This window comes from Phascolarctos cinereus, unplaced genomic scaffold, assembly GCF_003287225.1.
Source record: "Phascolarctos cinereus isolate Bilbo 61053 unplaced genomic scaffold, phaCin_HiC Scaffold_726;HRSCAF=1367, whole genome shotgun sequence".
Taxonomy (NCBI): Eukaryota; Metazoa; Chordata; class Mammalia; order Diprotodontia; family Phascolarctidae; genus Phascolarctos; species Phascolarctos cinereus.
Window position 1 is genome coordinate 334,560,857 of NW_027556098.1, and position 72,089 is coordinate 334,632,945.

At 39.3% G+C, this 72,089-nt stretch overlaps 2 protein-coding genes across 2 annotated transcripts in view; both read right to left on the reverse strand.

Annotated features, from left to right (window-relative positions):
- Positions 1–33,878: 33,878 nt before the first annotated feature.
- Positions 33,879–40,587, reverse strand: LOC110213384 (putative E3 ubiquitin-protein ligase TRIML1). The gene is made up of 5 exons (XM_078146195.1): positions 40,172–40,587; positions 36,863–37,093; positions 35,730–35,752; positions 35,494–35,591; positions 33,879–34,562 (listed from the first exon to the last, which is right to left on the reverse strand). Exons 1-5 carry the CDS (start codon positions 40,571–40,573, stop codon positions 34,030–34,032), a joined length of 1,287 nt encoding a protein of 428 aa, XP_078002321.1. The 5' UTR covers positions 40,574–40,587; the 3' UTR covers positions 33,879–34,029.
- Positions 40,588–70,082: 29,495 nt separating this feature from the next.
- LOC110213429 (paired amphipathic helix protein Sin3a-like) overlaps positions 70,083–72,089 on the reverse strand; it is a 12,330-nt gene continuing 10,323 nt past the window's right edge. Inside the window, 2 exon segments of the mRNA XM_078146196.1 lie at positions 70,083–70,954; positions 70,957–71,726. Coding sequence (XP_078002322.1) covers positions 70,101–70,954; positions 70,957–71,726 — 1,624 coding nt within the window. The 3' untranslated portion in view covers positions 70,083–70,100.

The window sequence follows — 72,089 nt, forward strand, 5'->3', positions numbered from 1 at the left end:
GGCATGGTGGGAAGAGATAAGGCTTTGTTTGATACTCAGACCCTGACAGCCCTAAGAAATGAGCAGATTCCTATGAAAGATCTGTATTAAGAAATAAACCTTCAGATATTTGGGGGAACACTCACTTGCACCTTAAGAACTTATTGCTTCTGTCAATAGACACGTGGAGACATAACTTCCTCCGAACCTTCCTTCTCTGCAGGATTAACTGAAGAGGTGAAGGAATGTGAGGAAGTAAAGGCTGGAGACCCTGATGGTTCAATTCACTTTGAGAGATTTAGAACACTAGAGAACTGGACCATTGGCTAATTATATTGTTCCTTAATTATCTAACAGTGTTTAATCCAGTGAAGACAATTAATGGGAAAGAAACTTTTAATTCTTTGCCCAGACCATGAGAGCTGGAGAAATCTGGGCATCCAAGCCCAGGAAGAAACTATTATTTGTAAAGGCAAGGAGTAATTGATCTGCAAGTAGTTATTCTTATAACTGGAATTATCCTGGTCTTTACTGCAAGGAGGAAGAGTTCACACTGCTTACTTGGCCATTTTACCTTACTTAAAACCACAAAGATTAAAATGTTTTCTTCACCTCTGCTTGGAAAGCTTTCTTATCCCATAAATGAATGCTCAGGAATAGATATTGGAGGCCTATTAGAAAAAAAGGAAATGCCAGATAAAGAGAGCTCTAGTTCTCAGCTAGGATTGCTGTCCCTTTCCTAACCATAGCATAGTTATTCATCAATTCTTCTTGCTCTGAAAATACCAGATTTTCTGGTTACCCAGGGAAAGAACTGTATAGGATGAAAGTAAGGCCTCCTTCTCACTAAGAATATTGAAATCCTTTCTTTTGGACTGATCTCTTTCCCTTCTTTTTTTTTAAAGGACATAAACTGTCAGAGAGATGCAATTTCTACAACTTGTCTGAGGAGAAAAAGAGGGCGATCAGAACTGTCCCTGACTTCTCAGGTAAGAAATACCCCATTTATATATTTGGGAGTATTCAAGCTGAGGACATCAGATCAAGAAGATTCATTATACAGACTTAGTTCCAGGATAAAATGTTCAAAGAGGAAGACTATGCAAGAACTATCACCACTTTCAGGAGTGCCATGAAGAGGGATAAATAATCTAGCAAGCCTCTTTACCACCAACAGAAAGGAGCACTGGTGTTGGTGATGGGAGTAAATGCCTGTGCACAGAGGTTGAGGTGGTGTCGGATCTATTGTATTTAACAAACTTACCATCTTGTCAAATACTCCTGTCTATTGCTTTCACATTTGGCCAGTCATAGGATTATAAATTTAGAGCAGCTGCTCTTAACCTGGCATAAATGCAGCCTTCTCCCCCCCCCAAAAAAAAAAGTAAACCTCACTGGATAGATATCAGGGAATCTGAGAATTCCTGATGTTCTACCAAGACCAACTTCCCAAAACATTCCCATTAACAATGGAAAGTTCTTTTCAAATTACTAATGAGCTGATTACAATCATTGTGTGAAAACTCAGCTCATTGAGAAGTCAGCTTGATATATACGATTACTGAATATTCACTCCAGTTTTCACGATCCAGGATCTACCTTTCCTTGGTGGCAGATGGTAGAAGCCGTAATAGTTAGACCACTAGGTGGCCCTATTCGTAGCGCTTTTGAACCAAAGTTCAAATCTTCCCTCAATCACTTACTGTGTGATTCTAGACAAGCCATTTAGCCATCTGCCATGGTGCCCTCACCTGTAGAATGGGCATAATAACATCTACCTTACAATGTTGTTTTGAAGCTCAGATGGAGGAAGCTATATAAAATACTTTGCAAATTTTAAAACACTGTATAATTGTTAACTGTTATTAGATAATATTGCTAGTAATCACTTCAAACCAGCATTTCCACTGACCCCCACTAGAAATATGGCAGTATAAGTAGCAAATGGAAGACTTAATATAGACCTATTTTGTAATCTAGGCTAAATCCTGGACCCTGATTATCTGGTGAGACTTTCGTCTCCAGCCCTTTCACTGCCTTGTGCATAGTTGGCAATGCATTTGAATTGAACCTACCCTTTGGTTTGAAAATGGAGGTGATATCGTTGTCCAGGCTACTTCAGAGGATTGTTGTGAAGAATCAACTTTATTGAATACATAGCCTATGACCTAATGTTTGGACCTGAAGTTTTAAAGTACTAGAAAAATGTGAAAAATATTTTTCCTACCTTTATTCAATATATTAATTTTATGTCAGCCATATAGATTGATTATTACATATTTCCTGCACATGATCTTTGTGTCATGCTTTGTTTTGTAACAACCCCTGTTTCCCCTCCCTTGCCCCTAGACCCTGATGCTCATATGTAGTCCAGGAACACAACAACTCTCCCAAATCGATATCACAACAATCCTTTATTAAATTTCAATAGGACATGGGGATGGAGAACTTTTGTCGTCAATTTGACCCTGCTAATTGTCCCCACTGAAGAAACAGGATGGCTCAAATCCCTTGACCATGTCCCAACCCTACAATGCCTCATCTGTTTCTTCATTCAAAGAAAAGCAACTCAAATTGTTCTCCCTGCTTCCAGTCTGTTTTCTATCCTAAATCCTAGGCTTTACTTTTGGCCCACAGTGGAAGTTTTGATAGCTGCCAAAGTGAAGGATGTTATATTGTCCAAACCTGTGTGAAAAAAAAAACACACTAATTTAATATACTTGCTGTTAGTGAATGGAATGTAGTGAAGACCTCCCATAAAACCTAAACTCATAAGATATAAGATGTTATATCTAACTGTGAAAACAAATGGTTGTCCATGGGACAGAAACAAAGGAACTCAGGAATTTCACAGGGGGTTGTAGAATAAGGACATTGCAAGATAACCACATCTGCTTGTCTGCTACTGTCACCGGGAAGATTTTATCGCGACTAGAGTGTACCGTCAAGGCCTGTAAACTGTGGGCTGAGAGGGAGGGGGTTAGGGAGGGGAGTTGCAATAGGGACCTTATAAAAACCTGCTGTATCTGTTCAGCATGCACTGACACTGAGAGGTTTTTCAGTGCGGGTGGCCCTTTCTCGAGAGATCATAATAAAAATTCCTTTCTGCCTTCTACCTGGAGAAGCCTCTGAATTTATTGGAAATAAGGATAGCTGTCTCACACATTAGGGAATCAAGACTGAATTTTATTTTGAAAGCTTTTCTACTTTTAAAGGCAGTTTTTTAGGTTTTTCATCACCCTCTAATTGAGCCTTATGTCCACACTGTGTCAGTGCCAGTGTTTTCCAGCTGACTCCAATTTTCTTTTCCTTTCTCCCAGAATGTTATGATGACCTCAGTAAATCTGGAAATTTGGAGATGGCTGCAAGAAATGTTTTGGGTTTGCTTACCCAATCTTGTTTTAGGTGCACCCAATAACTTGGCTTTTGGCTTCACTCCAATTTTATTGAAGGCTTATACTTGTCTACTAATATACATCTCAAGAAAACTTACCTGGAAACTGTCCTCTTTGGGAAACTACCTGCCTACTTGATTGCTACCCAGTTGCTTGTCCTTACACTCTAGTTCAAACTCTCTCTGAGGTAAGATTTGACAGAGATTGAAGAGGGGAGCCATTTTTCTTTCTGATTCTCTCTCCACTGCCAAACAATTTAATAAAATTAGTTCTTTTTTTTTCCCACATTTTAAAGTTTGTTCTTGACTGAAACAGCTAGAGGGAGATTCCTGCCAACAGCTAGATGAACCTGAAGCAAATTCTTTCCTACATGAATTTCACTCAGGCCTTGGCCCTGGATGCTGGTCTCCCTGTAGTGTATGGCCAGGCTTCAGTTTACTAAGAGCTGAGAATGCTGTACAACCTTATGTCAGATGGCCCACAGGAAGCTGGCCCTGTGGCTGCTTCGAGCCTAGTGTGGTCTTTGGTCAACTTCTCTAGATCCAGTTAACTTATACCAACAGGTTTCTAGTCCCACTCTAATTGTGTTTTAGTCATCATCATACAGTATGAAAATTTGAGGAAAATTAATCTTACCACCCTAAAGAACATTGGAGACAGTTGGGCCTCAGAAAACTGATGTGAGTAAGAAATCTGAGCTAGTATGTATTATTTCAGCAATCCTAGAGTGGAAAATCCCTTCTTCACTGCCAAGAGTCCTAGTCAATCCTAGCAACAATGTCAAATTGTTGAAGAATTCCTCAACCAAGAACTCCTAAAATCATGCAGGATAGCATTCCTCCTACCTTGGTCCATTTGACTGGATGTCTTATGAGTCAGGAGGCAAAATTAGAACTAAAAAAAATCACTCAGCCTAAATGACAGGCAGTTGGCAGGTGCATAGCATTGCCCAGAAGAAAGAGAAATACCAAAAACATCAAAGAAAACAGGAAAAGGAATCATCTATACAAATATATTTGGAGCAATTTTTTTTTATTTGGAGGCAAAAAGCTGGAAATCAAAGGAGTATCTATCAGTTGGGGAATGGCTGTATACAATATGGTATACAGATATAATGGAAAACTATTATAACATAAATGATGAAAGAGGGGGCAGCTAGGTGGCAGTGGATAGAGCACCAGCCCTGAAGTCAGGAGGACCTCAGTTCAAATGTGACCTCAGACCAAACACTTAACACTTACTAGCTGTATGACCCTGGGCAAGTCACTTAACCCCCAGTTGCCTCAAAACAAAACACATCAAAAAAAAACCCCCAAATAAATAAATAAATAAATGCTGAAAGAAATAGTTTTAGAGAATCATGGGAAGAATTTTACATTTTGGGCTCTGCATAAGATATGTTTCTCTCTCCCCCAAGAGTTTCCGGTACAGTAGAACAGAAAAGTATTGCTAACATGCATATGAATTTCATAATACAAAATATATTGCTGTTATTACATACTTCTCTGAAGCCTATGTTGCCACAATTAAATTTTAAATGTTATCAAATATTCCTCCACTATATTTTGCCAATATCTTTTAAAAATAAATTTTATTGTTATGTTCTATGATTTCTTTCTCTTTTCTTTTTTTTTTTACTTATGAGCTGCAGAGAATTTGGAAACTGATAGTATAAGGCTCTTCTACTTGTAAGACTACAAGACTGAATCTTCTTTGCCATCAACAAAACATCAACATTTGAATAATGACTATTTGTTTACTTCCTCCTATAAGAAAATCATTATTTTTTTTTTATGCCTACTAACCTGGAGGCATTGGGAGGGGTGAAGGAAGGATGTTGCTTTCAGCCCTCCCTTCATAGCAACATAAAAATATTAATACTTCACTTCAGTACATGAAAGGGTCAGCATTCCATTCACAAGACCTCAGCCATCTTCCACACCTTAGTAAATAGTCTTCAAGAATTATTGTGGCTAAAAAAAATATACTTTTTAAAAAGGTAGTGAAATGAGTTGAAGCATGGAGAGTCCTGGGAATCTTTGGCTCAAGATAAAAATGTTCTGTCTTCTCATTTATACACGGAAAGTGGTTTTTCTCAGTGATTAAAAATTTGTAATACAAAATAAAATCATGACAAAGGCATAGTTTTCTTCAGGACAAGATATTATTTTAATAAGAGCAATGCATAAATTGTTAGTAAAATGGGTCACACTGGCAGTTTAGCAAAATTCAGGGACCTGAGTGTGATCAATTTATTGCTTAGGGTGGGAGTAAACAAAACATCAGGACTTTGACCTCTCTCTCTCAATGACCAGAGATAATGACTGGAAATAGTGGGTGGGTGAGTAGGCCTTCAGGTGTGGATGATCAAGCCCCTCTCTGGCAATTAAGGAATGTTCATTGCTTAATGGGCTTCAACTGCCACTAGCAAGCTTGGCTAGGAAACAAAACCAAACCAAATAACCCCCCCAATCAGAATCTCCCCCTATTTGGCCTTTCCTTTGGAGATTGTCAACTCCCAATATTGAAAAACAGGAGCAAGGATGGTAGAGTTGCCCCTGGCAATGGCCTAGCCCAAGCTGGCTCTCTGTTTAAGGAGAAAACATAAGTGAGGGTCCCACCTTAAACTGATTAATGAGGAGAAGCTCTGATGACTAGGACTTGCTGAGGGTTTTTTTTTTAATTTGGCCAAGAGATGGGGATTTGGGAAAATGGGGTGAAAGGAGAGATTACAGAGTAATGTTGTTTCAGTCTGAGAGACTGAGACCCCTCAAAGACCAGAGTACAGGCCAGGTCATCTGGAATGAATTCACAGACTCATGCATTCTTCAGGTCAAGGTGGCAAAGATTTATTGCTATGCTTTTCAGTGGGCAAGGATTCTTAAGGAACCTTCCACAGACTGAGAATGGAGCTAGGGTTTATATGGAAAAGGGCATGGGAAAGGAATGCCAGGGACATTGATGAGGTAATCTAAAAGTCCAGGTGTCTTTGGGAGCTATGGATGAGAAAGTACAGGGAGTATACTGGACAGGGAGGGAGATAACAGAGGTATGGATCTTTGGAGTCTGGCAGAAGGAAGTGTTCTTGGGCTGGCCAAGGACAAAACTCCTTGGACTAGCCAAGGCACCCCTCTCCCTCTGTCTTGATTAGAGAATGCTCTGCAACAAGGGAAAGCTTTCTCACAAGACAGGAACTTACTAAGCAATTGGGAGGCTTCCAGAGACATGGTCTGAGGGCTGGGGCCTGAGCATCCCAGCACTCTCACCCAGCTTTGTGTAGCTGGACCAGGAAGAGAGATAAGGGTAGTTGTGCTGGGGCTTATGCATGAGTAATTGCTAGGCATGGTGTCCTTGGGCTGGGGAGTGGTTGGTTGTCAGAGACAGTGTGTCTCAGACTAGGGAGAAATTGGGGTCCAAGTACAAGCACAAGCACCCAAGCAGTCCATCAATGTCTATTCTCAAATGATACAGCACAATGTTAATCTTCCTCAAGATGTTATAGACAGTATTCTACATTCCTATTTCTCCACCCTGGAAAAGAAGGGAAAGGAAGAAGTGTCTTCTTATATCTCTTCTTTGTAACTACCTTTGGTTATTATTAATTATATCCATCTTTAAATACAAACTGTTTTGGTTAGCATTTAAAGCTTTTCACAACCTGGCCTCTTTCTGTCATTTAATTTTTTTTTTAAATCCATCATTCCCCTGCATGAACTTTACTTTCCAGTGATCCTGTCCTGCTTGCTCTTTCCCACCAACAAATATGCATTTTGCATCTTTGCACAGACTGGGCCCCTGCTGTGGGTGTTCCTCCTAACCTCCACCTTGTAGAATCCCTGGCTTTCTGCAAGATGAAACTTAAGCACTGGAAGCATAAGAGGGAAAAGTTCTTCCCTCCTCTCACCATTTGGTACCTTTGGTGGAGTAAGTGACTTGTCAGATGAAAGGAAGGTTAAGGGAATACACAAGCAGGAAATGTCTGAGTTGTGGCATGAATCCAGATCTTCCTGATGCAGAAGCTATCTCTCTTTATGTTCCATCATACTGTGTCTCTCCCTAAGTCTAATGAGAACTTTCTAAAAAGAGACATTTCCCATGAATACTCCCTCATAGGCAGGATACTAAGTGTTTTCCTTCTCCAGAGCTCCCTTCCTTATGAATTTCATATTCCCATAAGAGTAGTTGATCATGCTAGATTCTTGCAATGTGCCATCCCAGATATTTGAGAAGACCCTTTTACAAGGCCCAAGCAAATGGTTTCTGAAAATGAAAGACCAAACCCTTTTCAATGTAGCACAAAACTCGCCTTCTCCAGACAATCATTTTGGAGCTTAGAATAATTTGCAATGTGCAAAGTAAACAGATCAGGAAACTGGAACCTCATTCGAACTGAAGGGTTCTTTAATTCATATTGACTATACAGATCCCTGAAGAGACCTAAGGCTAAATCTGGGACAATTAGTCAATCAGTACAGCCTTCAAATTGAGAACCCAAGGGGGCTGGTGTCCTATGTAGTACATCATCTCTGCTGGATTAAACTATGGTGCAGCGTTTCGTTGTAACCTCAACCTTTCCCCTTTGGTCTCTGGCAAATGGAACCAACTCTGAAATTCAGAAAAGGAAATAAGATTCCTAAGTGAGAAAGCTACCTTGAATGACTCACTCTAGGACACTTCCTCTGAATCTCAGTCCCTCCCAACACAAGGGAGAAATTCACCTTGTCCAGCACAAGATATTAATTCAGTTGATTCTCAGGCCCCCAGTCCCACTTCTCTGCCATAAGCTTTGTTCTGCTACTGCCTGAAACTCACATCTTTGTTATTACATTAGCAGTTGAGTACCATGGAGTTCACACATTAGCCAAAATGGGTGCCACATGTGAGCCTGTCCTTGGCTTTGAACTTTTTGTAGTATTACAAACACAGAATAGCAGAACTGGGAAGGCCTCCCATTAGATATCACCTGCTCTAAACTGCACCTAACCAAAAACAATCTCTACCGCAGCGACAATGATTTTTTTAAAACTCAGTCTTCTTTTCTTCACTTTTTGAGAAAATGTGGGAATTGAGTAGACTACACTAATTCCATTTTGTGACTCAATTCTGGATATGGCTCAGCTCACTTTCTATTCAATTATGGTGGTATTGCAATTTCCGCCTTTTAGAAAACTTTATTCAGTTGTGAGAATTTAAAAAAAAAAACAACTTCCCTACATTGCTGAAACCTACCCCTGTGTGGCTAAGAAGCTAGACCACTTCTACCAGGTCAGGAAATTGTACCTTTTCCCTCTCCTCCTCCCCACTTGGAAAGTCCCTCATCTTGATCCTGGTTTATATCCTGTTAATTGTCTTCTTTTAATGCATAAAAAGCTGTCTCCTCCCCTAATAGGGCCAAGTGCCAAACTGAGGAGACCTGGCCCAGATTTCTTATGTAATTGGTAGGCATTGCAGAATAAATCAGTATGTTCAGAATCTCAAACCTTTGTTTCTTCAGTTATTTCAGATTTCATCTATCACATTTTTAAAAAATAAATCAGCAAAAGCATTTAAGATGGGGAAGCTAGGTGGTGCAGTGGATAGAGCACCAGCCCTGGATTCAGGAGGATCTGAGTTCAAATTCGGGCCTCAGACACATAACACTTACTAGCTATGTGACATTGGGCAAGTCATTTAACTGCATTGCCTAGCCCCACCCCCCCAAAAAAGCATTTAAGTATGTATGTATATGTGTAATATATATTATATATACACATACATATATATACATAAAACATTCAAATAGAAGCTAATTATTTAAATGCCATAGAAGGCAGAACTCTTAAACCTTTCAAAAAGGTATAATTATTAATTTGATTTTGTTTCTTCTCAATATTTTACTAAATTTTTTATTTCCCAATTTTTACTCATTCACTGATAATTATTTTAGAATTCTAAATTTAAATACCACTTAATTTAATTTAATTCTGATTCAATTCAAGTGAATTAGTCAACTCCCTCTTTCCCTTTAAGAGGAGCAATGATGGATGGGGATCTAATCCTCACATAAGAACGTAGGTGACAGAACAATTTTTATAAGAAGATGATCTATGATACACAAAGGAATGTACATAAGAGTTACTAAGTTAACTTCAATTGTAGCAAAAGACTTGGGATGGGATGTATAGATACACTTAAGTAATTAATTTTGAGACAATGAATATCAAATAAATTGTTTATTAAAAAATATGTATCACATGACATGCTATACAAACAGGTATTATTTCCATATTAAATAATAACCTTAAATAAAAATGGACCTTTCCATTAATGTAATACAAAATATCTCCTCTAAGAGAACTGATTGCATTAAAATTCTTTCCTTTAAACTGAATTGAAGGTGTTTCTAATTTAGTTTTAATAATTAATGGAATAACAGCTTGGTCCCATAAACCACTGCATCAATAACCAATTATTCTTACTTCATTTTGAATCATTTAATGACCTTATTTCATATGGAGATTTTATGCACACACACACACACACACACACACACACACACACACAACTAGGCAGATGACTAGGCCAAATATTCATTTACTAAATTTTTTAGGATATAGAAAGGACTATAATTCTGGGCTGAATAGCTCAGATCTTACATACATGCCTTTTATTATAGAAGCTCAGGTGTATTCCAGCCTTAGTCCGTGGAATAATGATTTAACATTGTGTTTCTATCTTTGTTTCACAAGCTTATTACCTTTGTCTAACTATGCCCAAATCATTCAGAAAGAATGAGCTGTTCCAGGGACTTAATTGTACACATGACTATGTAAGTGTTAGGAGGCTGGTGACAAGCCCAAGTGTTAGTTTACTTAGTTGTTTGGGATATGGAATGACTACACACATATACTGAAAACTGTGAGCTCTTACATTTTTGCATTATGTTCGTATCTTCTACTGACCACGTTTTCCCGTTTTGACCACTTGGTAAACCAACTCAACTCTACATCATTCTTTTATCTTGAGTCCTTGTCCCCTTCATCATATCACTGATTGTGCCCTGCAAAGTCTCAGCCTTGGATAACTCCCACCTTCTGCCACCTTTTACTCTGACAACCTTGCTGCCAAAATGAAGATGGTGGGAAAAAATCACACAACCATTCTGAATGGGTCCACAGCAAATTTATGTTACACAGCCTCTATTGGGCCCTCACTGGAGCTAGGCAATACTTCTACATCTCCCTTATTGATTTACTATCCTATTCTCTGCAATGGCTCTTCCAAATCTTTTTATCCCTCCTCAAACCTCCCATGACTCCTCATTCCTGACCCTCTCAGTTGAGAATACTGTCTTCTATTTTACAAAACACATTGAGGCCATTCCTTGTTAGTTCCCTCTCACTTCATATCACACAGATGCTTTCTTCTGCCATTATCTTCCTTCACCTCTGTCTCACACAAGGAGATGGCCTTATTCCTTACCAAGACAAACTCATCTACCTGCAAAATCAATCCCATTCTATCTCATCTTCTCCAACAGATTGCCCCCTCTGTCATTTTCACTTTCTCATTTATCTTCCTATCTACTGGCTCCTTCCCTACTGCCTTATAAACATGTCCATGTCTCCCCATCCTCAGAAAAACCTTCACTTGATCTTTCCATCATTACTAATTATCATCTAACATCTCTTTTGCCATTTGTGTTTAAACACCTTGAAAAGACCATCTAAAATAAATTTTTCCACCTCCTCTCTTTTTCTTCTTAAAGGGCTACAGTCTACCTTCTGACCTCATCATTCAACCGAAACTGTTCTATTCAAAGTTACCAATGATTTCCTAATTGCCCAAATCCAATGGGCTTTTCTCCATCTTCAATTTTCCTGATCATCCTTCACACTTTGAAATTGTTGATAATTCTCTCCTCATTAATGCTTTTTTTTTTCTTTTTAGGTTTTCAGGATACCATTCTTTCTACTTATCAGACTATTCTTCAATCTCCTTTGCTGGATATACATCCAGGTCATGCTCATTAAAAATAGGGGCCACGTAAGTGCCTCAGCTCCCTTTTCTTCTCCTTCAGTGCCTCTTTACTTGGCGCTTTCATCAGTTCCCCAATGACTTGAATTATCATCTCTATGTTTATGATTCTGAAATCTACTTATCCTGCCCTAACCTCTCTGATGGCCTCCAGTCTCACATTTCCAATTGTGTATTGGACATCTCAAGCATGATTCACAGTAGAAATCTTAAACTCAACATGTTCAAAATTGATTTTATTATATTTCCTCCTGAGCTCTCCCCACACCCTACTTTCCCTTTCACTAGAGAGAATAACTCATCCTCACAGTCCTTTCTGCTTACAAACTGTGTCATTCTTGACTTCTCACTATCTCTCATCTCCCAAATCCAACCTGCTGCCAAGGCCTGTTGATTTCATACTCTCTTCTCTCCTCTGACACTGCTAGCACTCTGGGGCAGGCTTTCATCACCACATGCCTAGACTGCTATAAGAGCCTGCTGGTAAGTCTGCCTGCCTCAAGTCTCTCATCATTCCAATCCATCCTCCATTCAGCCATCAAAGTGATTTTTCTAAAATACAAATCTGAACACATCAGCTTCCTACTCAATAAACTCCATTCACTCCTTTTCTTTTCCATGATCAAATTGTCTTTCAAAGTCATTCATAACCTAGCATCCTCCTGTCTTTGCAATTTTCTTATACCTTCTTCCCTGCCACCTACTCTTTGATCCAAATATACTGACCTTCTTGGTGCTTCACGAACAAGGCATTCCCTTTCTAGGCTCCCAGTGTTCTCACTAACTTTCCCCGATGACTAGCATGGACTCTCATCTCATTTCCACCTACTAGTTTCCCTGGATTCTTTTATGTCCAAAGTACAATTGCATCTTCTACCGGAAGCTTTTCACATTCGCCTCAGTTCAGTGTCTCCCTTCTATTATTTCCTATTTATCTTGTTTATAGCTTGTTTGTACATATTTGTTTACTTGAGGTCTCCCTTATTAGACTGTCAACTCCTTGAGGGTAAAGATTATCTTTTGCTTCTTTTTGTATCTCCAGTGCTTAACACAGAGATTCCACAGAGTTAGTATTTAATGTTTATTGATTCACTGATTAAACAAGTGGTTGTTTAGATTTTCATGAGATGAACGAGTATTGGACTAGAGGTTGCCCTGGCACTGCCCAACAAGAAGCAGAGGTCATTGGTGATTAAACATACAAGAGGCCAGATTGAAATCGAGCTTGGTGACATGTTTTCTCTTCCCTCCCCCATCACTTTACAACAAGTGGGAGGGAGGAGGAGAATTGAAATGTGTTTCCCTCAAAGATCTAAGAGTGAAATAATCCCTCTCTTCCCTGAAAGATATAAAAATGTGTGGTGTAGAATCAGGTGTGAAGAAAATAAAAATTCAAAATTTACACCAATTTGGCTGAGGCTACTCCAGCCATACAGATGTTAACATGATTATGCCTCATGTTGGTTTTCACTGGTGGCAAAAAGACTGTTACAGGCAGCTAGGTGATCCAATGGATAGAGTGCTAGCCTTGAGTTAGAGATATGAGTTAAAATCTGGCCCAGACGCTTATAATCTGTGTAACCTTGGACAAATCACTCAACCCCTATTTTCCTTGGTTCCTCATTTCCAGAAATGGAGACACATTGGAGAAGGAAATGGCAAACCACCTCAGTACCTTTGCCAAGAAAACCCTGTGTACAAAGTTCATATAGAGTTATACATGACTGAACAACAACAATGAAAATGACTTTTCATCCAAAGGCCAATTCATTGAAATCTTTGGCAATTTATTTGTTCTTCTGCGTGATACTGTGTGTATACTGAATCTTTTCTTCAGTGCCTCCCTTCCCCTAATTTATTTAGAATTACCAAAGAAAGCTCACAGGATTTTCAATAGTTCTAGGAATCCATCCCTTTCTCTTTATCTTATCCATTAGAGCATGTAGTAAGGGCTTGACAAATGTTGATTAACTAAATGTCAAAGCAGCTATTGCTTCCTTTGGTCTAGTGGAAATGGCCATAGTAAAGAACAGTCCTTCTTTTGTAATAATTTTGGCCTCTTTTTTTAAACATACATTTTCAGGCCTACATGTCCTATCTGATCTTGCTACCCAAAATCTCTGGGTCACACACACACACACATCCCACAGATATAGTCATCAGCAGAACTGTGACACACACAAGTCCTTTGCTTATTGATAGTCTATGTCCCACTTAAGTGGATCAATGAATTGCAATTTTCCTATCTGCCTGTATGTGCTGGCTTATTCATGTAAGGACTGGCAAAGGCCCTAAAAACTCTTTGCAACACTAACTACAGAGAAAAGCCTTTTCCCAAACCAGGATCCCACCTGATGTTTATCTACTCCTGTCACTCCTAGGCTTACTTTCACATTCTATCTCATCCATTTCCTTTTGACCAAAGAGTGCCAATGATTAACTGTGTGCTATAAGTGAGCCTAAATAGCTATAATCTGAACCTTAAGACACTGACTTCTCTGGGCTCTGTGAGAGCCCAGGGACAATCTCACTGACTATGAGTTCTATAAATGTGGAGGTCAGAAAGTGAGTAGCCAAACTAGAAAGAAAAGCTTTAAAACCAAGATAAGAAAGATGGTTTGGGCTGGTAGCAGCTTCAGTGTCTTAAGGTTTGTCTTATTTTGTTGCATTCCTTTTCCTGCTATCTCCTCACTGTATCCCTCTGTGCAACTTTCCATTTCTAGCTACCTTTTACATATTTTGTTCTCATTAGAATGTAACCTCCTGGAGGTCAGCAGCAAATAGAATAACTCCATACACATGCACTGATTTATGTAATTGAATGAATGATGTGAGAAAAGGAGAGGAGGAGAGGAGAAGGAGCTTTTAATGAATGGCCTCAATTTTTTTTAGTGAAGTATAAAGCAAGGCACTTAGTTGAGAGCATGGGGGAAAGAATTCCATGAGAGGTTTGAGGAAGAATGAACAGGTTTAGAATAGACTCTGTGGTAAGTAACACAATTAATTAGGGAGCTTATTTGGTGATGATGTTCTTGAGTATCTCGGTTTAAATTTGCTGATCTTCAGAAAGAAGTCTTAGAGACCATTGCCAGAACCTTATTCAAACTCTCTGCTGAATGGCAGAACTTGCCAGAGGTCTGCTCCACTAGCATAGCTTTGAAGATACCAATGTCACTTTCAGGCCATAATGAAGCACTGAACTAATCAGGTAAAAAACTCTCTTTAGAAATCACTGTGCCAAAAAAAAAAAAATAATCACTGCCACATGCAACAGCAAGAATTCCAAAATGATAAAAATCCTAATATGTGGGACATATGTATAACACCTCTTCCATCTGAGCTAATGATCTTTTAACAAGAAAAGTGTATTTTTCATCTTTTTTTTGGACAAGGTGTTCTCTGTGCATTCCTTAGTGCGTATATTGTTTTCTTGGTTCTCCTTGCCTTACTCCTCATCAGTTCATATAGGTTTTCCCATGCTTCTCTGTATTCATTATATACTGTATTTCATACAGCACAGTTATATCCCATCATATTCATCTACCTCAATTCATTTAGCCATTCCCCAATTGTTGGACATCTATTTTATTTCTGAACTTACTTATTGGGGAAAAAAATGCTGATGTAAATATTCTGGACAATATGAGGACTTTTGTTTTATTAGTGGCTTCCTTGGGTATAAACCCAGTAATGGACTCTCTAGTTCAAAGGGTATAGATGTTTTTATCATTTTATTTGTATAATTCCAAATTGCTTTCTAAAATGGTTGTACCATTTCACGTTTTGACCAACAAAGTATTAGTGTGCCTCTCTTTCCAAAATTCCTCCAACACTGACTGTTACCATTTTTTGTCATTTTTGCCAATTTGCAGGTTAAAAGGTGAAACTTCAGGGTTGTTTTGATTTACATTTCCCTTATTAGTGATTGGGAGTATTTTTTTCAGGTGACTGCAAATACTCTTTAGTTCTTATCCTTTGACCATTTATCCACTGAAGAATGGTTATTAGTTATATCTATTAATTTTTTATAGATGTATATATATGTGTATGTATATATCTTAGATATAAAATCTTTATTAGAAAAATTTGATATGAAGATTTTTTTTCCATTTAGCCACTTTTCTTCTTATTCTACATGTACTAATATTGTCTGTGTAGAAGCTTTTTGGTTTCAAGTAGCCAAAGTGATCTATTTTATCTTTTGTATTTGACTATCTCTTGTTTAGTTAAGAATATATCTTCTCAGGGCAGCTATGTGGCACAATGGATAGAGCTCTGTCCTTGGAGTCAGGAGGACCTGAGTTCAAATCTTGCCTCAGACACTTGACACTTACTAGCTGTGTGACCCTGGGCAAGTCACTTAACCTCAATTGCTGCATCACCAAAAAAAAAAAATCCACAACCACATACAGTGTAAAAAGAAGATATTCTCAGAGTATAGGCACTTTGGAGGAACATTGGATATGGAGGTTGTTGGACCTGAGTGGACTCCCGAGGGAGCTCAAAGCAAACATAAGTAGGGATATCTAGGCTAAGCAGGTACAAACAGTGGCTGGTGACTCCTGGAAGGAGCAGGGCTGGGTGCACAAGTGGAGTTCTGAAGGCTTTGGTGTACAACAGGAGATCGAGTACGTCTCCTTCCTCACCCACTGTAAAAGACTCTGCCACTGGGGCTCCTGGGTCATTCTGAAAGGACCCTAGCTTCAGGGGTCCGCAGGCTCTGGATCACCTGGAGGGCTCAAATTGGAGGCTGGGACAATCTTGAAGCCTTGCCCTAGGCTCCGCCCCCTGCCACCGAGGGTTGGGCATACTCCAAATGCATTAACTTAACCAATGGGGTTCTCTCAAGATTTTCTGGGGAGAGGAAGGAAAAAAGCGGGCCAGGACTTCAGGCCAAGGTAGAATCGGGTCCCATGCTCCGAGGAGCCAAGAAGGAAAGCAATTTTGGAAAGCAGAGCATGGGCTTGCCTAGAACAGCAAGTCCCAAAGCCAGGTTGCATCCCCCCAATTAGGAGGGCTGAAGAGGAGAGGCAGGGGCAAAGCTGCAAAAACTGCAGAGTTAAGTTTTTTGTTCTTTGACATACAGTTTGATCAAGGTTTCTCTATAGTAGCTTTAAATATCATCAATTTAGAACCTCAGCCATTAATGTTTAAAATGTAGGTTACTAATATGAAACCTGTTCCTATAAGAAATATTGGTAAGAATAGAAAAACACAACTGTCTTCATTTAGAACAGAGTGTTAGCTCTTTCCAGATTCTGAAAAGTGATGCAGAAAAGAAAAGAGTGTAAGTATAATTTAATTTGAAAAAATGCTTTGAATTGATCTTTGTAGCTAACAACAAACCTTGATAATTAATTGGGCAGTCAAGCCTTCTGCAAGCAGCTAACTAGGGCTGAGAGGCCTGAGAACTCCACTCCTATGCCTCAATAGGAGCAGAAGCCACTGCAGGAGTCCTAAAAGTTTTGTAATTACTGACAACATCTTAATGGATTGGGGGGGAGGGGATTTGTCCCACAAACGTCTTCATATATTGGGAGTAGGAATAGGCAGTGCAAGTTTCTATCTCCTTCTGGGAGAATGAGGGAGATAGAGAACACCTGTATTGTAACTAATCAGGCAACAGTATAATTTTGATGGGTAAATTAGTGAAGACTGGGTTGAAATTAAATATGTACATGGGGAAAGTAATGTTTTAGTAGGTCATTGAGTTTGTTTAGCAACAATATGTGCTAAAATTATAGAGGAAATCTACATTGGAGTGAATAGAGTTGGAAGTTTTCTGATTTCATAGAAAGAATAAACGGTATACAAAACTTCATGTGGTTATTCTTTATGATGTGCAGCAGGAGGTTCCCAAGCTCCAGAGCAGGGGAGGGAACAGGAAGCTGCCGAGTAAGAGGATGGAAGCAAGAATTTGATCAGGCTCTTTTAAGTAGTTCAAAGGTAAATAGGGAAAAACTATAGGGATCTGGGAGTGTCACCATGCCTCTTTTAAGGCATGCTGAGTGATAACAATGAGTTCCCAATCTTGAACTCTGACAGAAATTTTTGAGATTTTATGTGGTGACACTAGCAATTATAAAGCCCATTTTTGATCTGGTACAACTATGTCCTGAATCAAAATGAGAATGTGGTCTTAAGGGTCCCTGTGCCCCAATTAGGAAACCCTCCTTAGATCTACGTATGATTGAATTCGTTCTGGTTTGATTTTAAGCTGGACAATTACAACTTTATTTGGCTCTTTGGCATTAAGGTAATGTGTTGGGAAAGTGTGTGAATCAGGAAACTTGTTAACTGTGTGATCTTGAGCCAAGTTACCTCAGCTTAACAACTTTTTAGCTTTATGAAAATAGTGCCGAACATAAATGTGATAATTCACCATATTAGATATGTTGATTTAAAAAGTGAACTCTTCCTTGATTCTCTTGGGTTACAGACTTAACTGTTAAAAGACTGATCTAAATATGTTTTTTAAAAACTTTTTGAAAATGTAGATGATACTGATAATGGTTTTCTGTGAAGTTGGTATAACAAAGACCCCTTGAAATGTCCTTATCTGTGAAAAGTGTAATACTAAAATCTTACCAACCCTACTGACAACTTGAAATAATTAGGTTTGAGATTTAATTTTAATTGAGAACTAGAAATTACAAAAGGGAAAGATTTAATCCTTACCCATCATACCACATTAACTTCTTCAACTGACAATCTCCCTTAATGATGAAGTAATTGGGGGGAGAGCTGAGGGCTCTTAGCCCACCTCCTCATTAAATGTCCACCAATTAGCATTGCCATTTCCTTGTCTGGGGAGGGCCCAATAATGTGCTACCAGGAAGACAGCAGAGTTTTTAAGATGATCCAAGACCTTGCATCTTTGTCTTTGGTTCCAAAGAGAAGCCACTAATCATTAATTTATTGATTATTGAGTAACCTAGTTAATTTATTGATTATTAATATTTGGAAACTTTATCTCTCAGAATTTTTGCTTGCCACAGATCCAAGACATTTTCAAAGGATTTTTGATGAAAGGTTCTGTCCACCTCCAGAGAAAGAACTGATGGAGTCAAGATGCAGATTTAAGCATAATTTTTTTTCACTTTATTTACCTTGCCTTTTTTTTTACATAGCTAATAGGGAAATTGGTTGTGCCTGATTTCACTCTTGTAATTGATATCATCTTCTTTGCCTTGACAATTGATGGGGGAGGGGTGGAAGGAAAGGACAGAATTCTGATCTCAAATTTTAAAAAAAGAATGTTCTAAATAAATAAATATTTTTTAGAAAAAAAAATGTTTTCAAAGTTCTGGTAGTCCTAAGAACAGAGAAGAATGGTAGAAAAATATAATGGAGAAATATTTGATAACATTTAAATTTTATCATTACAGCCAGTGTAATCTCTCAATTTATTTTATATTATTGTGTTTAATTACATCATAGCAATACATTTCTATCCTACCAAACTGTGTGATCTCCTTAAGGAGCGAGAGACCATATCGTATGTAAAGTCTATATCATCTGCAAAGTTCAAGATAGAGAATGCTTTCCAAGTTTCTCTGAAAATGTGCCTTTCATCATTTCTTACGATGTAACAATTATGATGTAAGTATTTGATTATATCCTTATACACAGTGTGTACAACCATAATCCAATTGATAGATACCAACTTGTTCTCTAGTTCTATGTAACCACATACATATATGACCCAAACGTGTTTGTACAGATGAATCCTTTTCATTCTTCTCTGATATTTTTGGCGGGGGCAGGGCTGATATATGCCTAGTAGTGGTACCACTTGGTCAACAGATATGCACAGATTAATTTTTGGAACTCTGGAAGTATAGGTTGAAATTGGAGGGAAGAGGTGGAACCTTTAATAGCCAAAGTAAATCACATAAATTCTGCCTTCAAGCAACTTACAGGCTATCTGGGGAGACACATATGACAGAAATGAATTGTAGTAATCATGAGAGAGAAATCATAGGATTATTGATAGAATTAAAAGGAACCTTAAAGATCATCTAGTCCTGTCTTGTTATTTCCTAGATGCAGAAACTGAAGCCCAAACAGGTTAAGTCTCTTCACCAAGGTTACAACAGGTAGCAAGTTTTGAAGCTGCTGGATTTAAACCTATATATTCTGACTCCAAGTCCAGTTTCACTGCACAGTTAACTTAAAAATAAAGTAGTCTAAATTTTGTGTCCTTTTGGAATTAAAAGAAAGACATTTTTCATTTATTAGAAGCCACATTTCTCTGAATATATTTCATGTAAAATCCAAGTGAGATAGAAACCCTTCTGCATGCCTCTTCCTCCTGACCCCAGGTTATTAGACCCAACATGACAGAAGGTCCATTATTCCATAAAGTGGGTCTATCAGAGAAGCCAAAGAACCACTCAGAGCTTCCATTGTGTTAGCTCTGCTCAGGATTGCTGAGGACTCCAAAAAACAGTCTTTCTGTCAAAGTTCTCTACACAAGTCCACATAGGAACCATTCATTCTGTGGCAACCCAAGAACATTGAATTAGAAGGCTGAGACTCTAACAGTGGCGGTCCCTTTCAGCTTGCCAAGTGAATGATTTCTTCAGCTGGATTATCTTGATCTTGGGGAGGCTAATCCTGGTGCCAGTAGGGGTAGCTTTTGTCTGACTGAGATCTAGAAATTCTAAACCTCCCCAAACCCAGCTGCTTTCTCAAGCCTTGCGTGACCAAGATCAGAACCATGGAGAGTTCCTTCCAGCTCAGCCTATACCTTTCAGCAGAAGAGCTACACAAACTGGAAGAGAAGATGCCTCTTGGAAATACAGGTAGCTAGGGGCAGCCAGGTGGTGTAGTGTATAGAGCACCGGCCCTGGATTCAGGAAGACCTGAGTTCAAATCCTACCTCAGACACATAACACTTACTAGCTGTGTGACCCTGGGTGAGTCACTTAACCCCATTGCCTAGCCAAAACAATAAAAGAAAATAAAAGAAAAGAAATACAGGTAGCTAGATGATGCAGTGGATAGAACACTGGCCCTGGATTTAGGTGTACCTGAGTTCAAATCCAACCTCAGACACTTGACACTTCCTGACTGCATGACCCTGGGCAAGTCACTTGATCTCATTGTCTGGCCAAAAAAAGAAAAAAAATAGAGGTACAAATCACATTCCAGAACCAATGGATGAAGCAAAATCAAACAAAACACAACAAAAACAAACAAAGCATCAGCCCTGAGGATCAGATTTTCCTTGTCCTCTGCATCTTTACAACCCTCTGGTTGTGCACTCTCCCAGTCCCTCATCCTTCTCCCCACAGACCTGCCTTAGGTCAGCTACCACGAAGTATTTTGGACATAGGGGACAGGCCAACCATGAACTACCATAGCCCCTCATCAGAACTTCTTCCAGAAGCCCTTCACAGACTGTCTGACTCTCCTGCTCTATAGCTACACCTACCTAGCTTCATTCTTTCTTTGCAAAATAAAATTTTATGGAAATATTCCATTAAAAATCACCAGTACCTTTATTATACTCACTGTGATCTGGGAGGCAAACTGACCAAGGAGCTTGAGTCTGGATTTGCTGTGGGGAATGAAAAAATGGAGGAACAAAGGGAAGGCAGAAGTTAGAAATTTAGACAGTGTTTGAAATGAAATTGAGGAGAGGAGGATGCAAATGGACCCTTTGACCCACTCAGCACTGTGTATGTGGACAGGTATATTTTTAGAACATAAGTATGCTTGGGTATATATTAATATTGAAATATTTACATTTTAGTAGGTCAGAGTATATTCAAGTTTATGTATTATTTGTAGCATACACAAGTCAGAGAAGATTCATTTTTCTCTTCTGTCTACTATTTTTTTCTTTTTGCCTGATTACTGTAAGTGTCTGCCTCTCTATGTTTTTTGATATGTTCTCTCTCAACAATTTTTTCTTGGCAATTTCATCTAACAACAAAATACCCACTTGTTAAGGATTTATTGTTTAGAGAACCGTCTTAGGGGCCAGGGAAATGCAAAAATTAGCTAAGGTATTGTAGCTATCCCATATAGAGTTTACAGCCAGAGGGTGAGATGAGGTATCCAGCATATGGCATGTAAAGAAACAAACAGAATATATGATGCTGAATAAAAATTAAACCTCTGATTTCCTTAGGGTAGGGGACTGCTAGATAAGGAAATACACTAATGAGAAAACAAGGATAAGAGTCAAAGGGGGATGCAGAAATAGAAATGTGATCTACATTGTTGAAGGGATTAAAGTTAGGATTATATAATAGCAATGAAAAGGCAAAGCATTTGACTTTCTACTATCACTATTAAATCACATCTTCTTTTTTCTATTTAGTTCATCATTCTAGTCTGTTGAAAACTTTTATTGAGGAAACCTTTTATTGAGGATATCAGTAGACTCTTATCAGCCAAAATCATAGCAAACTATGACTAAACTGTTTTTGCTGTCTACAAATTTGATAACCTTAGATAGGTCATTGATAAAATGTGGCAAAACAGAATGAAGGGGAAACTCTGTAGCATTTCACTTCTAAACGGAAACGTATGCATTCATGCCTAACTTTTTAGTCTAATCATTCGATCATTTCTCAGTGTTACAAACTATTCTATCTAGCTCATATATCTTCATAGTATTCACTAAGAAAACACTAAAGACATTCACCTTGATGAAATCCAGGAATATTCTGTCTGTATCAATTTCTTTTGGCAACAAGTCGAATAAGCCAATCAAAATTGAATTCAAATTCATCTTGCAAGGCTTGTTAATGAATGAATTTATGTCCTCTATAATTATGTACCTGTCTCTTTCCTGGGCAATGCAGAAGAAAAAATAAGTAGCTGAGCATATGTGCACATGTGCCTTTGAAGATGAAGATCTAGAATAGTAATCAGAGCACAACATCAACATGAGCTACCAGGTGGCATTAGAAACTCCAGCGTCCACCCAGGCCTCACTCTGCAGCCCAAATATAACTTGTGTAGATAATCTCCAGTGACCAGCAGGAGGCATTCCGAATGTCCTACTGCCTGTGTACGTTCCACTGGCTTAAATCCAGGTTTTAAAATATAAAAATTCTTCACATTTCTTGCATTTACAATGGGTGGGGGAGGCGGAAGGAGGAAGAGAATTCAGAACTCAAAAAAATTTTAAATGAATGTTAAAAAGAAATAAATAATGAATAAATAATTTTTAAAATGGAATGAAACAGGTTGTACCTTGAAGAACCTTACATTCTGCTAGGAGGAGAGAACATGGATCTCTACATGAGTGCAAAGCATTTACAAAGTAAATAGCAAATTTTTTCCAGAAGAAGAGAGCGTTTAAGAAGAGGTGTGATCAGAAAATTTTCCTGAAAGAGGTGATACCTGAGATAAGCCGTGACAGGAAGGAAGCATTGGAAGAGTTGGAGGTGAAGAGAAAGGAGATTTCAGTCCTGGAAGACCAAAGGCAATGAAGCAAGGGATAGTTTATATTGTTTGCAGAAGGGCTAGTAGGACAATTGGACTGGAACAGAGGTTAGAATAGGAAAAAAAAAACATAAATTAAAATATTATATATACACACACACACACACACACACACACACACACACACACACACACACATATATATATATATATATATATATATATATATATATATATATATATATATATATATATATATATATATATATCCGTATATAATAAGATTATAAAGCAGATTATTGAGGAAGGGGGTGGGCTTAAGTGGCCACTTGAGTGTTTCATGTTGAATAGTAGGTAGGTTCCTGGATATGTTTGGTTATATTTTGAACTAAAACATTGTTTTTTTCTTAAAGTGAAATCATCTATATATACTGTGGAGCAGTATGAAAATGAGTCCTATGAGTATGGGGAAACACCTTCTTCCCAGAAAAAGTAACCTTATAGGGCAAAGAAACAGAGGTACATGATTTTATAGACAGAGAAACCCACAGTCTGGCAAGGACAAGATGAGTCTGATTGATTCTATCTTGAAGGAAGTCTTTGCTATCTTAGACATTTGTGATCATTGTAATTGTTTATATTGTTCAATGCTATAGTTATGAAGATAAGACTCCAATGAAATAAATCACTTAGGCACAGTGTTCCTATTGTCCATAAAGCACAAGGGCCATAAACAGATAGGCTTGTGTTATTCCACTGTTCTGATGTATACTAAAACTGTGTCAAGTGCTTAATACTCACAGTTTCTAAATAGATCAAACTACTGGCCAACTGACATGGCCTGTGAACTACTTTTCTGCTGCCTCAGGTAGTTAACCCCAACCTTCTCCCAATTTTGGGTCTTGATAAAGAAACTCCTTCTACCTAAGCCTCCCTTGAACCTTGTATTGACCCCAAGCACTGCTCCACCATATCAAGGTCTAATTAGGAATGCTCTCCCCACATCTGTTACTGATTGCTTTTTTTTATCACCAAGCCAATTTATAGGGTATAAAACCTCTCCACTTGAACCTCAGCATTAAATGTACGCTTTCCCTGACATGACTCCCTCCCCCTCCTGTCAGGTGAGTTTTTTGTATTCCTAGGGACAAACCACAATCTATATAACCATATAGTATGGGTATCCTCCCTTCCTATCGACCTTTCTTCCTATCTTACCTCCCTTCTTTCCCTCTTTCCTTCCTTCCTTCCTTCCTTCCTTTCTTTCTTTCTTTCCTTCTTTCTTTGCTTGCTGTACTGCATAATAATAGAATTCTTGTCTGTACTACCAGTTTTTGCTTTAACCTGGGCTATGAGGCCAAATAAAGCAATATTTCCTGGCCAAAAAAAAATATTCTGATAAGATTAACTATAGAAAATACATTATCCCATAGGAAAAAAAAATATGACCTCTGGGAACTCTTGAGATACCAAGGTTAATATATTTTCTCTATTTCCTTTCTCCTTTGAAGTGCTGAGATTGATTGGGGACCTACTTCATCTTTGCTATATTATGAAAACCCCAAATTACTCTGTTAAGTGGAACTTTCTTTGTAGACTTCCCTTATACTAATAAATTCTTTTCTTGTTAGCTACTTCTTTGTTTCTGTAATTTCCAATCTGACCCACAATGCTATCATTAATATTTATTCACATATTCTTTTCCCCTTTAGGGTGGTTATGAAAAACTTTTTTTTTCATATTTGCAAATTAAAGGAATGTCTGTATCACACTTAATTTAAACTCCTGTGGCTGAGACACAACTATACCATAAAATAGTTCCGTGTTTCCAGAACCCATTTTTAATATTGCCGGGGCCATCTATACAACAAATGAATATATACATACAAGGTATATACAGGATAAATAAGAAGTAATTTTAAAAGAGAAGGCACTAGAATGAAGTCTAGGGAAAGGCTTCCTGTGGAAGATGTGATTTTACTTCAAACTTCATAAAATCCAGAGAAGCCAATAGGTGGAGATAAGATTATGTTCCAGGGGGGCAGCTAGGTGGCGCAATGGATAGAGCACCAGCCCTGAAGTCAGGAGTACCTGAGTTCAAATCCGGTCTCAGACCAAACACTTGACACTTACTAGCTGTGTGACCCTGGGCAAGTCACTTAACCCCAATTGCCTCAAAAAAAAAGTGTGGAAGATTATATTCCAGGCAGTGGGAAAAGAGAGAAAATGCCATGTGACTAGAAATGGAGCATCTTGTCCATGGAACAGAAAGACGGCCAGGGTCATTCGACCAAAGAGGAGGTGGCAGGGAGTAAGATGCAAGAAGATTGGAAGGAGACTGGATTATGAAGGACTCTTAATAATAAAGAAGAGATTTTGTATTTAATCCTGGGAGCCCAAGGAGTTTAGAAGCTCAAACTAGGTACTTGATCATCAGGTAGGTGGTAGGCAGGTTTGTGTTTGAGGAATATCACTTCTCTGACTGAGGAAAGGATAGATTGGGAATCAGACCTGAGGCAGGCAGACCCACTACCTGATTGTTAAAGCAGTCCAAGCGTGAGATGAGTGCCGGCACCAGCGTAAGGCACTATCGGAGGAGAGAACAGGACATTTTAGATATTTTAGGTGGTGAAGTGAATAGAGTACAGGGCTTAGATTCAGGAAGACTTATCTTCATGAGTTTATTTAATAGTATTTTATTTTTTTCCAAAAATGTAAAGATAGTTTTCAACATTTATTTTTTGAAAGATTTCGAATTCTGAATTTTTCTCCTTCCTTTCCCATTCCCCTCCCCAAGATGGCAAGCAATCTAATATGTTATACTTGTGCAATCAAGTAAAACATTTCCACATTAGTCATGTTATGAAAGAAAAAGCAGAACAAAAAGGGGGGAACCACACAACTCCACCCCACCCCCCCAAAAAAAGGGAAAATAGTATGCTTCATTTGTATTCAGACTCCATCAGTTCTTTCTCTGTGAATAGCATTTTCTATTTTGAGTCTTTTAGAATTATCTTGGATCATTGTATTGCTGAGAAGAGGTAAGTCAATCAGATTTGATCATCATACAATGTTACCATTACTGTGTAAAATGTTCTCCTGGTTCTGTTCACTTAACTCAGTATCAGTTCATGTAAGTCTTTCCAGGTTTTTCTGAAATCTGCCTGCTCGTTATTTCTCATAGCAACAGTATTTCATTCATATACCTTATTACATTCACATACCACAACTTGTTCAGCCATTCCCCAATTTATGGGCATCCACTCAATTTCCAATTCTTTGCCACTACAAAAAGAGTTGATATTAATATTTTGTGCATGTAAGTCTTTTTTCTCTTTTTTCTGATCTTTTTGGGATACAGACCTAGTAGTGGTATTGCTGGATCAAAGGGTATGCACAGTTTGATTGCCCTTTGGGCATAGTTCCAAATTGTTCTCCAGAATGCTTGGAACAGTTCGCAACTCCATTAACAGTGGATCAGTGTCCCAATTTCCCCACATCGTCTCCAACATTTATCATTTTCCTTTTCTGTCATTATAGCCAATCTGATAGGTGTCACCACTCTATTTCTTATCCAGTACCGAATAGTTTTGATCATGATTGTGAGGATGGTGTTGCCCTCTACAGTAATAAGGATAGTAGAAGGTGGGGATGGTTTAAAGAGAAATATAACAAGTTCAGTTCCAGATTTTAAGATTTCTACTGTGAATTTCATTTAAGATGTCTGATTCACAATTAGACATGTAGGTCAGCAGACAGGTTAGGGTAGAGTTGTCAGATTTAAGAATCATCAGGATAGAGATGATAATTAAATCCATGGGACCTGGTGACATTGCCAAGTAACATGAGAATGAGGAAGAAGAAAAGAGGGTCCAGGACAGAACCCTGTGTGTCATCTATGGTTAGTGGACATGACCTGAAGGAAGATGCAGCAAAGGAGATTGAGGAGTAATCTGATAGGTATAAATAAGAGAGGAACCAGAAGAGACAATCAAAGAAAAAGATGATGAACAGTTTCAAAGTCATTAGGAGGGTCAAGAAAAATGATGATTGAGAAATGGCCTTTGGATTTGTCAATTAGGAAATCATTGGTAAATTTGGAGAGAGTAATTTCTTTGGAATAGTGAAGAGGGAAGCTAGATTGTTGGGGTTTGTCATGAGACCAGGATAGAGATACAAGTCACAAGAATAGAACTGCAACCCAATTGACCTGAGGTTACCTGAGTAAACTTCCAAGAAAAAGGAATAGTAAGGGGGAATATTAAATCTGGCATGCATGGTTAAGTCTTAACAAAAGAGAATTAAAAATCAATTTTCAGTTTTGCAGGCTTAGGAAAAAAGTGAGAAGAAAAGTGGAAACACCTATTATGGATGTATTCCTCAAGGTGTTTAACCACAAAGAGCAAATGACTTATTAGATGATAGTGGGGATGGGAGCATCAAAACAGGGTTGGGTTTTTTTTTTTTGAGGATGGGGGAGGCATGGACATGTTTATAAGCAGTGAAGAACAATCTATTAGATAGGGAGATATTGAAGATAAGTGAGAAAGTGAGGATGACAGAGGAGGCAATCCATTGAAAGAGATGGGATGGAATGGGATCACTTACGTAGATAGAAATATTCACCTTAGTAAGGCCATCTATTAGTGAGAGACAGGTGAAGAGGAGATAATAGAAGGAGGTATCTGAGTGAGATTAGATAAAGAACAGGGGGAAACCAACTCATAGTGAATGTCTTTGATTTATTTTGTAAAATATGAGACAATATTCTCAATTTATAGGATGTGGCAAGAGAAATGATGGGGAGTGTGACGAGGAATGAAAAGGTTTGGAAGAGCCACTGTAGGAAGTAGCATAGTAAATGGATAAGAGAGGTTTAGAAAAATTGCCTGCCAGCTACGAGGGCCCAGCTGAAGTCGTATAACATAAACTTAGGGTGGATGTATTCGGAACCATTGTGTCATTTTCTCCACCTCTGTGCAAAGGCACAGATTGTGGAAATGATCCAAAGCTGAAGATTGGTTAGGCACAATTAGTGACATGATGAAGGGAACAAGAACTAAAGAGAAAAGACAGAATATCGAGTTGAACTGTTTTACCAATGGGTCAAAATGGGAAAGAGATGACAGTAGATAATTCAGGGTAATATCTTGAGGAGTTGAGGGATTGGAAGTCACAGTGTCTTTGAATATTGGGATTTTGTAAAAGAAGGCAGAAGGAAAGGTAGAAAGCAAATAAATTAGGGTCAGATAAGAAGATTTTAGATTTTATGCAGATGGAGGTGGTACATGTGTGGGTGATGGCATGAACAAGGGCCATGAGATGGGGGTACAGCAGGTCATAGGAAGCAAGTAAATTGAGCAACAGTTAGAGTTTTTGAGAAAGAGTCAATGCGAATATTGAAGACTCCTCATAGGAGGTCAGGAGCTGAGTGGAAGAGAAAAATGTGTGACATGCACTGAATTCATTAAGGAAAGGAAGTGACCTGGAGGTTTGTAGACAACAGCCACCTGGATTTTGATTTGAGTATGTTGGAAATTATTTTGCATTGTTTGAACTAAGCCTGAATGACTGAGAGAAGCCACATTTGATGTTTAGAGACCATATTTAATGCATAACTCAGGATATCCAGGTCATATTGATCCCCAAAATCTTCTAGAGGATCTGAATATTGATGCATCAATTGCAAATTTCCTAAAATGTACATTTTAATCAATCTGTGTGCCCTTATATGGAAACTCTTTATGTATCAGCCAATCAGACAACTGTTTTCTTGCTCCTTTGTTTGAATACTGTATAATGTGTAACTCAGAGGTTCAGGAAAGCAGACCACACATTTGAACTCTCCCCCTCTGCCAGATGACTTAATAAACTTCTTTCTAAACCTTTTTCAGTTCTAGATGTTTTTCATGAAAAAGATAAGGATTATGTGGATCTAAAAGGAGATGAGGTTACTAAGTGATGGAGGTAGGGGGAGAACCTGGAAATGGAAGTGGGGAACAAGGAGTATTCCAACTTCCCTGTCTCAACCAGAGAGCCAAAGGGAATGAGTAAAGGTGAATTCAGGATTGGAAGGGATTATGCAGCCGGTGAGGCTTTATAATTGGAGACGGGATGCTAAGTTTCAGTAACAGCCGATGGAAGGAGTTGGAGACGAAAATATTTAAGATAAGTAAGTTTATTGCCCATGGAATAAGCATTCCACAGGGCACAATGGAAGAGCTGGGTCATGTTTGGTAGAAAACTTGAGATGGGAGATTTGAGGGACATAAGAATAAAGATTTGGATGGTTGGGGATTGAAAAGGGTGGTTGGATGCTGATTTAAAAGGGTTCAGAATCACTGAGATGTGTAGGGTAGGCCTGGATGGGAATTAATTGTTGATTGTTGAGTGGAGGGTGACAGACAATTCTCTTACCAGATGAGGCTGGAGATCATGTGGGAGACATACAGCATGAGACAGAAGGCACAAGCTGAGATGAGAGGCCCCATTTCACTTCTCTTCCCTCCAAAGGCCTGAGATCAGGCAAGAGACCTTGCAGCAGGAGGTGGAGTTAGCATTAACAACGTAGCATTCTTGTTCTTGGCTCTGTGTCTCCACTCATCTTTCCAGATGGGACTGAGAATGAAGTTTCCCAAAGAACTGGTTTAGATCACAGTGTATAGGATCATCCTTTGGGGTGTGTGTGTGTGTGTGTCTGTGTGTGTGTTGTTATTATTTTCCTCTTGTGAATTACCTAATTTGTGGTATTTTTAGTTTATTTCCCCTATTTCTTGATCCTCTGCTTCTGTTATCACTCTTTTTTCTTCTTTTTGAGATTGTTCTATGTGTGGGAGGAGGGTTTGCTTTTTATTTATGCCAAGAACCCTTTGGTCAAGAACACTTTTAGTTGACTCCTCTATATAACTTCCCAGAATAAGATTTAAATACATAAAATAAAATACATAGAATTATAAAGTATGCCAATTACAATGAAATGCAGTTATCAAGTTTTTAATATTAACATAAAAGAATTGTGGGCTATGGCAAAGTATTTTTGTCTATTAATTAAATCATCAGCTTTATTTTATTTTTCTTATTTGTAAAGATTCTTATTTATTTTACTTTTGAGCTATTGTTGAATAATCTGTGCATCCCTTTATTTCATTTAGCTTCATCTTAGTGAGTGATTTAGAGTCATCTTTTGAATGTATTTTGGTAGTTTTTTGGGAAATATTTTAATCAACACTTTCAGCTTTCACTAATAATATTGGTCTATTTTCTGTTTTTTGGCTTTTTCTTTCAGTACTATCAGAGTATAAAACACATTTCATTGGAAGAGTATGAAAAAGTATCTTCTATCTCTATTTTGTAAAAATATACAATATAATAATTAATTGTACTTTGAGTATTTGATACAATTCACTTACTAGTCCTTCTGGACCTGAGGAACATTTTCCCATTTGGGTAATTCACTAGAAACCTATTGAATTTCCTTTTCAAATATTGGTTAAATTGCATTGTCTATGTTTTGGTTAGATTAGGTGTTTTATTTTTAAATGTTTTTCTATTTCACAGGTTTTTTTAGCTTTATTGGCATAAAATTAGACTACATAAGGTTTATCCTTCTATTCTGATATCACTTATATCCTCTTCATCTCTAATGATTTCAGTCTTCATTTTGATTGTAATAATAAGATTTTATTCTTCTTTTAAACATCAAATTAGCAATTGACATGTTTATTTTATTAGTCTTAAAATAGTTTCTACTTTTTTGAGATACATGATTGCCTGATTGCCACCTTAACTTAAAAAAAATCAGCTAGGGGCAGCTATGTAGTGCAGTGGATAGAGCACTGGCTCTGGAGTCAGGAGGACCTGAGTTCAAATCCTTACTAGCTGTGTGACTCTGGGCATGTCACTTAACCCCAAATGCTTCATTTAAAAAAAAAAATCAGACATAACTTTGTGACTGAGCCAGGTGTGGAACCTCAACCTCCTGGTTCCCTGGGCTCTTTCCATTATCCAAAGGAACTGGTACTCTTGTGCATTTCCAGCACTATGCCAAATGATAGCAGGAAGAGGAATATCTTTATTTTATCCTGTACTCATTGTGAAACCTTCAAGTGTTTTCCACTGAAAGTGTGATATGTCCATTGGCGGCGGCATAGAATTGGAAAGTAAGTACGGCGATACTCATCAATGCTACACAAGTTGTGGCATATGATTATGATGGAATACTATTGTGTTATAAGAAATGATAAGGAGGTGGTTTCAGAAGAAACATGGCAAGACCTATATGAACTGATGCAGAGTGAAGTGAGAAGAACCAGGAGACCATTGTGCACAGTAAAAGCAATGTTGTAATGATGATCAACTGTGAAAGACTTGGTACTCTGAGCAATGCAACGATCCAAGACAATCCCAAAGACTCAGGATGAAAAAATGCTATCTATCTCCAGAGAAACAACAGACGAACTCTGAGTATAAGCTGAAGTATAAATTTCTCTCTTTAAAAAAAATTTTTTTGCTTTTTTGTTGCGATATGGCTAATATGGAAATATGTTTTGCATGATTTCATGTGTATAGTTGATATATTGTTTGCTACTCAGTGGGTGAGGGAGGGGATCAGGAGGGAGAGAATATGGAACTCAAAATTTAAAAAGAAAAGTATGTTCAAAATAAATAAATAAAAACAACAAAGAAAAAAACAGCTGAAACATAATAGATACAACTTTCACTTTTTATTTCATCTTCATGTGTGAATCTTGATATTTTAGGGGTATTTCCTGAAAACCATGTGTTGCTAGATTTTTTACATTCTGATCTGCCACCATTCTTCATTTAGTAACTGAATTCTTGACATTTGCTTTCCAGATTATGACTGTTAGGTTTAGTTTTTCATTTCATTATCTGCTACTATGAAGTTTTCAGTATGGTTCCCAAGGTCCGTGTCATTTTAAAAGGAAAATCAATTAGAGGGGGAAAAAAGGAGAATGAAATCTGAACTAGTTACACCTAGTTGGGACCATCTGATTTCAATTCTCTAATATCACCCTGCTGATCCAGACTGGGCCAAGATGAATAAGTGGGATTCTTTTACTCTCTCCTCTTAAGCTGCTTTCATAATTAACTCTCTGGAGTTCAAAGGAGCCAAGAACTGATATTTCCTGGCTTGCCAATATAGCACTCATGTTCTATGCTACTCCTCACATATTTCTGAGTGGGATTAGGGATAGGGAGGATGAGATTTCCCTAAGTACTGGCTAGATCCAGAGCTTATAACATCATAATTTCTTGTTATTGTTGTTGTCACTATGTGTGTTGTTATTATTTTCCTCTTGGGGAATACATTACTTATGGTATTTTTTAGCTTATTTCCTCTGTTTCTTGATTGTCTGCTTCTCTTATCACTGTTTTCGCTTCCGAGATTTTTCTAAAGAAGGGATTTTTTTTAATTTTTTGTGTCAAGAAATCTTTGGCAGTTTGATGACTCCTAGTGATCTCTTTTCTGAATATTTTTAATGCACAAAATTTAAAAAAAGACATAGAATGACAAAAGATACAGATTACAATGAAATATAGTTAGCAAGATAACTTTTTAAAATACATGGATCCCCAGTAATGAGCCATTGTCCAAGCTGAATTGGTCTAAATCTTTCATGTTGCTATCTGTGCTGGAAGTCCCAGTGCCAGGCACCTGTAGGAAATCTAGCAGTGCCCCCAGCTACTAAAATCACTTGGAAAGAAAAAGTCCTCATACAGGCATTTTCCGTTCAGGCTGCAGCCAAACCACATGCTTATTTCTAGTATGTGCACTTACTACAAGGCACAAACAGGTGCTGTAGGTGAAATGCTGCCCCTGCCCCATGATCTCCTCCATCAGTTCTCCAGAATCAAAACATAAAAGAAATGGGATTGATGGGACTGAAAATGGCACAAAGAGCACCTCATTGTTGTTTTTATTGCATGGTACAGAGAGCATGGCCCTGAAACAAGATCAGATCCTACTGAGTTCCAGTCAGTCAACTATCTTGGCAGCAGCCCCAGTAAATGAAGTGTAGCCAAAAGTTGTCTAGGTATCCTAAACAACTGAGAAAAGTCCACAATGTATATAGGAAATTGTACCCCTGACACCAAAGGAAGTCTCATAGCCTTAAATACACTACAAATGAGGGTAGCAACCCCACCCCCCAAATCAGAACAGAAATAAATATTCTGAGGATTTTTACCCATCTGACCCCTGGGTGGTCAAATTTGACAAAATGGTATTCCATTACTGTCTCCATATCATAGTAAAAGCAATGGACTGAGTTTCCAAGCACCAGGGTTCCTCGTCCTAGTTCTTCCGGCAGTGTGGGGTTGTAGAAAGCTTGCTTGATTTGCAAATAGGAAACTTGTTTTAAACTCTAGCTCAGCCACTCTCTCTCTACGTAAGAGAACTTGGTCAAGTCACTTAACTTCTCTGAGCCTCAGTTTCCTCCTATTTTCTGTGAGGGAGCTAGACTAGATGACCTCTAGGTTCCCTACCAACCTAACATCATTCTTATGATGATCCTATGAATAGTTGAATACATTCAATTCAATTCAAACAGCTTTATTAAGAACTTTATATTAGGCAATTTGCTAGGAGCTGGGGATACAAAAACTAAAAAAAAAAGGAAATAGTCTCCACTGTCACATAGCATATTTTATATGTATTACAGCATATATTATATATATATATATACATATATATACATATATACATATATACATATATATACATATATACATATATACATATATATACATATATACATATATATACATATATATATATATATATATATATATACATATATATACATATATATATACATATATATATATATATATATATATATACAGCATATATTATCCTAAGATCAGAGGAAAAACATGTACAACCCTGGGCAAGTCACTTAACCCCACTGCCTAAAACAACAAAAAAAAAGAAAGAAAGAAAATATGTACAAAGATAAGTATATACAAACTACACACAATGGACATATGATATAATTGGTTTGGGAGGTAGGTCCAAGAATCCTATTTAGGGTAGGCAAGTCATTTTGCCTCCCCAGAGTTCTGTTGTTATGTATGAAACTAGATGGTGATGATTTGTACCCTCCAAGGGCCCTTCTAGTTCTAAAATTTTATGACACACAGGAATTGTGGAATAGAGTGCCTGAAGTTTATTTGAAGGATAAATACATATGTTTTTGATCTCTCTCAATTAGGGACAGATCATGAGAGAGCAATCATTTGTCCAGACTTTCTTAGAAAGACAGAAGAAAGGCTGGAAGGGTCCTGAGAAGGAAGTGGTTGGGAAAGCAAAAATGAGAGATCTTTCTTTAACATTATAAAATGACACCTCTCCTTTTTCATAGTCAAGGAAAATGCCCACCATTAAGTTGGACACACAGTTCTGGCAGTATTTCACATGAGGCACAGAAGAAAGGTGCTGCTTGCCTATGGCATAAAGATGGCCGCCACTGTGACTCTGTATAGCCATAAGCACAAAGAAGACTTCAGGCATAGGTGATCCATTAGAGATGCCAACACACCATCCAGTGTTGTCTGGTACCTCCACTGCCCAGTAGCATCTGTTTGAAATGAAGGACTGAGTACCAAGAACTTGGGCAAAATCACTGAATCTCCCAGTGTTGTTGGGCACTTCTGCCTGTGCACATCCATATCTCATACTCTTCAAGTCTGCAGAGATAATGACACCTGGATCGGCTGTGTCACGATCCAGAGTGATGTCCACTGTGGAGAAAAGAAGTTGAGGTTCAATGAATGGTATTATCAGAGATTCATTTTGTTTAACAGAGGATGGGATCAGGTGTGTACACTATGAAATGGCCATCAAGGTATCGCAGTAATACATAGAAAAAGTGACTGGATAGAGGCAGGACAGTTCCATAGTATGATGAGCAGAATGTTCTTGGGGTGTTACGTAGATGTGACAATGTGTTAGGTGCTGTTTTGGAAAATCTGGTTCTTTCTGCCCTTTTCTTGCTGAGTCTCACCCCAAAAAAATGGTTTACCAATGCCAGGATTTAATGTTTTAGTATTTTTGAGAAGAGATAACTTGAGGGGTCACATGGCAGCTGTCTTCAAGTACTTGAATGCTTTTGATGTGAAAGAAACCTTAAATTTCTCTGCTGGACCTCCCATGCTAGATCAAGGAGAATTGGTTAGATCTTGTAAAAAGTCATGTGTAGCCTTGATGTGAGAAAAACCTCCTTGGTAATGAGATCAATTTAAAAAAAACACACAGGGGCAGCTAGGTGGTGCAGTAGATAGCGCACCAGCCCTGGGTCAGGAGGACTTGAGTTCAAATGAGGCCTCAGATGCTTGACAGTTTACACTTAATAGCTGTGTGACCCTGGGCAAGTCACTTAACACCATTGCCTAGCCAAAAAAACAAAAACAAAAAAACAGAAAAATATGTGTTTGGGATTATCAGGCTCCTCGTTAGCAGATGATTTCAAGCAAAGTCTGAATGACGACTTAACAAATATCTTGCAGATAGAATCACTGTTCAGGCAAAAGTAAACTAGATGGCCACGGAAATAAATTCTTTCCAGCTGCAAGATTCTGAGTTTCTGTGAAAGTCAAATGGGTTCTAACCCAAAGGATAATTGGTCAAGGCTTGGAAATCTGTTGCCTCTTTATTACAGATCTTTTCACTCACCTTTAAATTTTAAAAGCATTTCTAGAATTCCAGGGATGGGATAAACAACCGTGTTTACGTGGAACATAACTACTTCCTTGTGGATCACAGATTTATTCCTATAGAAAACGAACACCAAGTTTAGGTCTCCAGTAATCATAAGAATCTTGGCACAGTCTTTATCCTTTTAGTCAGTCAAGGCCCATTAGCCCCAATTTGCTTAGAGCTTTCCAAATGAAGTAAGAATAGGAACCTACCTCTTTAGCACTCTTTTCATATCCTGAGGAAGAAAAAAAAATGATAATGGTTAGGACAATGCTGTATTTGAGGTAGGAAAATGAGACTTTGGAATGGATCAACATTTCATTGCCGCAGGGAAACCTACAGAGTAGGGAAGCATCTTGAAACTTCTTGGTCTGCAACATGCCTCACATACATTCCCCCCTTCTCTCCTCTCACACAGCTACCACATTAGCTCAGGCCCTATTCACCACTTGCCTAGACTATCGCCACGACCTTCCCATTTGTCATAATTCCTATAATCTCTCCCCACTCCAGTGCATGGTCTCCACAGCCACAGAAGTAATTTAATTGGAATGAACCTTAAAGTAGGAAAGTTTGCTGAATTACATGAAAAGAGGGATATTGGTGCAGTGGCAATGAAAAGAAAGGAATATTTTGCCTCATGTAATGAACTTGTGAGGGGAGGGACAAGGATGATAGTGCAAGGGAAAGTATCACCAGGACTGAACAGGACAGTAAGGGACTCAGTGTCAGCTATAGGAATCCAGGTCACAGAAAGAACATGAAAATAGAGAGCAATGAAAGGAAAGGTTTTAAGATGTTCAGAAAATCTTATGTCCTTCATATATTTGCATATAATTCATGCATATATGATCCATTTTCAAGAAAGGTGATCTGAATTTTTGAAATCTGGCGTTGTAATCAGTATACAACTATTTGTTAGGATGCTGCATGTGCACAACAGAAAAAATATGCATTATATATAAAAATGAATGCAAAGGAATATATTCAGTTGTATCATTTGAAAAACTGTATGTGCTTTCTAAATTTGTATTGGAGATGGAAGAGATCCATATCAGATTGAAGCACTCTTCATTTATACTCCACTTCATGATTTTTTGAGAAATGGATGGGGGCAGCTAGGTGGAACACTGGGTAGAGCACCAGCCCTGGAGTCAGGAGGACCTGAGTTCAAATCCAGCCTCAGACACATAACACTTACTAGCTGTGTGACCCTGGGCAAGTCACTTAGCCCCATTGCCTAGCCAAAAAAAAAAACCCAAAAAACAAAAACGAGAAATGGATGGCATTGTTAAGTTCCTGGCTTTATCTTTTATATTTCTTATGCATATTTCCCAACCCTTACCTGGAGCAAATCCATATCTGGTTTCCTGCACACCTCCTCTGACTCTCTGATCCTCTTCCTTAGTTCTTGATTTTGAAGAGATAATTTCCTTATTCTCTTCTTTAGACCTTTCACATTGGCCTTTCCCTGCCTCTCCACAATTGATAGATATTCATTTTTCTCCTCATCCAGAAAACATTGTATTTTCTGGAATTCAGAATAAATAGCCTCCTTTTGAGTCTTTACCTCCTCCTGCAATGAAATAGATGAGAGTGATGAAATACAGGAAGTGACATAACTTAAGTGGCATTGGTTGAGTGACGAGCTTTTTAGCTCACAATTAGGCTTTGATTTTGTTCATTTCTGTGGCCAAGGTCGGCCATGCATAGTGAGAGCATTTTCTGCAATGTTCCTATTGCACTATGCTTTGTGCTCCAAGCACAATCCTCCCTCCTCCTGCTTGAAAACACCACATCCCATAGGGGTGGCTAGGTGGCACAGTGGATAGAGCACTGGCCCTGAAGTCAGGAGGACCTGAGTTCAAATGCGACCTCAGACCAAACACTTGACACTTACTAGCTGTGTGACCCTGGACAAGTCACTTAACCCAAATTGCTTTAAAAAAAACCCAGCACATCCCTTCCTATGGTGCCCTCAGCCAGCTAAGCCTGGTTATAACTGTCCCTTGTTCCACTTGCCAACTATGAGTGTTTGGGCAAAACAGTTAGCCACTCAGACCCTCAGTGTCCTCAATTGTAACATTCAGTGGAGGCCACTGTCTCCTGCCAATCTGGGAAGGTTATTTTGAGGGAGCTCAGCGAACAATATGTGTTGATTGCTGAGAGATGAAGAAATAAATACTTGCCTCCAGTAGTGCCAATTTCACCTTCTCATTAGCTATCTGTTGCTCAACATCCTTAGTTTTTCTCCACAAATTGGTTACAGTTTCCTGGAGGTTCTCCTGTAAAATATATTTTTTTAAATACATGAATTCTTTTATCCATGAGGCAATTCAGTTCTACATTTTCAAAACTATTCATGTGTGAATGGCTGAGAGACCAATTAATAATGAAAGTACAGTGCTCTTACTTTTAAAACTACAAGTGAAATATGAAACTGGGAGCTTCAGGCCTATGTGGCCCATGGTGTGATGTTTAAGTTATTCAGAAAGCATGGTTCTGAGATCGATGGCCCAAGGGAGGAATGGGATAACTCATTCCCAGTGAGAAGGACTCCTTTAAATTTCAAAGACTTCATTATCTACATGTACCAACTCTGGAGCTTTCTCATCACCACATTTTTTTCCCCCTTTAGATCATAGGAACATAGAAGGAGAGATAGAAGGGTCCTTAGAGGCTATCTCATTCAACCCCCTAATTTTACAAATGAAGAACATACATCCCATTCCACTGGAATGTGCTTCCACACTCCGCTTATCCTGTTCATATTTTGGATTTCAAGTCTTAGAGGAAGGCCTATTTTCTATAGACACCATCACACATAACATTAGCCCACAAATATCTCTCTTGTAAAAAGATTGATATGTCCTAGGAGTAAGATATTCTAATGACCCCTTTGCCTCATCTAGATGTTTGACTCTGTGGACATAACTTGGCTATGTCTCAGTTTCTTCAAAAAAGTAAAGAGGCAACTAGAGTAGAGTATCTTGCACATCTTTTCGAGATGGAAGTCAGATAGTTCTTGGAGCACCTAACTTCCTTAAGGTACCGCTCAGGATTATACTATTTACTCCTTAGTTCAAATTTAATTTTCTGGGCTCCCAATGACACTGTCAGTTATTATTTTCTCAATGTCTTTGATAATTCAGTGTATACAGGGTGGTTGCATGCATGAAAAGAATCAAGCTTAGGAGCAAAGTAGAGGACCAAGAAGCCCCTCACCTACCTGCCTCACATTCAAGCAGGACTTAATATGAAAAAGAAAAGAGAACAAGTGTAGATCTAGGCCTAAGTAAGTCTGACAAGATAATCTCTCCTTTGTCCTGTCCACCTCCACCAGGAGGTAACTTTAGAGTGTCAAATACAACTGAAAAAATATGGTTAAATTGTCTTGTCTTCTCTAGTTGATGAAGAATGAAGGTGATACCAATTATCCTACCTGATGAAGATGGCCCTAACAATCTCAGATTACCTGACTCCATTTACTAAAAAGACTCAAGGGTACCACATCACACCTATTAGATTGGCCAACATGACAAAACAGGAAAATGATAAATATTGCAGAAGATGTGGGAAAATTGGAACACTAATTCATTGTTAGTGGAATTGTGAACTGATCTAACCATTTTGGAGAGCAATTTGGAACTATGCCCAAAGGGCTATAAAAATGTGCATACCCTTTGACCCAGCAATAGCACTTGTAAGATTGTATCCCAAAGAGATCATACAAATGGGAAAAGGACTCACATGTACAAAAATATTTCTATTCTGTGGTGGCAAAGAATTGGAAATTCAGGGGATGCCCATCAATTGGGAAATGGCTGAACAAGTTGTGGTATGTGAATATAATGGAATACTATTGTGCTATAAGAAACGATGAGCAATCAGACTTCAGAAAAACCTATAAAGACTTGTATGAACTGATGCCGAGTGAGATGGGAAGAACCAGGAGAATACTGTACACAGTAACAGCAATGTTGTGCTGTAACTAACTTTGATAGACTTAGGCCTTCTCAGCAATGCAAGAATCTATGACTTCTCCAAAAGTCTTGTGATGGAAAATGCTATCCACATCCAAAGAAAGAACTATGGAGTTTGAATGCAGATCAAAGCATACTATTTGCTCTTTTTTTCCTTCTGTTTTGTTTTGTTTCCTCTTTCTTGTAGTTCTAATTCTTCCTTAAGACATGACTAATATGAAAATATGTTCAATAGGAATGGATATGTAGAGCCTATATCAGATTGTAAGCTGTCTTGGGAAGGTAGGTGGGAGGGAGGGGGAGAAAAATTTAAAACTCGAAAGCTTATGGAAGTGATTATTGATAAATCAAAATAAATTAATAAAAAAAATTTAAAAATTAAAAAAAGACTCAGTGCTCTCCCTGAACACAACAGGGGTAGACATTTAAAACCAAGTTAGAAGAAGTATTTCAACATCAAGGGAAAGTTTCTGTTGATCTCAAACTATTAGTAAAAGCTCAGGCTGAGGCCAGAGCGCACAGCACAGTGCATTTCAACAACAGCCTTGTGAGCACTTAGAGCACAGTGACTGGCACCTGAAAACACCACATCTCTTCCTAGGATGATCTTTGCACACTGGAATGCAAATTTAAAATGTACTTGGGGATGGAGTGATGAATCCATTACTTACCCTGAAGTCCTCAGCAGCCTCATCTATACAATGGAGTGTATGAGCCTTATGCTTGTTAGACTCAGAACAGGACATACATATTGGGCTCTGGTCATCCTCACAGAACAGTTTCTGCACTTTCTGGTGTGTCTCACACTTGCTATGGCTTCCAGGGTATTGCAAACAATGAGGTCTTATTTTCTTGGCAATGGCTGCCAGTTTCCCAAGACCCACATTAGCTTTGAAAGCCCTGACCTGGAAGATGCTCCTGCACTCTGGGCAGGAGAAAGAGGGAGAGGCTTCCTGCCAGCACCTGAGTAGGCAACTATGGCAAAAACTGTGACCACACTCAATGGACATTGGGTTTTCCAAGTAATCCCTGCAGATGGAGCAAATGAGCTCTTCCTGGAAGTTTTCAATCATCTCTGGTAAAGAGGCCATGTTTCTGAGGAAAGAGAATGGAAAAGGTCAGTGATTGGGTCTGGGGACAGAAATGCCCTTAGTACCTGTGCACTTCAAATGGATCACCTTTATCATCTAATTTTCATTTCAGAGTACCCTCTCCAGAAAGGGAAAAGATGGAATATTTCACATTATGCAGTTCGGGAAAGTGAAGTAAGGAAAAGTGGGGATTTGGGACCCTCTCTGATCTCCTGGTCCTCTCCAGACCAGGAAAATACATCCAGCTGAAACACTATTTTAAAAGATTGAATTATTTTGGTTAAATTTCCTTCCTTTCCCAGCCCACATGTGTTCAACACTTCAATTATATCTTTTAAAGAACTCTGTGTGTGTGTGTGTGTGTGTGTGTGTGTGTGTCTTTCTATCTGTCTTAAAATTTATTGTTCCTTTTCCCTTTCACATCTCAGTCATTTGAGGAAAGGCTCCTCCCCACATCAAGTCTTCTCTTAGAACAACAACTAAATAGCCAAACAATAATTCTCCAAGAACCAAAGAATCCATTAACTATGGCTGACAGTACTTCCAGTCATCCATACCCATAATACCCCACACATCTGCAAAGATATGAAGGAGATAAGGTTTCTTAACTCTAATTTGGGGGCCAGCATAAAAATAATTACAATTTTGTCCTTTCCTTCTTTCATGTAAATGGCTGTAGTCCCTATTTATACTGGTTTTCCTGATGGTACAAATTTCAGTCGGCATCATATATTATGTCTTCCCCCTTTATTGGATGTCACAATAATGTTCCAACAAGGTCATTTATAATGGTTGGTCTAGCCACTCCCTGATTTACAATACCCACTGTGTTTCTAATTTTTTTGCTACTAGGAAAAAATGATCCAATGAATATTTGGCTAAATTTGGCACTGTTCTTTCTTCTTTTGACCTCTTTGACTATGACCAAAAGTGGCATCTCTGCATCTAAGTGTATAGATCGTGGATACTTTAGATCCATTTTTGAGGAAAATGACAAATGTCCTTCCCACATGCCTGGTCTAACTAATAGCTCCACCAGGAGTGCCTTAGTTTATCTGTCTTCTGGCAGACCTTTCAGCACTGCTCTTTGCCAGTTGGTTGGGTATGATGTTCAACTCTTGAATTTATTTGATCCTTACTGACTTGGAGAATTCTTTCATAGGAGTTGGCATGTTTAGGTATATTTGCAAAATTTATAAAGGGAGAAATTCAGAATAACTACATGGACAAGGGAAGATATTCTTACTTTCAGACTCCTACCACTACTTTTGGAGAAATGTCTCTCAACCTCAATGCCTGCCATATCACAGGGCACAATTCTTAAATCCTTGACACATAAATGAAATTTCCCATGGGGAAACTTACCTTCCTTTTTTCTTCTGGGATTTTTCCTTCAGCCTCACTGCTCTGCCTTTAGCTCTGTATTGAGCATAAGGAATCTCTGTGTCTTTCTCATCCTATGCCTTTTATATATGACTAGCACACTGAAGCCCCTCCCTCCTTCAACGTGTGAATTCCCCTGGTCTTGCCTTGATCCTGAGGTTTGTTGATACTTAGGGACTTAGCCCATGTACTAAGGAGGAAGAGTTCACAAGCCATTTTACCTTAGTCAAAATGAGAAAGATAAAAATACAATCTTTAGCTCTGCTTGGAAAACTTTCTTGTATCATAAATAGGTTTTCCACAAATAGAATTCAAAATAATCATTAAAATAAGCATATTTGGTAAGAGGAAAATGGGGAGTGGGTGTAATTAAAAAGAGTTAAGGTTTTACCTAAGACTCTCTTTCAAATACTTTTTGGATCAGGATTCTTTTTAAAGAATAACATTTATTAATAGCTTTTTATTTTTGCATCTCATTAAGTTCTGAGTTTATTCCATACTTTCCTTTATTCAGTAAGCCATTCTAACCAGTAAAGAAAAAAAAACACAGAAAGAGACCAAAAAGTAATTTTGCAAAGCTAATTAACATACACACCAAATACATTCAGTATTTCATGCCAAGCATCCCTTCTTCTCCAAAGGAGGGAGGAAAGTATCATTTTCTCATCTCTTCTTTGGGGCCAAGTTTAAGTATTATAATTCTATTGTCTTAATTTTGTCTTGTTGAGGGTCTTTCTAATAATATGTTAGCATTTATTCTATATGTTGTTCTCCTGGCCTTGCCTGCATCATTTATGTGTGTGTATATATAATTTTTTTTTTGCTTCTCTGAATTTCCACAATCCAGCTTTACTATAGTGCCCCCAACAGGCAGGTTATATTTTAGAATCCTTTCTTTCTCAGTTAATTGCGATATGACACCCTTGATTCTCTTGATCTTTAGGAAGGCAGGATACAAAAACATCAGGCCTGTAAGATTGCTGCAGAACCCCCAAGTATCACAGGGAATACTCACTAAGAACACACATGATCTCTACCACTAGCATAGAAAAGAGGAGGGAATATTTAAAGTTAACGTAATGGGATAGAGCAGGCTCAGAAGGAAGTGGGAATAAAGATAGTTTAGGCATTCTTGGATGCTCACATCGAAGTTGTGGAACCTGTTCAGAGGAGCATCTAGCAGGGTGACATGGCATTCATTTTATGGACATGTACTCCCTCCTTCCAGTCTCAGATCTATTTCCATCGCTGGATGCCCTGACAGGCCCATCTTCTTGCATGGTATCTATCACCTGGAGGGAGGTGATGGCAGGGGCTCATATTTTTAATCACTCCAATCCCACCATTTCTTCAGTGTAACACCTGACTTACAAATATGAGCCACACAGCATAAGATCAGCTGGTGGAATCAATGACCTGATTATCTTCAGCAACCACTCTCCTCCACCACCTTTATAAAGCAATCAACTATAGTTTTCCCTTAATCAATACCATTTTTCCCTCCCTTCCCATGACATCAAGTTGGTCCCAGCCATGCTTCATCTTCTACATAGGCCATCTTCTCGCCATCTACTCTACTTGTCACTGCATGGTGTGGCACCCTGAGCCTTCCTCTCTGTTCTGACGCTAACAACCCCAAAGGACTTGAGGCAATGGTGAGAGAGTGTGTGTGTTGGGGAAGCGAAGTGTGATTTCAGAGGACTTGAGATGAGGAGAAGCAGAGAAGCATTTCTCAACAGATAGCCTAAAAGTCTTGGAGAAGTATGAGATGAGGCCTTTTGTGGATTGATTGGTGGTTGGGTGCTGCGAAAGTTGTGGGGAAAAATTAGGGCATTGGTGGAACCTTGGCATGTGTAGCTGAGAAAACAGATCTGAGGCTTAGAGACCAAATTTATTCTTGCTTATCTCAAGTGCTAGCTTACATTGACCAGAAACCCATTCAAATCTGAAGACTAATGCCAAAAACTTATGGAATTTTCTCCCATTATACATCTCAAACAACCCATGTGTCTTATCTGGATACCCTGCTGGCCAATCATTCTTCCTTTGTTTGAATCCTATATTATGTGTAGCTAGCTCACAGGCACTCAGTGGGAATGGGCCACCAGCTCTGTGCTCTCCCCTGTGCTGCATGACTTAACAAACTTCTTTGTAAATTATCTTTCTTCTGGATTTTGTTCCCAGCTCACAGAGGCAGGAGAACAGAAGATAGATTTGGAATTGCTACCTGATAAGTGAAATAGATAATCAGTTGGGGGTGGCCGAATGACTAAGATCACTACCTGAGCACCCAGATGAAATTAGATGAAATCAATCAGTAGTCCACTCAGTACATTTTCCTAACTTAAATGCTTTTGCTGATTTTTTTTAAGAATGTGATGGGTGAAACCTGAAATAACTGCAGAAAAAGGGTTTGAGCTTCTGAGCCTCCTCAGCTTGGCAATTGACCCCATTACAGAGAGAAGACAGCTTTTTTTATGCATTAAAAGAAAACTATTAGCAGGATGTGAACCAGGATCAAGATGAGTAAATTTCCAACTTGGGAGAGCAAACAGGTGTAATTCCCTAATCTGGTACATTGTCCAGCTTCCCAGACATGCAAAGTTAGAATCAAATAACGCAATGAAGCTTTCTCCAAATTCCCAAAATTCAATAAACTTATCTTCAAGATATAATTTGGACTATAAATGTATTTGATTAAAAAGGGAAATAAGCCAGATCCAAAATTAAGTCACAAGATGGAGTCAGTGTGGTTCACTCAATTCCCACAATTCTCTCAAGAAGTGAAGAAAAGTAAGACTCATTTAACAGAACTCATTGGCTCTGCTATAGAGGTCATTCTCAGGTACATTTTGGACTAGTTGATATCTAAGGGGAAGGCCTCCAACTCTGCCATTTTGTGTTTGTAAGGCTCTGAAAAGTCCAAAGACAAGGACAGACTCAGGTGTGGCACTCACTTTGGCAGAGGTGTGAGTTCCATTGTACTGGCTGCTAATTCAATTAAGAGTGTGAATTTCTCATTATCAGCATTATCAGAACAAAGCTTATGGCAGAGGGGTGGTACTGAGGGCTAAGAATCAATATAATTACTGTCTTGTACTGGACAAGGTGAATCTCCACGTTCAGTTGGGAGGAACTGAGATTCAGAGAAAGCATCCTACTTTGAAACATTCAACATAGGTTTCTCTCTTAGGAATCTTATTTCCTTTTCTGAATTTCAGAATTGGTTCCATTTGCCAGAGATCAAAGAGGAAAGGTTACAGTTACAATGAAATGCTTTAATCCAACAGAAATTATGAATTAAATAGGACACCAGCCCCCTTCAGTTCTCACTTTGTAGGCTTTGCTGATTGACTCAGTTGGCTAAGATGTTCCAGCTTAGCTTTAGGTTTCTTCAGGGATTTGGATATTCAGTATGAATTGAAGAGCATTTCAGTTAGAATGAGGTTCTAGTTTCCATATGAGCATACTTCTCACATTGCCAATTTTTCTAAGTTCCAAAATGACTGTCTGGAGGTGAGCTTTGTGTTACATTGAAAAGGGTCTGGTCATTTATACTCAGAAACCCTGTCTGTGGGGCCATGGAGGAGGGTGAGAAGGATCAGCTGACAGAACAGAAGAGAGTGGCAGTGTCTTTTCAAATATGGGGGAGGGGACATTGCAAGAATTATCATCATCAACTACTCCTATTGGGAGATGAAATTCAGAGGGAAAGGAGGTCTGGAGAAAGAAAACACTTAGTATCCTGCCTATGAGGGAGTATTCATTGAAAATGTCTCTTTTAGAAAGTTCTCATTAGCCTTAGGGAGAGACAGAGTGTGATGCAACATAAAGAGAGATAGCTTCTGCATCAGGAAGATCTGGATTCATGCCACAACTCAGACATTTCCTGCTTGTGTATTCCCTTAACCTTCCTTTCATCTAACAAGTCACTTACTCCACCAAAGGTACCAAATGGTGAGAGGAGGGAAGAACTTTTCCCTCTTATGCTTCCAGTGCTTAAGCTTCATCTTGCAGAAAGCCAGGGATTCTACAAGGTGGAGGTTAGGAGGAACACCCACAGCAGGGGCCCAGTCTGTGCAAAGATGCAAAATGCATATTTGTTGGTGGGAAAGAGCAAGCAGGACAGGAACACTGGAAGGTAAAGTTCATGCAGGGGAATGATGGATTAAAAAAAGAAATCTACAACTTGAAAGACAGAAAGAGGCCAGGTTGTGAAAAGCTTTAAATGCTAACCAAAACAGTTTGTGTTTAAAGATGGGTATAATTAATAATAACCAAAGGTAGTTACAAAGAAGAGATATAAGAAGACACTTCTTCCTTCCCCTTCTTTTCCAGGGTAGAGAAATAGGAATGTAGGATACTGTCTATAACATCTTGAGGAAGATTAACATTATGCTGTATCATTTGATAATTAATATTACTCTGTAATCCATTTCCCTCTATTTTGTCAGAACCCTATCTCTTAGCCCAGGGGTGGGGAACCTGCAGCCCTGAGGCAACCCGTGGCCTTCTAGGTCCTTGGGTCAAGCTTTCTGACTGAGTCCAAGTTTTATAGAACAAATCCTTTTATTGAGGGGATTTGTTCTGTGCAGTTTCAATTTAGTCAAAGTGCTGAATTTGAGGACCTAGAGGGCTATGTGTAGGCTTGAGGCCAGAATTAGACTAACTGAAAATGAAACCTCTCCAACTCCTATTCCCTAGAGCATCTCCTTATTAACCAATTTAAAGTGGGACCCCATTTTGTGTACACCTTAAATAGAGAAACAGCTTGGGCTACGCCCTCTTGTGGGGGACAACTCTACTGTTTTCACTTTTCCTTTTCAAAGTTAGGGGTGACTTGATCTTCAGGAGAAAGGCCAAACAGGGGAGATCCTCATTAGAATGATTTTGTTTTCCAGCCAAGATTACAAGAGGCTGCTGAAGCCCATCAAGCAATTAACATTCCCTAATTGCTGGAAAAGGGTATAATCAGCTACACCTGAAGGTCAAACCACTTGCCAATCAGGATTGCCTTACCTTTACCAGGGGAAGTACAAATTATTATGGTCTGGCCAATCAGTAGGGAGTCACTATTAGGTTGAAAAGATCCTGTTGGCCCTCACTCAAGGTCTCTGTTCCTTGGTAGAGTGAGGTCAAAATCCCAATGCCTTGGTTACTAGTAGCCTAACTAAAAAACTGATCATGCTCAGGTACTTGGCTCTTCTGAGGTGCCAGTGTGACCCATTTACCTAATAGTTTATGCATTCCTTGCCTTCCAATAAAAAATTGCTCCAAACATATTTGTATTGGTGATTTCTTTTCCTCCTTCTTTGTTGTTTTTGGCATAAATGCCTAATAGTGGTACAACTGGGTCATCAGGTATAAAAAGATTAGGAATTTAAGGAGCATAGGCTGAGATTGCTGTGTTGGCCCTCCCCCATCCCCAGTAGAAAGCAGACAGAGTCAGATTGCAAAATAAGACAAATATATATATATATATGTATGTATTTTTTCCAGACATAGCCAATATGAAGATTTGTCTTCATTGACTATATAGGTTTGAAATGGAATTTTTTTTAAGTTCTTGATTGTTGCATAGGGCATGGAGTGAATTAGGAGGGTGAGATGACAGATATTTTCTGTTTAAAAAAAAGAATATAATTTAAAATTTAAAAAGCCAGTGTAACAAAATAACTAGAATTTGGAGGAAAGAAGAAGTGAGTTTGAATACTTCAGACATTTTGAAGCTGTGTAATGCTAGGCAAAGCATTTCAATCTCTCTGAGCTATTTTGCCCTTATCTGTACAATCGGGATAAGTATTATGTGTTTACCTTAAAATGTTATTGTGACAATTAAATGAGATCATGTGTGTAAAGTGCCTTGAAAATCTTATGCACTTGAAATGTGAGCTATTATTTTTTTTTCCCTATGGGGAAATAGTGATTGTTACAACTCTCCCATGGTGGAACAAATAAAGCCCTACTCAAACTGTTCCTCCTGTTTTCCTTCCTCAAAATGCTTTCCAGTTGACAAATTCTTTAAAAGGGTTGAAAGGTCTCCTTTTTGAGGCTTAGTAAGTAAAAACTACCCTACGCATTCCAACCTCCTGGGAGTTTCAGGCTGATGCATGGAAGTTTTACAAACAATTTAAAATCATCTGTAATTAAGGTTGGCTAAAGAGTATGGCCAGGCAAAAAGAGACCTGAGGAATATGAATCAATGCTGACAGGGTTTGGTCAGTTTCCTTTCTGTTTCCCTCTTCAAAATGCTTTCCAGTTGACAAATTAGATGATCTTTATTTCCTACATGACCAGATATTCTGATAAGGAATGTATAAACCCACTCATACTAACCTTATCATTGGCAACTCCTAAGAAGCCAAGGTAAACAATTCTAGCACCAGTTAACACTTTCTCCTCTAAATCACCTGACATCTTGTAGCAATTACTCTGTCAACCTGATGGAACCAGCCTCGAACTTGTGGGTGACAGAGCTAAACAAAACAGGCTGGAGACAGGAAAATTAGGAATCAAATAGAAGTTTAATTCAAAGTGAGAGAAATGACTTGCAAGCCAGGACACATGTACCTGAGCCCTGCCCCGTTGGGGCTGAAGGGAACCTACTTTAGTGTAGGGAGATTTCAATACTTATACCAATGGCTGTGCAGTGAGCTGTAGCCCTGACAATATCGGGTGATGGCAACAATGTGACAACTTTGATTTCCATCAGGACTTCATGACCAGAAACAATTCTGGGATTTTGCTATATGGCTGAGATCATCCAGAGGGTGAGTGCAAAGCTCAGGGCACAGCTTGCTTGCTTGCTAAGCCTTAGCTCTGGAAAACAGGATGTCTCCTAATATTTCCCCATTTTGGCCAAAGGGAGGGAGTCTGGAAGGACTCCTACCCTTCTGGCCAATAAAGGAGAGGCAGGTATAAGCCAAGATGCCAGGAGAGGCCAACTGGGTCAGGATGAGATGTTGCTCAGGGGGTTAGTTCCTTTTAGTGGACCTATCAGATAAGTGTGTCCCAGATATCATTATTAGCCATTGTTTGCTTACAAGCGTAATAGGAGTGGGGACACCAAGAATGTAGAGGAAGAAAATGCCAGCACATGCTTGAATCAGGGCCTTGGTGGTTGGGCACATAACAAAAGGGAAGAAGAGGAAAAAACTAGGACAGCATATTCAGCCCACACCCAGAATCTTGGGATAGCTGTCTTATCTGGGTGGTGACTGCTTCTGGGTCTATGCTAGATGAACCTCGAGGTCCCTGGAAGGTTCAGCTGTTCACTCAGGACTAGGGGCTTTCTTCAGATGATCCAGGAGTCCACACCCACAAGTTTGGCAGTTGTGGGAGTAGTCAGAAGCACCTACCTTGTAGGGGCCCTTAGAAGACATGGAGGTTGACAATTGTGAGAAAACTCCTTGTATCACTCTTTGGATCCGAGTTTCTGGTCAGCATAACATAGGTCCTTAGTTAACAGTCTCTGAATAGCACATAGAGATAGGCCAGTTTCCCAGCCATGTAGGGCTAGGTTCAAACAATGCAATAAAGTTTTCTCCCAATTCCCATAATTACACAATTATATCGTCAGGTGCAGGACAAACTACTGTGAGGTCTCACAGTGGACTACTTCTGAGAAGAGAGATTTACATGTCACCAAGGCAACCAAAAAAATTTAAACATAAACATCTTGAAACAAACAACAAAAAACAAAGCAATACAATAGTTATCACCAATATTAACTGACATCAAATGTCCTTGTATCCTAGTAACACATTCTCAAAATCCATTTCATCAGCACATTATGAGTCCCAGATGTCTCAGGTAGTTATCTTGTCCCTAGATAGCTTTCTTTGGACAATATGTTTATTCTTAGTACAGCTCTAAAAGGGGCTTTGCTTCTCTGGTTCTAAATTTAGAAGTTCCCAAATAATTCTGCCAGTAAATCTGGTTCTTCAATTTTGAAACTTTTAGAGAATTTCAGTGTATATACCATTTGCTGTTCCTATCCTTACCTAAATCCTGTACATGATATAAGAATCTTTTAAAAATGTGTGAGTCCAACTGTAAAATGAACTCTTCTGACCTTTAAAATTATCAGATAGATACTTTAAAATAATTCCATTTTTTACCATTATCAATATAATTTATGTGTAAAATCTTCATTCAATTTTGAGAATTTGTTACTAAAATATACCCAAAGCCTGAATTTCCATGATATCATATACATATGTATATAGTTCTTAGAGTAAACAGTCTAATCCTATTGCTTTCTCAAAATTTACTATTCCATTTATTTAGAAAACTTTACATCTTTTGTTTAATCATTTCCCCTTTAGGAGGATATCATCCCTATATGTTAATTTGACCGAAAATATAGGTTAAAATTGTAAGATATCCATACTTGCATCCTATTATAGTAACTCAGAGATGTTCCATTTTCAATCTATTATTTAATAGATTTAGTATTATACTTACAAAACTTCTTGATTACAGAAATTTGTTGTAAAAGGGAAAAGTGACGTAGTTATAACAATGTCATATACCTTAACAGGATGAAAAACTCCCTTAGCTCTGTTTGATTCCAAGCATGAGTCATATCTGACAGCCAATCATGTAGCCACAGGATGTTAAAAGCAAGGCTCAGGATTAACCAGGTGAGAATTTTCCTTTCCAGAAAGGAAATAGCACAATGGGGAAATAGAGTCAGGAGGATCCTACCTAGGCAGTGCCACAGTTGTCCCCAAAAGTTTTCCAAGGCATGGGCATCCACCTTTAGCAGTTCAACGGACTGCCTCACATGCCATTTTCTACTATTGGCTTCATGACAATTCAGACAACTATCCCTGTAGTCAAAGCTCAAAACAATTGTAAATTACAGTCCCAGGAATTTTTACCTTAAATAGCAAAATTTGACTAACCACATCTTAGGGCTTGAATATCTTTCCTGATGTTTTCCTAACGTTCAACATTTCTTTAATCCTTTACTTATAAATTAAAAACTACCCATATTCTGGTAGGTATTGTACCCAAATGCTGGTCAGAAGTGATTACCAAAATAATTAACATTTATAGAGTGCTTTACGGTTTACAAAGTGCTTTACATATTTTACTTCATTTGATCTTCAAAACGACCCTGCAAGATAAGTGTTATCCACACTCTACAAGAGACCGTGGCAGACAGAATGACTTGCCTAGAATCACACAGCTAGTAAGTGGCTGAGGACAAGTTAAAGCACTGTTCACAGGGCCACCAACTGGCCCATTTCTACTTCTATCACCTGACTACCCTGCAACCAAATAAAGACAGGTCCCAGATGGTGAACATTGGCATCAATATTCAGTAATTGCATATATCCAACTGGCTTCTCCATGACTTGAGTTCTCAAACAGTGATTGTCACCAGGTTATCAGTAATTTGGAAAGAATTTTCCACTGCTCATGGGAAGGTTTTGGGAAGCTGATCTTGATAGAACATCAGGAATTCACAGATCCCCTGATATTATCCAGTGACTTTTGGGGTGTGTGTGGGAATTGGGGGAGGGTCCCATTGATGCCAGGTTAAAAACCTTTGATTTCAGATTTATAATCCTATGACTGGCCAAATATGAAAGCAATAGACGTGAGTTTTTGAAAAGATGTCAAGTTTATTAAGTATAAGAGATTCAACACCATCCAGAACCATCTGAACCTCTGTTGCAAGGGCATTTGCTCATGCTGCCATGCTATTGGAGATAAAGAAGCTTGCTAGATGATTTATCCCTCTAAATGTCATTCCTGAAAGTGGTGACACTTCTTGCATAGTCTTCCTCTTCAACAATTTTATTTCCAGAGGAAGTCTGCATGATGAACATTCTTCCTCTGATGTCCTCAGCTTGAACACTTCCAAATATATAAACAAGGTATGGCTTTTTTGAGAAGCCAGAGACAATTCTGATTGCCCTCTTTTTCTCCTCAGACAAGTCGTAGAAATTGCTTCTCTCTGACAGTTCGTGTCCTATCAAAAGGGAAAGATGTCAGTCCAAAAGAAAGGGATTTCAATATCCTGAGTGAGAGAGAGGCCTTACTTGAACACTATATAATTTTTTCCCTGGGTAACTAGATGTTGGTATTTTCAGAGCCAGAAGAGTTGGTAAATAACTATGCTATTCTTAGGAAAGGGGACAGCAACACTAGCTGAAAACTTCAGGTCTCTTTATCTGGCATTTCCTTTTTCTCTAATAGGTCTCTATATCTATTTCTGGAGCATCCATTTATGGGATAAGACAGCTTTCAGAGCACAGGTGAAGATAGCATCCTGTTATAAGAATAACTACTTGCAGATCAATTACCCCTTGCCTTTATAAATAGCAAGTTTCTTCCTGGGCTTGGAATGCCCACATTTCTCCAGCTCTCATGGTCTGGGCAAAGAATTAAAAGTTGCTTTCCCATTAATTGTCTTCACTGGACTAAACACTGTTAGATAATTAAGGGAACAATATAATTAGCCAATGGTCCAGTTCTCTAGTGTTCTAAATCTCTCAAAGTGAATTGAACCATCAGGGTCTCCAGCCTTTACCTCCCCACATTCCTTCACCTCTTTAGTTAATTCTGCAAAGAAGGAAGAAAGATTGGAAGGAAATTGTGTCTATGTAGTCTATTGACAGGAGCAATAAGTTCTTAAGGTACACATGAGTGTTCCCCCAAATATCTAAAGCTTTATTTCTTAACACATATCTTTCATAGGAATCTGCTCATTTCTTAGGGCTGTCAGGGTCTGAGTATCAAACAAAGCCTTATCTCTTCCCACCATGCCCCAAAAGCACAGATAGTAGCCCTCTCAAAGGAGAAGAGCCAATTACACAGCTTTGCCAGTCTCAGTCTCCTTCATTTTGATTTCATTTCCAAATATTAAGATCATAGATCTGGAAGGACTCTCAGAGAAGTAATTTAGTGCAACATACCTCCCACCCACCATACCCAGGCAGGAATGAGGTGACTTAGAAAACGAGCTTTCTAAATCCACACAGGAGGAGTCAGGAATAGTGAAATGGTTTGTATTTCTGATCCAGAAACTGCTTTCCCCGGGACTACTATATCCTCCAGCACCTAGTCCTTCTGCTTTATCTTGTGTATTTTAGGAAAGAGGCACATAATGACTCCTTACTAAAATTGTGTTCTACTTAGGCCCCCAAGAAATCTTTCCTCTGAGTCCCATTTCCTGTTGTTTTCTACCCTTCATGAATGAGGGGAAAAGTCCATAAGCACCTTACGATATGGCCAGCACCCTAATAGTCTAATGACTCCAACTCACCCCAACAGCCCTCTGTGTGCTCCTACTAGCCCTGCTCCTTCCTCCAGGCAAGACCATCCCAGTGAAAGCTCCATGATTGTTCCAGTCCTGGGACTGATCAAATGCTGCCAGGAAGCACCACAGGGACAGAGCCCTCAGTGAATCTCCTGGGGTTCTTTCTTCCCTTCACTTGTTTTTCTCCTTGCTGCTGCTCCCCACCCTCTACCCTGGGCCAGCCCCTCTGTTTGATCTTTTGGCATATTCCAGGCAAAGCGGCCTAACTATACTAGCAGTAATGCCCAAGTTAAAGACATAATAAGGGCATCAGAGCTTGGATAGCAGAGATATTCAATACCACTTCTTTTTTTTAGGCAATTGGGGTTAAATAACTTGCCCAGGGTCACACAGCTACTAAGTGTCAAATGTTTGGTCTGAGGCTGGATTTGAACTCAGGTTGTCTTGACTTCAGGACCAGGGCCACCTAGCTGCCCCTGTACCATACTTCTAATGGATAGGTTTTTTGCCTCCTAATTCTCTTGTGAGGAAAGCCCAAAGTTTCTTGCTCAAAGCGCTTGACACTTACTTTCAAAGAGTTTCAAAAATTCTGTCACTGAAGCAACATAGGAAGCCTCCACATTCAGTATGAAAGGTTTCAAATCCGGCCAAATACTAATCCTATAGAAGAGAAAGTATTGATATTGGACAGACTATGCCTTTCATTTTCTAAATGCCCATTTCCTGTATCTTTTGAGAAAATACAGTCTTTCTCCCTGAATCCCTACCACCAAGCCTCTATTTAAGCTCTGTAATTACCTCTTATCTAGAAAGAAACATACCTTTGCAAGGTTTCTGCCACATCCTAGAAAGAAAAAAGAAGGTCAGGGTAGTTTATGAATGATTTCTCCCAGAGCCTTGCCATAACACCAACCTCTAAAAGCCCATAGCCTTCCAGTCTTGAACAGAGACCTTCACAGCTCTTTTTCCTTATTTTCTTGATTTCACTGAACCTCAACTTAGAAAAGCTGGATTCTGGATAAAAACTTTCTTCCCATGCCAGGAGGTGCTTGGGAAGTTCCTGTGCTATGCTAGCAGAAATGTGGTAAAAAAAGAAAGAAGTCTCCAAAATCCAAATTAAAACAATTCTGAGTTACTACCTTATGCTCATTAGATTGGCTAATAGGACAGCAAAGGTAAAATGACAAGTGTTGGAGGGGATGAGGGAAAAATAAGACTTTAGGGGGTACCTAGGTGGCATAGTGGATAGCGCACCAGCCCTAGAGTCAGGAGGACCTGAGTTCAAAACAGCCTCAGGCATTTGAGGCTTACTAGCTGTGTGACCCTGGGCAAGTCACTTAACCCTACTGCCTAGCCAAAAAAAAAAAAGACTTTAATGCACTGCTGGTGGAGTTGTGAACTGATTCAACCATTCAAAAAAAAAAGATCCCATCTTGACCAGCATTAAAGTGCTCAGATTCTTAAAATCTAGCCTATAGCGCAAATTCACTAGGAATCTCGCTCATCCCAATCAATGTCCTAATAAACTTCCTCTTGGTTGAAAAAAAATAAAATAAAAAATAAAGCAGGGGAAAAAAAATCTCCAGGAGACCACATCTCATTTTGTGATAAGATCCATTCAGGCATTCTCTATCACATGGAGAAAAACAGGTGAAAAATATTGATAATAAAAGGCCTCCAGAAATGAATGGGGATCTTCTGGAGCCATCCCCACAACAGCATGGAAAACCTTGAATGATTCCTGTGCCTCTCATTCCAGCTGCTGCTGACTACACCTATGATAATAGAGCCAAGCTAGAGGAACAGGATTCCTAGGCTTCAGACCCTTGGATCACTTGACTCCAGCATGCTGATCTCAGGCCAAAATATCTGTAGTCAGACATCTCATCTCTCAGGAGTGAGCCCTCTCCTTCCCCTCCTCCCCCTCCTCCCCCTCCTTCCCAGGAAAGGCAAAGATGACAAAGAGACAAGGGCAGATCTCAAAAGAAATCTTTGGGGATCTGGAAAGGTCAGTGATGATTTTACCATAGTCTCACCTGTAGCATTTCTACATCTGGCTTCTCCATCTTGTCCTCCAGCTCAGTGATTGTGGCTGCTATAAATCTGCTTTGGCTGGAGATCATGGCTTCCCACTCCTCCATTTCCTCCATAATTTGCTGTTCCTGTATAATCTCCATCTCCTTCAGCCTTTGATAGAGCTCAGTGAACTGGCAGTTCTCCTTCCACACGATGGGATCCTCACCTTTTGTTTTTTCCTTCCCCATCAGATATTCCCACATTTGCTGAAATTCCTTGTGAAATATTTTTCTGTCCTTATTTTTATAGTCCTGAAAGAGAAAGATATTAGATGACATCCTAAGGGCAACCCTCTTCAAATCTCCACTTCTCTGCCTGATCAGTGTGGTGTAACGCAAAGAGCTCTGGACTAAGGCCCTCCCAGCAGCTATGTGACCTGGGGTAGTTACTTAGCCTCTGACTTCAGTTTTATCCTTTAAAATCAGAACTTTTGTACATATGGATGATGTCTAAGGGCTTGTCCAGTTTGAATTTTTTAGAGTTCTTAAGACATGCAAGCAACTTACTCCAACCTCTGTTTATCTATCCTCTTATATTTCTTATTCTTTCATCTAATCCATTGAAGTCTAATTTAATCTTTGATACCTACCATACCATATTTGGATACTTACCACATTTGCCAGCTCTCCTAGTTTATAGGAGACTTGCCTCCTTCACTGTTCCAAACTTGGATTCTCAATTCCTAAATGCATCTTTAATATTCCCAAGTCCAGGAATTTTTTTTCATTTCTCCCTCTTTTATTACTTGTCTGCTTCTCTATTCCCTCAGCATTCATAAGCTCCATGAAAGCAAGTGAATTTAAAGTTGATTATGAATCCTTTACAATTGGCCTTTGGGGTAATTCATTTTTAAATCTCTGAAGAAATTCTTTTCCTCACAGAAAGCTGCTAAAACAATCTTTACAGCAAGTATCTCTGATAAAGGCCCCATTTCCCAAATATATAAGGAACTGAGTCAAATTTACAAGATTAAAGCCATTGTCCAACTGATGAATGGTCAAAGGATATGAATAGGCAGTTTTCAGATGAAGAAATCAAAATGATCTATAGTAAATAGGAAGAAATGCAGTAAATCACTTTTGATTAGGGAAATGCAAATTAAAACAACTCTGATATACCACCTTACAGCTATCAGATTGGTTAATATGATAGAAAAGGAAAATGATAACTGTTGGAGAAAATGTGGGAAAATTGGGACACTAATACACTGTTAGTGGAGTTGTGAACTGAGCCAACCATTCTGGAGAGCAATTTGGAACTATGCGCAAAGAGCATACCCTTTGATGCAGCAATATAGGTCTGTATCCCAAAGAAAGGGGAAAGGACTTACATGCACAAAAATATTTAGAGTTCTTATTGTGATGGAAAAGAATTGGAAATTGAGGGGATACCCATCAATTAGGGAATGGCTGAACAAGTTACGTTACATGAATGTAATGAAATACTAATGTGCGATAAAAATGATGAGCAGGCATATCGTAGAAAAACCTGGAAAGACTTATATGAACTGATGCAATGTGAAATGAACAGAACCAGAACATTGCACACAATAACAGCAACATTGTATGATGATCAATTAATGACTTAGCTCTTCTCAGCAATACAATGATCCAAGACAATTCCAAAGGACTCAAGATGGAAAATGCTATTACCCTTTCAGAGAAGGAACTGATGGAATAGGAATGAAGATCAAAGCATACTATTTTAATTTCATTTTGGTGGTTTTTTTCCTTTTGATCTCTTTCTTCTTTCACAACATGACTAAAATGGGAATATGCTTTACAGACTGCATATATAAAACCAATGTCAACTTGCTTAAAAAGTGAGCTCAGAGACAAAGAGAAAAAATTGGAACTCAAAATTTTGTAATTGTATAATTGGGGAAAAAAATCTAATACTATTCAAAAAAAGAAACTTTTTTGTTCATAATCCTGTCATGCATGATTCCCTATTTTCTACTAAGTATAACTGATACTTCTTTGCCAAAACTATACCCTTCTCAATAACATGGAGCCAACCTACCTGTATAGAAGCCCTCCAATGTTCAAGCCATTTCTCTAGTCAGTTAGATTTTCTACCTCTCTCTGTAGTTTTAGTCACATTACTTTGTAATGGTTGCAAAGCTATTGAAATGCCTTCCTGAAGGCCTCCCGAAATGGGCAGCTCACCCTTCCTGACCCTCACAAACCTCTCCAACATATGCTGAAGGAAGCATGACCTCATATTCCTTTCTCTTACTAGACCCAAGCCAGATAAGTTCTGGGGAAATCCTGATCCTTTGATGTTATTTCTCCTTATTAAAGGCATCTAATTTGTGTATTTCTTGCTATATTTCTAGGAATTTCCTCACTAGGAATATAAGACAGTGATTACTTACCTACTGTAGGAGACCTCTAACTCCCCTCTTCTGCATAAGGATGATAAGAACATGCCTGCCTGACTGGTTTGTCCATGTAAACCTGAAGTATGCTGTGGAAATGGGCCCCTAAGCTTTCCAGTCTTCCTCAACATCATTGCCCTCCATGTACTCTAGCATCCAATCACAATGGCCTCCTTGCTGTTCCTCAAACAGGATCCTCCATTCACAGATTCCTTTATCACTGGAATTCCTCCAATGTTGGGAACTCTTTCTGTCCTGATCACTGCCTAATAGGTTCCCAGCTTCCTTCCAGCCCCAGCTAAACTCCTGCATTCTACAAGAAGTGTTTCCCCATCACTTTTCGTGTTAATCTCTTCCCTTCCTGCTGTTGATTATCTTCCATTTATTTTGTATATATCTTGATTGAACAAGCCTGTTTCCATGTTTTCTTTCTCATTAGTCTGAGGGTTCCTTGAGAGCAGGGACCATCTTTTGACTTTTGATTTATCCCCACCAGTTGTCACAGTACTTAAAATACAGGAGTAACTTGATGTGTTGACTGACTGACTGACTTAGTAAGGAAGATGATGGTGGAAGGATAATCTGATTCACTGTTTTCTAAGTACTCTTTCAAGGAAAGTTTGCAATCATATCACAACAGTATATTAGCAAACTCTTCACTTCTCAAAGCTTATTTGTCAAATGACTCCTCTCAGATTAATCACCCTCTCTTTTGATTCCCTACTTTTGTTTTGATTGGTGAAGGGGTCTAAGATTGGGCATCAGAGATCAGAGAGCTGAAACAAGAAGGCAGAGACAGAGGCCAGCTTCAGCTAGAGACAACTTCTCAACACCCAGCACTGGATTTCAGGTCAGAAGACATTGGTTTGATTGAAATTTCTGAGCTCATTAGTGTCTTGTGATAAGGGACACATTATGCATGAAGCTCAGTTTCCTCACTTGCCAAATATGATTAATAATGATGGGAGGCTTGTTTTGAAAATCATCTGAGATTATGGATAATGCAAGAAATCGAGGAAGACAACCAGATACTTACAGCCCATACCAGAGGTCTCTCCTTCTCCTTTAATAGAAATTCGTCAGCTGTTTTGAGCTTTCCGCATAAGGTTTCCATCTTTATCTGGATCTTCTTCTGTAAGAGAGACAGAAATGAACACTGTTAGGAAATCTCTTTTCTAGGTCTGAGTCCTGGGACATAGGAGGGGCTGAGAAACTCAAGAACCCTGCCAAACTAGTACTGTTTCACTAATTTGTAGCAAAGAGTCACAGAAGGAAAGAGTGAGGCTGTTTGACCCCCTGTGATCAAGAGTTGAGCACTGAGGGGATAGATCTAAGTGAGAGACCAATGTAGGAACAGCTGAATGGAGCATGGAGAAGTCACTCAACAGGAGCACCTTAAGCCACCTGAAAGAATGACATTGATCTGTGCATGACTCACCCTGTAGTGCAGAGCAGCCACTGCAATGGGCCAATGGATGTGGTTGTCATGATCCTCTGACTTGGAGCAAGTGATACAGAGTAGGGTCTTGTTCCTATCACAGAACAGCTTCTGGTCTTCCCTGTGTATCTCACAGGTGCCTTCTCCTTCAGGGTATGTTACCATGTCATCTTGAAGAGTTCTCAGCTGGGAGAATTCCCAGCATGCAGCACAACATGAAGATGGAGAAATTTTCTTCCTGAAGCAAGACATACAAATAGAATGTCCGCATTCAGCTGTGACTGTTTTAACTACTTCATTCAAGCAGATAACACAGAGACTCTCTACCTCTTCATACTCTATGACCCTGAAAAGAGAAAATAAAGCATAGTAAGGATGTTTCTCCCATTCCTCCACTTTTGAAGTTTAAAAAGCCCCCAACATATTTCATGAAACACCATAGTAACAAGTACATAGTAATTATTACCAAAGTAATTATTGATGATTTCTGCAATGAACCGGAGGCAGAGTGTCCAACAAATGTAGACACCATCAGTTGGAAGGGTGGGCACAATGATGGGACATCTTGTAATATCATACATTATCCTTTTTGGCCCACACAGAACCTTTATGAAGTACATGCTACTATCTGCATGGTTGATGGGGAACATCAGGATGAGAAGTTATGTGGCTTGACCAGAATCAGACAGCTAGTTAAAATCTGAGGTAGGATTCAAACTCAGGCACTCCTGTTGGGCTGGAAATGTACCTCTGTGAGAAATTTTTGATATCCACTCCCTGGTGACCTTTGCTTCACACCCACAAGTTCCTTGGACCCTAGGAGATAGTTGGTCAAACACTAGGGGTCTCGTGAATTGTGGAAAACTCTGAAATGTTGTTGAAAGGGTCTTTCTTATGACCTTTGAAAAGTCCCTGCTCTGATTACATGGAGTTGATGACCTGTGGAAGGTCTCAAAGTTGTGAGAGTTCTGCTGATTGATGGACATTTCCCTTAGCCAAGCATAAGATTTCTACACTTCTCCAATTGACCAAGCAGTGAATTTTAATGCCTCCTTCTATTTTGAGTGCTCTCATAAGCATATAAAAGTATTTAGCACCCAATGGGAAGTGTCTCTGATGGTGAGGAAGATCCTGGACCCAATTAATTTGGACTCCTGGACTCCCTAATAAATTCATTAATCATGTTTGGAATTCTCCTTTTCTTTTGTTACAGATTGGAATTTTCTGGCCCGTACCTGCTATTAATCAACATTTATTATGTCTAATATGTGCCAGGCACTATGCTAGAAACATTACAAATATCTCATTTAATCAACACAATGATTCTGAGACCTAGGAGATACAAGACTATACAGTTGAGGAAACTAAGGCAAACAGAGTTTAAGTGACTTGCCCAGAATCAAAAACCTAATAAGTGTCTGAGGCTAGATTGGAATTAGGGATTTCTGATTCCAGGCCCAGTCCTCTACACATTGCTGCCATGTAATTAATAAGTAATAATAACTGATAAAATATTCTGCTACAAAGGAAAAATGAGCAATTTGGAGTCAGTATCTGTGCTCAAATTCTAGTTCTTCCACTTTCCATCCTTCTGAAGTTGGCCAAGTCACCAAAAGAGGAAAAGAAAATCTTCCTGGCCTCAGTTTCCCCCTCTGTAACATGAGAGGATGAAACTAGATGACCTTGATGTTTCCAGCCCTCACTAATTCCTAGGTCTTCACCAACAAAAGAACTTTCCTCAGAGGGACACCTACCTTGGATATCTTCCCCAGGCTGTAAGCCTAGGAAATCCAGCTGGTGGATCCATATTAGTCCAAAGCACCATACAACATGAAAGTAAATAAGTAGGGGCTGGAGCTTATATATGTTTCCCCAGAGACTTCCCCACCCTAGTAATCTCCTAGGACCACTGGGATGAATCACTTGTAAAACACAAGGTACTTTGTTGCTTCCAAGAAAACTCTTTTGTGATTTGTTACCTTCTTATTCCCATTTAACCTTGAGAGACATAGAATGAATCTAGGAGTTCACTCCTCAATTAATCAATCAATTACCTATTAAGTGATTACTAAGTGTTAGGGTTTCTACTAAGCCTGGAAAGGGAGGGGATACAGGGCAAGACAAAAATATGTTCCCACTCCTCTAAGAGCTCCCAGTCTAATGGGAAAGAGAACTTGAAAACAAACTTGCACTTAACCTAGTTCCTTAGGATGGCCCTAGATGTGAGGGTGGATTGGGAGAAGAGCTGCCCCATGCTATAAGACAGAGGTTGGCATTTAAGCTGAAAACTTTGTTTTCAGGAAACAAAGAAGGGAGCAGCTAGGTGGCAGTGGATAGAGTTCAGGCCTTGGAGTAAGGAGGACCTGAGTTCAATCCAGTCTCAGACGCATAACACTCACTAGCTGTGTGACCCTGGGTAAGTCACTTAAACCCATTGCTTCAAAAACCAAAATAATAAAATAAAGGAAACAAAGAGGAAATTGACTCACCTGACAAATTAATTCATCTCCTTTTCACCCAAAAGTAGTTAGAAAGTAATTACCAATTCTGGTCTTTTCAAATTGAAGAGATTTTTTTTTCTTTTTAATCAAGAGTTATCTCATCTGCATGCAAGCATGACATTGGAAACCCCACAGTTGGTGTAAACCAACTCAGGTACAAGTTTTGGGAAGAATAAGATACTCTGTGAATGGAGATGGAAGTCCATAGTGGCTCCAGTCTGCCCCCAAGAAAAGGATCTAAAGTTTTGGAATTACCAAGGCACTCTCTCACACAACATGGAAGGGATTCTTTGTTGTTCAGTCGTTTTCAGCTATGTCCAACTATTTGTGATTCTATTTGGGGTTTTCTTGGCAAAGATACTGGAGTGGTTTGTCATTTCCTTCTCTAGCTCATTTTACAGATGAGGAAACTAAGGGAAACAGGGTTTAGTGACTTGCCCAGGGTTACAAGGCTAGTAAGTTTCTGAGGCCACATTTGAACTCAGGATGAGGAGTCTTCTTGGCTCCAGCCCAGGCACTCTATTCACTGTGCCACCTAGCTCAGAGTCCCCTTTATCACTTCCTCACCAATCCCCACCTCTGGCCAGCTCTACTACTCTGCTTCCTCAGCCTTGTTGGTTTCCCACCTCTATGCAGAAAACAAAGTGTTTGGAGACCTTTGAGGCCCCTTGATGTCTGTAAAGCTGGTCAGGAGTGCCTGTGGCTAGGCTGGCAAACTATGGGGATAGCAGCCACCAGAGAATGTGGAATGGGATAGAAGTTGGTCAAAGTTTGGTCTCTTGCACCTCCAGTATGGGGTACAGCTGCCTCGAAGTAACTTTTCAGGCAAAAATGGGCTTGAGAGAAGACAAAAATGGTAGGGACTTAACAGAAGTCAAAGATATTAAGAAGGAGTGAAAAGAATATAAAGAACTATATAAGAAAGATCTTCACATCACTAATAATTCATAATGCTGTCATTACTGACCTAGAGTCATATATGCTGGAGAATGAAGTCAAGTGGGCTTTAGCAAGCATTGCTAACAATAAGGCTACTGGAAGTGATGGAATAGTGGTTGAACTGTTTGAAATCCTAAAAGATGTTGCTGTTAAAGTGTTGCACTCAGTATACTAGCAACTTTGGAAAACTCAACAGTGGTCACTGGATTGAAAAGGTCAGTTTACATTCCAATCCTAGAGAAGGGCAATGCCAAAAGATGTTCAATCTATCAAACAATTGTGTTCATTTCACATACCAACAAGTTTATGCTTAAAATTCTGCAAGCTAGGCTTCAGCTTTATGTGAATCAAGAATTACCAAAAGTGTAGGCTGGTTTTTGAAGAGGCAGAGGAACTGGAGACCAAATTGCCAACATTGGTGGGATTATAGAGAAAAGAAGGGAGTGTCAGAAAACATCTACTTCTGCTTAATTGACTACTCTAAAGCCTTTGATTATAATAAATTGTGGCAAGTCCTCAAAGAGATGAGAGTAACAGGTCATCTTACTTTTCTCCTGGAAAACCTATATGCAGGTCAAGAAGCAACAGTTAGAACTGAACATGCAACAACGGATTGGTTCAAGATTGGAAAAGGAGTACAATAAAGCTGTGTGATATCTTTCAATCATTTCAGTCATGTCCAACTCTTTGTGACCCCATTTGGGGTATTCTTGGCAAAGATACTAGAGCAGTTTGCCATTTCCTTCTCCAGCTCATTTTGCAGATGAAGAAACTGAGGCAAACAGGGTTAAGTGACTTGCCCAGGCTCACACAGCTAGTAAGTTATCTTTGGCCAGATTTGAACTCAGGAAGATGAGCCTTCCTGACTCCAGGCCTTATACTCTATTCATTCGGTCACCTAGTTGCCCTTGGCTGTATATTGTCACCTTATTTATTTAAGTGATATGCAGAGTATATCATGTGAAATGCCAGGCTGGACAAATCAAAAGCCAGAACTAAGACTGCTGGGAGAAATATCAATAATCTCAGACATGCAGATGATACCTCTCTGCTGACAGAAAGTGAAGAAGAATTAAAAAGCCCCTTAACAAGGGTGAAAGAGGAGACTATAACAGCTGGCTTGAAGCTTAATAGTAAAAAAAAATTAAGATGATGACATCTAGTACCATCACTTCCTGGTAAATAAACAGGAGAAGAAATGGAAGCAATGCCAGATTTAATATACTTAGGCCCAAAGATCACTGTAGATGGTGACTGCAGTCATGAAATTAAAAGACACTTGCCACTTGGAAGGAAAGCTATGGCAAATCTGAGTAGCATACTAAAAGGCAGAGATGTTATCTTGCCAACAAAGGTCCATATAGTCAAAGCTATGGTTTTTCCAGTAGCAATGTATGGCTGTGAGAATTGGACTCTACGAGAAGTTAAGCACCCCAAAATCAAAGCTTTCAAATTGTGGTGCTGGTGAAGACTTTTGAAAGTTTCTTGGACAGCAAAGAGATCAAATCATCAAGACTGAAAGAAATTAATTCAGACTACTCATTGGAAGAACAAATGCTGAAGCTGAAGCTTAAATATTTTGGCCACATAATAAGAAGCCAGGACTCTTGGAAAAGACTTGATGTTGGGAAAGATTGAAGACCAAAGGAGAAGAGGATGGCAGAGGGCGAGATGGATAGATAATATCATGGAAGCAACAAACAAGAACTTGGATGGACTTTTTTTTTTTAGGCAACTGGGGTTAAGTGACTTGCCCAGGGTCACACAGCTAGTAAGTGTCAAGTGTTTGGTCTGAGGCTGGATTTGAACTTAGGTCCTCCTGACTCTAGGGCTGGTTTTCTATCCACTTCACCACCTAGCTGCCCCTTGACTTTGACAGATAGTGGAGGACAGAAAGTCTTGGAATGCTGTGGTTCTCGGGGTCACTGAACAGTTGGACATTGTTGCAGTCTGAGAAGTTGAGACCCCTCAAAGACCAGCCTACAGGATGGGGTCATCTGGAATGAATTCACAGACTCAAGCATTCTTTGAGTCAAGTTGGCAAAGATTTATTGTTATGCTATATAATGGGCAAGGATTCTTAAGGAATCTTCGACCTTATAGGGGTGCAATTAAAGTTTATATAGAATAAAACATAATAAAATACGTGCCAAATCTGCTTACTAGGTGATTCAGGGTGGAATTAGGGAATGGTTAAAGAGCAGTCAGTTCTTAAAGGAACATGCATTTTTTGTATCTATTTTGCAGGCGTTTTAACCCAGAATTCACTAGGAAAAGACCACAAAGGGGGCCACATGGAGGTGTGGTTTCAGGCCTGTTATGTCACCAAGTTAACTAGCGGTCAGGGGTAACTGAGAGTTGTCCAGTCTGCCACCAGTCAATGTCTTGTTTGACAAGATAGATGTAGGGAGTGTACATATGTCTTAGGTCTAGAATACAGATAATGAGGAGTCCAGGATGTAGATAATAAGGTAGGGCGGTAGTATAGATAGTCCAGTGGGTAAGAATATCTTTATGACCCAGTGCAAAGCCAGTTCAAACTAATAATTCCTTCAGATGCTATTTGTAACTGCACCAGGGAGAGAGATAAGGGTCTTGATGGGGCCCACTCATGAGTAATTGCTAGGCACAGTGACCTTGGACTGGGGAGAAACTGACAGGGATAGTGTTTTTGAGGCTAGGGAGAAACATGGTCATGGAATTGGGGTCCCAGTACAAGCACCCAAGTACCCCATCAATATGACTGAACAATAACAACAGGGTTGTAAACTCCAACTGCTGTCTGTTTCTGGATTTGAGCAGTCTTCATTTCTTCCTTGAAGTCCAATATGGTCTGCTTCTGCAGAAACAGAGTTTTCTAGTGGATCCTTCCTGGGGTCTTTCTTTACTAAGGTGTAGTGAATCCAGTGTGCTTTTTGCTTCATTTTGATATCAATGTGTGTTGTCAAGAGTACGTGGTGCATCCATTCCACTTAGGCTATAAAAATTCCTTGTTCCGTGTTTTGATGCAGACCTAATCTCCTGGTTGAAATCTATGGGTTGGGACATCCAAGGGAAACTTTCTAATGTAAAGCAGCATCTCTTATAGAGAGAGCACAACCATGAGTACAGGGAAAGAACAAATGTGTCGTGTTATATCTTCATACCCCTTTGGGGAGTTGGTATGACACAACACAACACAAGTTTCCCAAATAGTAGTTCAAAAGGTAAGATTTTAAATTTCCCTCTTGGGGTGTCTCTTAAAAGAGAGCAAAGCTAGTGGTAATGCATCTTCCCACTTTAGCTTGGTATCCTAGCAAATTTTTGCCAACTTAGTTTTGAGTAATTTTTCATCCTTTCAACCCTTCCGAGGCCTGATGACAAAGAGGAGTGTATAATTTCCACTGACTCCCTACTGCCATAGCAAATTGTGTGATTATGTCAGTGGTGAAATGGGTGCCTTGATAGCTCTTGATCACTAGGGGAGGAACAAGATGGGGTATGATTTCTTTCAACAGGGACTTAATGTCTTCAGTGATTCTGTCATAGTTGCCCTCCTCACCCTCCACCCACATTGGGAAAGCCTCAGGCTACCCAGTGAGTTGATTAAAATCTAGCCACTGCTCAGATTCTTAAGAATCTAGCCAATATCTCACAGACTGTCAGATTCTTCAAGAGTCTGGCTAATATGGCAAATCTTTAATAAACCCCTAAACCTCATCAAAATGACTGAACAACACATTCCTTCAGAAGGAATAGTATCTATTGATGTGGTTTAGGGGTTCAGGGGCGCTGGGACCCCAACATCATAACATGAGGGTCCTGCCTGACAGAATTTGACCCAAGTCTTCTTTCAGCCAAAGACAAGGTTTATTAGAACATCCATCATATTGGGCAGACTCTTAAGGAGTCTAAACATTAGTAAGCTATTGGCTAGATTATAAGAATCCCAGCATCTTAATGGAGACAAGATAGACCTTATAGACAGAAAGCCTGTGGGAGGGATCTAGGAGTGGCCAAGCAGTTTGGGGTGATGGGAGGAGGGGCCTAAGGAGACCTGGATGGGAGTGGCTAGTAAACTGGGGTGAACAGAACTCCTGGGACCTGGACAATGAAGCCTAGCTAGGATAGAGAGGTAAGACAATGGAGGGGAGATTGGGTGTAACCACAATGAAAGGCCAGTTGATAGGATTATAGCCTCAGGCAAACACCAGAGATTTTGCCATGTGGATAAGTCCAGGGTTTTTCCTTTCTGGGGCCCAGATCCCAACCCTATCATCTATCATATGGGATTGGGATTTTTTAGGCAATTGGGGTTAAGTGACTTGCCCGGGGTCACACAGCTAAGTAAGTGTCAAGTGTTTGGTCTGTATCTGAACTCAGGTCCTCCTGACTTCGAGAGCTCTATCCACTGTGCCACCTAGCTACCCCATTATCATATAGGATTTTGATAGGGACTAAGGTAGACATAATTGGGAAAGAGGAGGTAAAAGTTGAAGTACACCTGCTTTAGCTGCTGCATCAGCCAAGGCATTGACCTGGCAGAGTACCTGAAGTATGAGGCAGGCAGCACCTGATAAGTATTGGCAGAAGTCCCTCTTGGAACAGATGGGTCATAGAGAGTAGAGTAAGTGGTGGCAGTATCAAGCAAACAATTGCATGGCTTAAATCTTCTATGTGTAATTAGTGGAACAGAGAAAGGAGACAGAGGGATGGGAGAAGAAACAGCACGGAAAAAAATAATCACCTAAAAATCCTATTTTGAAGCTCTGGAGAAACCAGATAGAGGCTTAGTGGAAGCTTTTTTTGGAGACTTTTCTATCTAAATTGACTGATTATTGAGAGAGATTGATTTATTTTCCAAGGTCCATATCTAGCTGTAAAGTTATCAGTGGGAAGAGATCTGAAACTTTGTGGTCCTCCTTTTGTGTTTTGTACAGTAGTGATTTTCATCAATGATTTTGCTGCTGGGCACAAGCTAAGGCAGCAGCTTACATTCAAGTCTGAATTCAAGATTATCCAGCCTTAGAGCCTCTTTAAGTCTTTCCTTTTTCTTTCTCTTATCTGGCCAGATAAGGGTCTTCCTGACTTGGGCTACTACACATTTTCCTTAATAAGCAGTTTCCAGTGACTCAGGAATAAAATGCAAGTTCTCAGAGCACCTTGGGCTTTTATGGGAGGGCCCCCATTTTTTTTCTGTATGGCTCTCCCAGGCTAGAACTAAAGAAATCTTAACCCCTGCACCACTATCTAATGGTCCCCAAACAAATAAACAAGAGACCTATGTATTGTTTTCTTTCACATTCTTACCCTGGTATTTTTCTGTATTATCTAGTTCTGAGACTCAAGGAAGAGTCTGAAGATACTCTTCCACCAAAAGAAAAAAAAAGAATATTGGTGCTAGCTTAAAAGATTCTCTGGAGGTATAAAAACTTAAGACCAGGTAGGAAATAGAATAAATATTAAAGGATCATTTAAAGAAAAGATCAAAGTTCCTAAAAATCTCCTGTAAGAAAGGATTCAGGAGTTGGGCTTCCACAACAGAACAAGGGGATTCTGAGGACTTCCAAGATCTCGTGGATAGCTCCTCAAACAATCAGAAAGTGCCCAAACATTCCCCAAATAACTAGCTCCTTAAGAAAGAGCCCTGGAGGCTAAACTGGTTGCAACTGTACAGGTTCAAGGAAGGGGCCTGGACAGGGCAAAAGCTTTTCTCAACTATGCTTGCTTAACAAGCTTATTAAATATTAACTGACACAGCCCAAGGGTGGAGATGGATGCCATTTTTTTTTATCACGGGACCCATGAAGTAGGTGGAGTTCACAGAATAAGGAAGAATATGCGATGGGCTGTCCAGGAAGAGGGTAACTCAGATGAACTAGACCAATTATAGCCCTGGTGGGTGGAGTATGGATCTTACTAACAGTTTAAAAGTTGATTCTACCACTGAAGCAGCACCCATGTGCTCCTAGATTGCCTTGTGCCCACTTCTCTCTCGAGAAGTATAATAAAGGCTTTCCTTCACTCACTCACTCACTGTAGTAGATTTTTGTTTCATATTTTTCTAACATCTCCTCTCTCCCCAGGCCTTTACTTAGGAACCAAGAAACCTCACTCTCCCTTCCCTGGACTCTGAAACTTTACAGTATTCTTTAAGAAGAGTGAAGAGTGTTTTGTTTGCCTGCTTAATTTGCAAGGCATATTATATATTTTCAACATTGTCCATAATCTGTACTGGTAAATACAGTGGCCTGATTAGACAAAGGAGAAAGTGGGGAAAAAAATGAGAACAAACTTTTAAAAGATATAATTTCACATTCCATTGCTTACTGTTTCAGAAAGCGGTTAAAGAAGGGAGGGATAGAAGTTGGAACACAAAACTTAAAAAAATCAACAGATGTTAAAAATTGTTCAAAAAAAGAGATATGGTTTCATCTTGGTGTTACTAATTTGTAACCTGGTTGGAAATGGAGAGGGGACGGAGAGGGAGAGGGAGAGAAAGAGATATTGAGGTAGTTAGATAGATTTCTCCTTTCTCCATTTGCATAAATGTATGTCATTGAAAACTAATCAGACTTAAATTTGACTAAAGTATAATATATTTAACACGTATTTCCAAATTATGATGGGAATGTGGTTTCAATAATTTATATATGCTGAACTAGCTTAGTGGGTTGGGGATAGGGGATGCCACTCCCTAGGTATATTCAAAGTAGAGATTTGGTGGAATTTGGATGTAAGCAGCACTTGAATCTCACTATCACTCTTCTCTAAATGGCAAAAAACAAAATTATTGCTTTAATGTAAGGGAAGAGGGTGATTTCACAGACTAAAAAATGCTCGCTCCCAAATAGAACTCAAGTCAATCTCAAAGTTTTCTTTCCAGCAAAGAAAGACAAAAAGGGCACGAAGTTTTTTTCTGTCTGAAGTTTCAGAGCCTTATTTGGTACTTGAGCACTGCCTAGAGTACAGGTATTCATTCTTTTGTCCCTGTTGAAAAGAAAGACTTTTCTAAGGCAAATCATTTAGAAAAATTCAAAATATCATTTTAAGAATAGACCATTGAGATCTTCAGGGAATGATTTGGTAGCATTTAATTGACAAACTAAATCAAAAATAAAGTGACCTAAAAGGAATTAAGATAGGCCATGCATTTGCAAGCTCTTAAGGAAACATTGCGAAGTGGTTCACTTGCCAAAATGAAAGGCTGTCTGTAAACATTGAAGTTTCCATTTTCATCAGGGAAAAATAAGTTTTGCAATGAATTTCAGTTGTATAAGAATACTTGTAAAAAAAAAAAAAAAAGAAAAAATGAAAAGGGACAGCTAAGTGGTGCAGTGGATAGAGCACCAGCACTAAAGTCAGGAGGACCTGAGTTCAAATCTGGCCTCAGACCTAACACTTGACACTAGCTGTATGACCCTGGGCAAGTCACTTAACCCCAATTACCTAAAAAAAAAAGAGAGAGAGAAGAACACTTGTGCTTATTTGCTTAAGAAAGATTCCTCCTCTTCCTCTTCCACATCTGAGAGATCACCTCACTGGGCAAAGAGTAGGTCTGGAATGAAATGATGCATGATCTGCTTGATCTTATACTTGTCTTCCTTCTGGATTCCTGTTTGCCTCTTTACATGGTGGATAATCAAAGCAGCTGCATCTTCCAGTATCTGTTTGTCTTCATAGGCGAGAGAAAGATGTGGGCCAACAGGGACTCCAGAATGATCTTCTGTAGCCTGCTCTTGCCTTTCATCATAGATGCTCTCTATCTCATTGAGTAATCTCTTTGACCTCAGGACCTTGGTGTCGTTCTGTTTGAAGTTGATGCCCTGGTGGTCCAGGGACTTCAGGTAATACTTCTCATTCTGCTCCCTCCAGACCTTATTGAACCCTCTCTGAGCTTCTCTCCATTCCTCCTCTTTCATCTTCAGCCTCTTCAGAACTATAGGAACAGCAATGGACGGGTTCTTTCTCAGGCCATCAATGATGTCAGCTGCTTTATCAGCATAGATCCTCTGAAGTGCTTTTCGGTGAATCACCTCAGAGGAGCCACCCAGGGTGTTGTCTAGGTGGAATTTGGCCTGCTCCTCAGCAGACAAACATGAAAGTTTCTTCTGAATCAGCTCTAGGACCCGGATAGTTGCCAGATTGGTTTCTAAGACCACATCAAGCTCAAAGAGTTCATCCTCACATCTGTAGATGTGTTCTTCATACTGTGTTTTCTTCGAGCTGACAAAAGTGGAGTCCTCAGACCATGATGGGAAGGACACCCAGGTATCGTTTAAAACCTCCTTACACAGCGGTGTCCGTCCTGTGCATTTGGGCTGCTGGTAGCTCTTAGGCAAGACTCGGTAGCTTGACCCCAATCTTTTACAGGAGGCATAATCTATCTCCAAGCAATGCCTTCTGTGGCATGCTCTTTTGCAAAGGTCTCCAGGTGAACAGACTCCTTATACCCCCCAAAATTTTTAAACCATGTGAACAATTCTGGGAATTTCCCCAGGAAAGGAGAGACAAGCTGCACAAGCTCTGGCCTACAGATGACCTCTTGGTTAAAGGTGACCAGACAGCGTAGGAAATTCTCATAGGCTTCTGTGCTCCGCAGGGCTTTCTGGACCTTCTCAAAGAACAAGGATTCAGTTCCTACACCATGCTTGCTGGCTTCTGCCAAGGGCTGGTCCTTTAAGCTTAATAGTTTAGGTTTCTTCTTCACCAGGGGAGTAGCGCCAGTCCCAGAGTGGCGGCGAATCTAACAGCCATTCTGGCTGGGCCTCTGCTGCTTGTTGTTCAGCTGGGGTTTCTTCACCATGCCTCCATGATCATTCCTCACAGACTCAACCTTCTCGGCAGTCATCTTACTTAACAGCACGGAGCTATTGGCATCAGGGAGGAATTGCCCAAATTCTGACAGGAGGTCTTCCTGATTCTTAAACAGACGGGCCACCTGTGCATACACCTCCTGCTCAGTCAGGACTGGCGTGTAATTCCCTCCAGCTTCCTTGGCGTTCAGCTGCTCCTTCTGATATGTGTACAAAATCTCCAGAAATGCTTTATAGATATCTGGCTGACCCTGGAATCTATTCTTAATCTTGTTAACATAGTTGATGGCATGATTAAACTCGACAGGCTGATTGTTCTGCAAGGACGGGGAGTGAAGGAAATAAGTTCTGAAAATGATTTTTGATATTATTTAGAAATGAAGAGGTGAGAAAGTAGCATTGAAGGTGAGATTGAGTCAATGTGTGGAGAGATGTATGAAAAATGATTATTAATAACCAATATCTTGGAGATTCAGTGCTTCCCCCAGCCCTCTTCTTCCAAAGTCCTCACTAAGTTCAATTTTAAATTTAGAAGGACATTATTGATAATGAGATCACTTTGACTCTCCTTAGCCTGGTCAGCCCCGACCCAAGCAAGCAAGCAATTTAATCTAAAGTAGAGAAGCCCACTGTGTTCTACTCCTAGTTTGGGTGGAGACAGATTCTTTTATCTATCAGGGGCAGAACCTGCTGTCTCCAGGCCACCAGTTG

Coding starts and splice junctions, on each gene's coding strand:
- LOC110213384 (XM_078146195.1), bottom strand. CDS start 40,573: ATGATTGAAAACTTCCAGGAAGAGCTCATTTGCTCCATCTGCAGGGAT. Junction 37,094..40,171: donor AGGCTGCTGAGGACTTCAGG/GTAAGTAATGGA, acceptor ATTTCATTGCAG/GAGGAGGTAAAGACTCAAAA. Junction 34,563..35,493: donor AATGCTTTTAAAATTTAAAG/GTGAGTGAAAAG, acceptor TTTTCTCCACAG/TGGACATCACTCTGGATCGT.